The sequence below is a fragment of the Hylobates moloch genome, unplaced genomic scaffold (genome assembly GCF_009828535.3).
Source record: "Hylobates moloch isolate HMO894 unplaced genomic scaffold, HMol_V3 SCAFFOLD_17, whole genome shotgun sequence".
Classification (NCBI taxonomy): Eukaryota; Metazoa; Chordata; class Mammalia; order Primates; family Hylobatidae; genus Hylobates; species Hylobates moloch.
In genome coordinates, this window is record NW_026652292.1 from 34,166,263 (window position 1) to 34,218,723 (window position 52,461).

At 45.6% G+C, this 52,461-nt stretch overlaps 1 protein-coding gene across 1 annotated transcript; it reads right to left on the reverse strand.

Annotated features, from left to right (window-relative positions):
• Positions 1 to 15,605: 15,605 nt before the first annotated feature.
• On the reverse strand, positions 15,606 to 34,937 carry GDNF (glial cell derived neurotrophic factor). The gene is made up of 2 exons (XM_032135863.2): positions 34,761 to 34,937; positions 15,606 to 16,282 (listed from the first exon to the last, which is right to left on the reverse strand). Exons 1-2 carry the CDS (start codon positions 34,909 to 34,911, stop codon positions 15,798 to 15,800), a joined length of 636 nt encoding a protein of 211 aa, XP_031991754.1. The 5' UTR covers positions 34,912 to 34,937; the 3' UTR covers positions 15,606 to 15,797.
• Between the last annotated feature and the right edge of the window lie 17,524 nt (positions 34,938 to 52,461).

A 52,461-nucleotide genomic window follows, 5' to 3' on the forward strand; every position in this document is an offset into this window, starting at 1 on the left:
TAACTTAGTATGTAAACAAACTGAAAACCTAGCTTGGGAGTATAACAAACAGTGGAGTCTCAGACAATCACAGCCAGCCAACTGATCAGACCATGTCCACATAAAGCAATTGCAGTCCTGTAACCAAATAAAGCTGTTTTTGTACTTTACTTCCAGTTTCTGTCTATAAATACTCACTGCCCACTTTGTAGAGCAGAGCTGTCTAAACCTCTCCTGGTTCTGAGTGTTGCCCGATTCATGAATCTTTCTTTGCTCAAATAAACTCTGCTAAATTTAGTATGTTGAAAAATTTTCTATCAGCCCTGAACACAGCTCTGATAGCTGATTTGCATTTGTCACCTTAGGATTTTGTCTGCGTCTTGATGCTGGCACCTCTATCAGAAACCTAGGGATGAGTTTGGGCTTGTAGAAAACAATCTTCTAACAGTTTATCTCCAAAGCTATGTCAGTGAACACAGGCCTGAAATACTAGGGTTTGGATAGGAAAGGGGAAAAGTGTTCCCAAGCAATACTCAGTATGAGCAGAAGGTGAATCAAATACCAGGAAGATGGAGATGGCACGTGGGGTGGAAATGGGGGGATTCTTGTCTTCCTTGCTCAGAAAGGGGTAGAGTGGAGAGGAAGGAGGAGGAGTGGACAAGGTTCTGTGGCTGCCACGGTGTGTGATCCATGATCAAGGGATGGCCCTGAAGCCAGGGTAGGGAGTGAACAGTAAGACTCAGAGCAAAGGGCCTCAGGAGAAAAAACATGGGTTTGGAGGATTTTATAGCCATGATTTAGAAATAGTCAGTTGTAAGAAAAAGGCACCAACCATGGAGAACCACAAGACAGTGTGCCCTAGGACACCGAAATGAATTGGTCTGTAGGATCCAGTATAGAGTTTCCACCTAAAAGTGGGGGAGCTCCACCAGCCATGGTGTTGCCAGCCCATAGGGAGATGGCAGACGCTGAGGGTGTGTTATACCAGAGGCTGGGCTGAGGAGGGGGCCGCCAGACTCCCTGATTCAGGATGAATCTCTCCAACTTCTACTCCAACTCCTACTTCCAAAGGATTCTAACTGGAAATGTTGATGGAGTCCACAGGACATTATCTCCTTGGGGTTCCTTCAGTCTTTGGTATCTGCTTCAGTTTTACCTTGTATTTGAATAATCAGCCATGCATTCTTCTTTCCCAGTAGACTGGGAACATCTTGAGGGCAAAGGCTGTGTCTTGGTCATCACATGGTACAGGCAGGAAGAATCCACTGTGCTCATTTGGGAGAATAGAATCTGATCATGTAGGGAAAAGGCCTGCCTTCCAGATACCACAGAAAATGAGAATATCTTCCCGGTGGATTTCTGGAAATGGCATTCCTGACTTTTCTAGTGGAGAAAGAAAGAAGGACTAACATCCATCTTCTAGAGGAGGAGGGACTTAGTCACTAAGAGAGGTCAAAGGGTCTTCTCATTTTTTCTTTCCCTTCAGCTCCTGCATTTTGCGCACATTTTGATGCGAGTATTTTTTGGCATTTTGGTGTATCTTGGTGTGAAGCTTGGAAGATCTTTTCTTTAATAACAGGGATGTTTGAATTAGAAATAAAGGAGACTTGCTATGTGATAACAGGTGAAAAGAACTGGGAAGAGCTCAGCTTGCATGAACTTGCAGTGTAAATGGGCCAGGCCAAAGGCATTTTTGGCAGTGAGATTGTGATCAGAAACCCTTACTTAGTGTTACAGACACAAGGCAGTGTCACCTCTGGATTATCTATTCCCAGAGGGCAGCTATTGTCTGCTCTTCTAATCAGTTTTACTTGCCTGATAGGGCTTTGCATACAAAGTATTTAGCCTTCAGTGTTGACTGTGTGCTTGACTATTTAGCCTCATGCTCAGGCCAGGAAGGTATTTGGAACCAGTGCCACCTTATTAAACATATTTCTGGATGAAGGTTCTTCTATTGCTTTCACTGTCTTCCCTCTGTTCAAACATCTCCAGTGGACTGCATCCTTACTACCCAAATCATGGTTTAACGACCAGCAGCACAAGCATCATCTGGGAACTTGTTAGAAATGCAGAATCTGAGGCTCCATCTCAGATTTGCTGAAACAGAATCTGCATTTTAACAAGTTCCCTGGGTGCTTTGTATGCACATTGAAGTTGAAGGAGTTCTGCTTGGCATTATCAACTGAGAAAAGCACAACTTCTTGACTGACCCTATATTACTCATTACACCTCCAAATTAATATTCACTCCAGGGTATTATGGTCTACATCAGCTTGGTGCCCTTAAAAGCTGTCTCCTAATGTGTTCGCTCTGGCTTTTAGTTCCAGACTTCAGTCATATTTTTGTGTTTTTCTGAACACAAATGTTTATCTAGTACTTTTTCTTCCATAACCGATTTCTTCCGAGATGCTGCCTTTATTTCCCCATATTTCATGTCCCACAGCCAATCCCTTGCCTTTTCCACTTCCACACCAAGTCTGAAATTCCAGAATTCTAGACCAGCTCAGAGCCCAGAGTCCTTCTTGCTGACTGGGAAAGAAGTTTGGACAACTTTCAGAACATGCCATGATCAGTCATTCACATTTCTGTATCTTTGCTCAGTTGGGGACCCCTATGGAGTAGGGAACTAGCTGAAGTTCTAGCTGTAGCCACATCACTTGGCCTGAACTTCTTCCCAGAGACATCAAAGGTACCAAGGCCACACTACTCCCTCCTTCCTCTAAATTCCAAAAACATTTGTCTGCACCTATGATCCAGGCACTAAATCCTAGGAACCTTTGATTTGTGGTGGCAATACAATGGTTCATAACTAACTAAGGACCTATATAATGGTTTTATTTTTAAGTTTTAACTTTGAAATAATTTTAGACTGACAGAAAAGTTGTAAAATTAATAAGAGAAGAGTTTCCATACACCTTTCACACAGCTTCCTCTGTTAACATCTTTCATAATGATGGTACAATGAATACAACCAGGAAATTAACTTTGGATCAATGCTATTAACTAAACTACAGACTTAATTACAATTTTACCATTTTTTGGCTAGGCATGGTGACTCACGCCTGTAATCCTAGCACTTTGGGAGCCGAGGTAGGTGGATCACTTGAGGACAGGAGTTTGAGACCAGCCTGGCCAAAATGGTGAAACCCTGTCTCTAGTAAAAATACAAAAAATTAGCCAGGCAGGATGGTGGTAATCCCAGCTACTCAGGAGGCTGAGGCGGGAGAATCACTTGAATCTGGGAGGTGGAGGTTGCAGTGAGCAGAGATTGCACCACTGCACTCCAACCTGGGTTGCAGAGCAAGACTCCATCTCAAATTAAAAAAAAAGAGAGAGAGAGATTTCACCATTTTTCCACTAATGTTTGCTATGGTCTGAATGTTTGTGTCCTCCCAAATTCATATGTTAAAATCTAGCCCCCAAATTGATGGTATTAGGAGGGAGCCCTTTTGGGAGGTGGTTAGATCATGAGGGTAGAGTCCTCATGAATGGGATTAGTGCCTTTATAAAAGAGACCCCAGGGAGCTGCCTTGCCCCTTCCACCAAGTGAGGACACAATGAAAAGGCACCATTCTATTCTGTGAACCAAAAAGTGAGTCCTCACCAGACACTGAATCTTCCAATGCCATGATCTTAGACTTCCCAGCCTCCAGAACTGTGAGAAATACACTTTTGTTGTTTATAAGCCACCTAGTGTATTTTGCTAGAGTAGCCCAAGGATTAAGGCATGTTATTTTCCTCCTCCGGGATCCAATCCAAGATCCCACATTGATTTAATTGTCGTGTTTCTGTAGTTTCCCCCAATCTAGGAACATTTCTTTTGTCTTGTCTTGTCTCTCATATACTTCAGTGCTGGTCAGTTATTTTGCAGAATGTCTCTCAATCTGAGTTTGTCTGATGTTTTCTCAAGACTAGTTTGAGGTTTTGCATTTTGGGTAAACATAACACAGGAGTGATGTTATGCCCTTCTCAGTGCATCATTGTATCAGGGAACATGATATCAACATATCTTATTACTGGTGATCTTAGCAACGATCACTTGGTTAAGGTGGTGCCTGTTGGGTTTCTCCACAATAAAGTTATTATTTTTCCCTTTGTGATTAATAAGTATCTTAGGGGAGCTATTTTGAGATTGTGCAAATATCCTCTTCTCCTTAAATATTTGCACACTAATTTTAACACCCAGTGGTAGACCTACCTGCAAATATTATTTCTGTGACATATACCCAGTGTATGTTAGTAAACGTTTAATTATGTGAAAAAAAGTAAACCCTCATTAAGCCACTGCAGTAGGATTTCCTATTAATTGATCCTTCTTTGAATGGTCTTTATAATGCAGTCCATTGTAACAGGATTTTAATCTAAATATAATGACAAAATTAAATAAATAGAACACTGCTTCATTCATCCATCTCTCCAATCATTCATCCAGACATCCATCCACCCATTCATCCAATGCTTCTTTTCTTTGTAAAATAAAACTGAGGTGCCAATATTCATATTTCTCCCAGTTATGCCTAACCATGCTACCTACTCCCTACTGCTCTGTTTGAATTGTTATGTGAACTTGCTGTTATGGCCAAATAAGTCAGCCAAGATGGGAACATTAATTTCTTTGAGCAGATGGTTGTAAAGGTTGACCTGTAAAAAGAGGTGCCAATTTGTTTTGCTGTAGTGTGCTGTCACAGAAAAAGGACTCTGTTAGGGACATCTGTTGTTCTTGCTTGCCTGGCATCCCTCATCCCTTCTTTAGGTCACAGCACCTAAATTTCCTTTTCAGTATCTCACCTTTCATGTTCTTAGTCCATGCAGTTTGGATAAGGTCATTCCACCTGCTGGCACCAGAGGTGGGCATGTGCCTAGGACAGAATCATCCATCCCCTACACTATAGTGATTGGTCAAGAAACTGGCATTTGGCTTTAGTTGACCAATCAGAGTTCCCAAAAGATTTTTGCTGGAATTGTCAAGTAAGGAACTCAGTTCTTCTTGAGAGTGGGTTCTAAGCCTGTAGCTTCCACTGCACATCTTTGCTACCATGTGGGGAAAGACAGTCTAAGAATGAAGCCAACGACAGAGGCAAACAGGAAAGTGGGAGCGAGGAAGAGGTGGCTATTCTTCATAACATCAACTGGTTAATTGGCATCTAGCTTTTTCTGAAGCCAGATCCACCCCAGGACTTTTCCATTACACAAACCAATCAATTTGCTTTCATTGTCTCAGGCACTTTGAGTTGAGTTTCTGTTACCTGTAAGCCAGGGATCCCCAGTGGTCAGGCCGCAGACCAGTACTGGTCCATGGAAAAACTGTCTTCCATGAAACCAGTCCCTGATGCTAAAAGTTTGGAGACTGCTGCTGTAAGCCAAAGTCCTGACAAATACAGATGCTTTCTGAACATCTGCTACCTAATTCTTCCATTAGAGATTCATTCCTTTGGCTCTAGAATAGCGTTTTCCATATTTTGTCCAGCAGAACACTTCTGTTAGATGCCAACAGGTGCTCCTTGGTCAAATGAGGAGGCAGGTGCTCAGGGCTCTTCAGGATTTAAAGGTGAGCCAGACATGGCTCCTGCTCCTGCACTCAAGGAGCAGTGCATAACTTATTTACATATCTACAAAAAAAATCTAAAAGAAAAAGTTCTCACGTCATCAGCCTGACCCACACATAAAGCACTTTGGCTATAGAATCACAGTTAAGTGAGTGATAAATACCACCACGGGAGTATTTGGAGCATTGAAGATGTGAGGGACAGTATTTCCAGCAGAGGAAATGGCTGGGGCAAGGGTACAACATTGAGAAATTGCCACAAGCGCAACATGTATTTTGAAGTTCTGTAGGACATCCACAGTGACTGAAGGGTTGAGTTTAGGTGTAAAAGGAAGATTTCGGGGGCAAAAACCAAACAAGAACTAGAGAAAAGTTTTGTTTGGAGCAGATTGTGAAGGTTCTGATTGGCAGTCTGAGTGATTTGATTGGCAGCAAGATCAGGTAACCCTGTGAGGAGGCCAATGCCATGGTCTGGTCAAACCTTACTGCAGGACTGGGAAGGACTGGATGGAAAAAGAAGGCTGGAGGTGGTTGGAATCTCAGCCTCCGAGAACATTCTGCAGAGAAACTTTGGCCATATTTGCTCAAGAATCTTCCTCGTGGTATCATTTGAAAGCCATACTTTTTATTTCATGCTAAACATTGTCAGAGGGAGCGGTGGCAGATTCATCCCGGAATGTGAGCCAACGCACCGGGCATGCACTTTAAATGGCATTCCAGACCTCGGGCTGGCAGGCTCTCTCAGATCCTCGCCCTGCACTGGTTCCTGCCTTACCCTGAGTTAGGATGTCAGGAGAGAGCGTCTGTTTTCTTACCTTCCCAGCAGAAAACGTCCAGAATGAGACACCAACCCTCCCTATTTCACCTCGTAGAGATGTCACTGCACCAGCGTCAGCCTCGGTGCTGTTCTGATGATGCCTTTTCTCTTCTTCTCTCCTGTCCTCCTTATGCCTGATCTTTGGGCACACTGTGTCAGCACTGCTATCGGTACACCCCAGTCCAAGTTACCGTTGTCACCCATGTGGATTCTCACTTGGGCCTCCTAGCTAGTCTCCATGCTTCTGCTTTTGCCCCTGTACAGCCTGTCCTCAACAAAGCAGCTAGAATAATCCTTTAAAAACACACCCAGATCCTGTCTCCCTTTTTCTTAAAACCTTCTGATGGCTTCCTGTCTGATTCAGAATGAAATCCTAAATTGCTACCACGGCCCAAAAGACTCTACGTGATCTTGGCTGCCTTTTCAGCTTTATTTCTTCCTGCTCCCCCATCGCTTTGGGCATCCCTGCTTGCTTTTTTCCCCATCTCTATGGGACTGCTCTCTTCATGGCCCATAATGCACCTCTTCACAATAGAAGCTTGTGCCTGTCAGAATAGGCTAATATAGGCTGCAGTAACAAACAACCTCCAAATCTCAGTGGCTTAAAATAACAAAGGTTTATTCCTCAATTACCACTTTGTGCTGTGCCTGTTGTGGGTTGGCGGAGGGGCTCTGTTTACCATCGGCACTTGAAGTAGACAGAACTGCCGCCATCTTGAATGTTGCCAGCTGCTGTCTCAGAGGCAAAGAAAGAGGCCTTGGAGGGTCTCATAATGTCCACTAAACACGAGGCTCAGAATGTCACATTTCACTGATCACTTCTGCTCATGCTCTTTGGCCAGTCACTGGCCTCAGTCAACCACGAGGGAACTGAAACCTACGATCTTACTATGTGCCAAGAAGTGGACAGGATCTGTAATTGTGAAGTGAACTGCACTAATGATGACTACAACTGCACCATGGCAGGGTCAGCCAGGTGGAGTGAGGGTAGAGGATGGTGGAGAGTGAGGCTGAGGCAGGAGGGTTGGTCATCTCAGCTCAAGCTCAGGGGGAAATGAGAGCATGGTGGGAGAGATGTGGAGATGGTTAATGGGTATGAAAAGTAGTTAGAAAGAATGAATAAGACCTAGTATTTGATAGCACAATAGGGTGATTATAGTCAATAATAATTTAATTGTACATTTAAAAATAACTGAAAGAGTATAATTGGAATGTTAGTAACACAAAGGATAAATGCTTGATACCCTATGATGTGATTATTACACATTGTGTGCCTGTATCAAAGAATCTCATGTACCTTATAAATATATACACTTACTATATACCCACAAAAGTTAAGAATTAAAAATTGTTAAAAAAAAGAAAGAAGAAATGTGAGCATGGCTGTGTTTAACGCTCACTGGCCCAGTCTGATGTGCGATGTGTGAAAGAAATGATGTGTGAAAGAGAACTTGGTGGCCATTTGTTGAGTCCTTCTGGCCAAGTGTGCCTTTCCACAAATGGTGGGTTGGGAAGATTCCCCTGGCCAGAAAGAATTCTGATGTGTGTAATTATTCCGTTAGAGATTGATTTATTTGGCTCTAGAATAGCATTTTCCACATTTTGTCTAGCGGAACACTTCTGTTAGATGCCAACAGGTGCTCCTTGGTCAAATAAGATTGGGAGATGCTGGGTTAGACAAGATTAAACAGGGCTTCCCTCCACAGGCCTTCTCAGGTCCTTGCTTCGTATGGAATGTGTGATGTCGTTGCTGCTCCGTGAGAAGGGACTGAAGTATGTGACATTTCTCCCATGTTTAAGATCAAGGAATCCCAGCCTACATGGATGCTTCCTAGAGTTCCACCGGGCGGCTTGGGAAACGCTTGCAGCTTGGGAAACAGCCTTGCAGTCCTACTGAGTCTCCTGTGGGAAGCAAATGTTCCTGGGAGGCTAGTCTGTAGGAGAATGAGATCAGTGCAGACAAGGCCTTGAAAGCGTGGGCTCAAGAAGGGGCTGCAGAGGCAGTGGGTCTGAAAGGGAGGGGTGGGTGTGAAGATCCAAAGTGATCCTTTTCCCAAGGAGCCTGGAGCCTGGCAGAGCAGAGCTCCCTGCTCCCCCATCTCACGGATGCCTTTCTCCACGAGAGGCCTCTCTCCCCTCTCATTTCTCCCAGTGAAGCTTAGCCACCCTGCCATCCAGAGCTCTGTCCTCTCCCCATCTCCACCTTCCCAAGCCAACAGCACCCCAGGCTGTGTCTGGGTGTCGCGGCTGAGCTCTCAGTGTCCCTTCAGCCTGGAATGCCCTCCCCTCCCTTAAGCCCTCTCTGGGAAATTCCTACTCATCCTTTAATAGTTTAGGCAGCCACTTCCAGGAGGCGGTCCCTGATAGCATCACCCCGCCCCGACCTCCCCACCCACCTCCCCTGCTCCCCAGGGTCAGCAGGATTCCTTGTCTCTCCCGGGAGCTCCATGACACCCTTCACTGCACGTCTTCATTGCTACCCCTCCCCACGTTCTCATGCTCCATTTCTGTCTCTGTAATCTGGGAGCCCCTTGCAGCATTGTCTCTGTATCTTTACACTCTACCCTGGCAGGAGATAGCTGCTCAGTAATTGATTGAATGAATGAGACCTAGGCCCGGAGCAGGTGAGCAGGGAGTGGGTTAAAATCCCCTACATGTACCACTTTAAAGAGTTTCCCAAGTTAAAATAATCGATTCCACATGTTCCAAAACCTCATCCTTTTTCTCCATTGCTCAGCCATATGGTTCTCTGGTTTCCTGGAGGCTGAAGTCTTCTCTCCACCCCTCTCACGGTCTGCCCATCCCGTCCACCTTCCATCTGACCTGCTCTTCTCTCTGTTGCCATGCCCTTGGGCCACTGATTCATATTGTCGCTTCTCAGAAATCATGAATGAGCATTGGAATATCAATGGCATGGCCTTAAGTTTATGCTTCCCTAAGTAGAAAGTAAATGCAAATATCTTGAGGAAACAATCTAACTTGAAGAATGGAAAGAAGGGTTGTTTTTCAATCTCACTCTGTCGCCCAGGCTGGAGTGCAGTGTCACTACTATCTCGGCTCACTGCAACCTCCGCCTCCTGGGTTCAAGCAATTCTTGTGCCTCAGTCTCCCGAGTGGCTGGGACTACAGGCGTGCGCCACTATGCCTGGCTAATTTTTGTATTTTTAGTAGAGATGAAGTTTCACAATGTTGGCCAGGCTGGTCTTGAACTCCTGACCTCAGGTGATCCATCTGCCTCAGCCTCCCAAAGTGCTGGGATTTTTTTTTTTTTTAAGGACAAGGTTGGCTTTAATAATTCATGAGAAAGAGAAAACTAGAAGGAAACTGGAAGCAGAGAACACAGAAAATTTGCTGTTAGCAGCGCACCCAAGGCTGCATGATGACTCTTCATGGGCTCTGGGCATTTTTGCCTCTGTGAGCCCCTTCTCCATTAAAATATACAACTGCATTGCTATAGGCAAGTACAATCTAAGCTGGGTTATTATATATGCATTATTGTTATATTTATTTTTCTTTTGATTTTAAAAATGTTTAAAAAGTGTTTGGGCCCCTAGGCACTGCGTTTGCTGTGTCTAATAGCTTAGTCCACTCTGAGCCCACCACCCTGCCCTTTTGACACTTTGGGTCACACTGCTCCTCCTGCTTGGAGTGTCTGTTGTCCATCCCAGCATGTGTTGACCTGGCCCACGTGACAGATTCCTACTCACATGCAAGGTCCAGCTCCAATGTAACTTTTGCCAAATTTAGCAAATTAAAATACAGCATGCCCACTTGGATTTGAACTTCAGACAAATTACAAATATGTATTATTTGTTATAACAAGCATGAGTATGTTCCACATGTCGCATGTCTTACATGTTGCATGAGACATGCTTGTACTAAGAAATTGTGCGTGCTTATCTGAAATTCAGATTTAACTAGGTGTCCTGTATTTTCTCTGGCAACACTAATCTGTAGCTGTTTCTGACTCATTTTCCTTCCGGCTCTTTATCCCACCTGCGGCTCTCTCTGAGGTATTCTAGCGCTCTCTCCACACCTCTCCCTGCACGTCTCGCTTTCGGGGTATCACGGACTCCTTCCCGCAGCTGCAGTCCCATCTTCATCCCACTCACTGCCGTGGCCAGGGACGTGACAGTGTATTCCTTGTCTTAGATGAGTAAATATGAGTAACTATGTGCTTGCCCTTCGTTTCCCCAACTGTCTGTTTTCAGGGATGACTTGGCAGCATTTGGTTTTAATTTCATTCAGGATGTTGTGAGGCTGAGACTAAAGATGAGTTAACTATTGCCTGGGATTCCAGCAGCGCTTCTGTTAACAAACGTGTGTCCCAAGATGACCCTTGGGGCTTTTTCATTACCTGATGGAAAAAAGCCAGAGACCCTCGGCTAAAACCCACGCCCCCTCCTTGGGTGGACTATGAGTGGAGGCAACAGGCTTCCCCCTCCCAAGGGATTCTGGTGTCAGATAGTACATCGGCCGTGGCCAACGTAGGATCTTGTTGGGAAGGTCTTTGTTTTTGAGACAAAGGTTCAGGAAATTCTGATTTTCCACCTCTATCTCGGGAGTGGATTGATTCTTTTAAAAGTTCACTTTAACCTACTTCACTCCACACTCACGGTCCCCCAGAGTGCCTCCTTAACACAGCAGAAAGTTGGCCTGAGATGATCTCATGGGCACAAGCCACATAAGGCAGTCGGGACCAGTATCCAGGCTCCTCATCCAGTGCTCTTCCACCCTTTTCTGCAGCGCGGATTTCAGAGCTGGAGGCCAACGAGCGTGGCCTTCCCTCTGGGGACCGCAGTGAGGGATGGTGCACACTCAGGGCTGCAGACCAGCAAAGCACCAGCCCAAGAAGGATGGGGGAGCACCGTGCAGGCGCCCCCAGGCTGCTGGGGACTTCCCAGCTCTCAGCACATTCTCCTTTTCTTGGTTGAAGGAAGTTTCTAAAGTTGACCACTGGTTAATCATTTTGTTATTCATGCTGAGCAAGAAACCAGGGTCCAAATACCGTGTGTGTGTGTGTGTGTGTGTGTGTGTGTGTTTGGGGGAGGGGTGTCCTCCGTGTGTGTGTGTTTGGGGAGGGGTGTCCTCCGTGTGTGTGTGTATGTGTGTGTGTGTGTGTGTTTGGGGAGGGGTGTCCTCCGTGTGTGTGTGTGTTGTGTGTGTGTTTGGGGAGGGGTGCCCTCCCAGTAGGGAGCTGCCCAGTAGTTTCTGCCTCTTATTAATCTCTAGTCCAGCTCGTGACTCACCATGAAGCTCACAGGAACAGGCAAGATGGCTCAAAATAGTTTCCAAGGTGGTCACCAGGTGAGATGAGAAAGAAGACAAAACAATGAACCCATGGATCCATGGTCACGTCTACATGGGGAATTCTGCACATGACACCCCCCCGGACTGTGAAACAATCATTGGCCCAGTAAAGGCTCTGATAAGCTCTACAATTATATTTTAAACCTTAAAGCATGGGTTGATGCTATTTAACTCAATATTTTCCAAAGTTATTTGATCAGAGAACCATCCTGTCCTCCTCCCCCTCCTTTTTTTTTTTTTTTTTTTTTTTTAAATTTGAGGAGCATCTCACTGGGTAAGTAATCCCGGACACACCTTGGGAAAATAGGTCTAAAAAGGGAGAGGAGGTAAGCAGGAGTTTTATCATCTTATGTTCCCGCTCCAAGTCACTGACTTTGGACTGGAATTTTGGCTTGGAGAAAACGCAGCTGGCCTCAGCACCGCCCTGGAGCCTCTTCCAGCCAGTCCTGGCAGAAGGACTCTGAATGCCTGAACCCACAAGTTGGTACCCGTGACTCCACCAAGTCTCCACGCAGGGACGGCGTGCATCGGGAAGAGAGGGCATTTCAGGCAAAGGCTAGTGCAGCACAAATGCCATCTATGGGGCAGCCCAGGCTGGGGCTATGCAGAAGAGCCATAGAGCACCACCCAAGGCCGCCTTTTGATAGTCACAAGGCAGTCTGTGACGTGACTCGGTTTCATACAAGCTGCTTCCTCTGCCTGGGATGCTCCTGATCTGTTGGCACTGTTTCTTAACTTTGGTCTTAACGTCATTTCTAATTGAAGCAAACTCCCCTGTTAGTGTCTATATTATAGGATCCTGTTTGTATTCCTTTAGCGTTTCTCAACACATGGATCACTACATATTTTACTTTTTTGAATGTTGTCTGTCTCCCTGCAAATAAAATAACTCCAGGAGGGCAGAGGTTTTTGCTTTGGTCACCATTAGAGCCCTGGTGCCAGGAATAGTCCTGGCACAGTGTAGGCACACCACAAGGGTTTGTTGAATGAATAAGAAACAATTTTGCAAGTTTTTTTCCCTCCTGAGTGGTGATTGGTTGCTGGGAGTTGATAGGCAAGGCCACTGACCATCCAGTGGGCTGTGTGGTAAGAAGGGGGTGATTCCTAATAAATACTTGTGGATGGCTGCCTGGCCCAGTGCATGCAAGGAAGTACAGAAGTACAGAGAGCAATAGAAATGAGTTTTTATTTGTAAAAAGTTACAAAATGATATTGTACAAAAATAAAGTCTGTAGAGAACTTTGGTTGTATAACACAAACGACCGAGACAGATCAGAGAAGTCAGAACTTCCAAACAAGTGCACTCCTTACTGTATCAGATGGTGATCGCAATGACAAAGAAAAATCACAAACTTTACCCTTTTGTGGATTTGGTGGAGCAACTTGCTTCCATTAAAACCTGCTGGTGGTGTGTAGGTGATGCCGGGAACGAGCTATCAACACCCATTGGATCCTACAGCTTTTTTGGGCAGGGACTCTCCATGGGGAGCTGTTGGTGGGGGTCACTGAGGTTGAAGCCTGGGAACAGTGGCCATCGCACCTGCCAGGGTTCTCTGAATGGGACAGATGCCTCTGGGGCCACATCCAAATTATGCTCCACGAATGACTGGATGGCTGGGGTTTGTCACTGTTTTGAGCAGTCTGAATTCTCAGCAAGATCCCAAGACAGCGTGAGAGGGAAGGCCTTTCCTCCATTTCCCAGGTGGGCAAGGAGAGCAGAAAGGACAGAGAAGGGCAGAACCATGAAGAATTTGGGTATTTTGGGGGAAGGGGGTCGGACGTCTGGTAACTGCTGCTTCTTGTTACTTTGTAAAACTGACATGATTACCTGATGGAGGCCAGTATTTCATTTAATTGCTAAATCTGTCGTAGTTTTATGACTAATAGCCACTAAGGTAGTAATAGATTATCTCCTTGATGAAAATCCCTTTTATGAAATGTGTAACAAGCTGTAATACAGGGCCTAGTGTGTCATACATGTGTTGACTGCCTGATAAATTCACAATCTAGGGCACGGAGGAGGTGGCTGTTCCCACCCTATGCTTCCTTCTGCTCCAACCTCTTTTTTTTTTTTTTTTTTTTTTTTTTTTAGACAGGGTACCGCACTGTCACTTAGGCTGGAGTGCAGTGGCATGATCACAGCTCACTGCAACCTCAACCTTCTGGACTCAACTGATCCTCCTTCTTCAGCCTCCTGAGTAGCTGGGGCCACAGGTGTGCACCATTACGCCTGCCTAATTTTTAAAGTTTCTGTAGAGACAGGGTCTCCCTATGTTGCCCAAGCTGGTCTCAAACTCCTGGGTTCAGGAGATCCTCCCACCTTGGCTTTCCAAATTGTTGGGATTATGGCTGTGAGCCGCTGCACTGGCCCCGACCGCCTTCATTTAAAGGCAGCACACTCTTAAGTATGAGGCTCCGTGTGTGTGGCTGTGGCTGGCCCAAATATGGCTTCCTCAGCACCCTTCTCAGCCATCTGCTCCCCAGGGAGCTGTCAGGTGTTTGGGTATATAGGAGCAGCAGCTGTTGACCCCCGGTGACAGCCCAGGGGTTGTATAGGACCTGGCAGACCCTACCTCTGGAAGGTCCCTGTGTCTCCTGGGCTGCACTGGGCAGCCAGCATATTCTCGGGAGGGCGGTGGGTGGGCAGGGATGGAGGGAGTCGGTAAAACGGTAGCTACCTGACAGCATTGTTGATATTACTTTTAGGTCAGCATTAAATCCAGGACTACCTACTAAAAGGAACTGAACCTTTTCTACATATGGTTATGCATAGTACAGATAGGTATACGTGGAGGGGACTAAGAGCTTAAATACAACAGGAAGTGGAGCCCACGACGTTTCTGTTCAGCAATGGAGCAAGGAAGAAATAAAGTCAAGTGCCAGTGGTCTCTGCACGCTGCTCCAGGAAAGGGGGCTTGCCTGAGATGCTCCACAAATAAAAACTGGGAAAAATGCTGAAATCTGGGGGAAATTAATGAGAAATTTTCTTAAAAAGGTAAAGTAAGTGATTTTTGCCTAGCAAAAAACTTTTTAATACTTTGAAAAGCATGGACCCTTGTTCCCAATTCAAATTTCCTTTTGTCAGCTTTCTTTGCATTTTGCGAGCACATATACTTTGGCACCTTTGAAAAGAAACTTTAATAAATAAGGGAAAAAAGAGAAACTCATTAGTGAACGGCAATAAATAACAATAACTTAAATCTCAATAAATATCTTCTCTATATTTCTGTATCTGAAACAGATGCATTGCATCGAGTAGCTTCTCTGGTCACTGGTGACCATGCATCAATGGAGCTGGGTATGTAACATCTGTCTCTCTGTAAACCAACAGGCCCGAGGGGCTCTCCCTGCCCGGGGGCAGTTCGGGGCCTTCCCCGATTCTCTCCTACAAGAATGCTGGTGAAAACCACAACTCGTTTCCTGTTTCCAAGGACATAAAGGAAATACCTTCAGGTTTGTGTTTGATCATGAGCACAGCCTTTTTGGTTCCTAGCCAACTTCTTCCCATCCCACACACCGTGATGGAAATCAATCACCAACCGTTGGCAAAAATGCTGGTTGTAGTAAACCTCGGGCCTCAACTTTCAAATGCAAAGGTGATTATCTCTTGTATCTTTGCTTTTCTTTTCCCTCTCCTTTCCAGGGTATGTCTCCACTGAGTGACAGAAAAATAAACCTCTTACTTTCAGCAGTAAAACGTAATGACAAGGAACAACACCAGGATCTCTGTTTCCCTGGTGTCTTCGGACACATGAAAACAAATCACAGGAGATACACTGGTTTGGTTCAAGTGCATCCGCAACCATGCCGGTAATCAGTGATAGTGGACTGTATCAGCTGAAATGGTGGCAATAGCCAACGAGGAACATCAGCCCTGAGCTTCTAGTGACATCGGCTGCCATCCTGGAGAATCCAGAGGGCTGTTTTCTCTCTCTCCTGTCCAGTTGTCTGTAGCTGGATCTCCCTCTACCAGGCTCCCATGATGGCTGCCTTCCTCCTCCTCCTCCTCCTCTTCTTCTTCTTCCTCCTCCTCCTCCGCCTCCTTGGTCCTCATCTTCCATTCTGGGCAAACATTTCCTGGGAACCTTGGTCCCTTTCTTTGCACTGTAGCAGGAATGCAATACACAGCAGTCTCTGGAGCCGGAGTCAGATACATCCACACCTTTTAGCGGAATGCTTTCTTAGAATATGGTAAACCAGGTTATCATCTAAAAATGACAGGTCATCATCAAAGGCGATGGGTCTGCAACATGCCTGCCCTACTTTGTCAGTCACCAGCCTTCTATTTCTGGATAAGTTTTTCAATATTTTGTCGTACGTTGTCTCAGCTGCATCGCAAGAGCCGCTGCAGTACCTAAAAATCAGTTCCTCCTTGGTTTCATAGCCCAGACCCAAGTCAGTGACATTTAAATGTATTGCAGTTAAGACACAACCCCGGTTTTTGCCCCTCTGGCTTCTCCGACCTTTTCCTCTGGAATTCTCTGGGTTGGCAGCTGCAGCCTGCCGATTCCGCTCTCTTCTAGGAAACACTGCCATTTGTTTATCTGGTGACCTTTTCAGTCTTTTAATGGTGGCTTGAATAAAATCCATGACATCATCAAACTGATCAGGATAATCCTCTGGCATATTTGCTGTTCAAAAAGAAAAGAGAAAATGGCACATGAGACAAAATGATCATTTCAAGCCATCTTCAAGATCAAAGTGCCTCCCTAAAGTCAGCAAAAATTGAACCCACAGCAAAACTATCAGCCGGTTAAGCTATGGGACCACTGTAATCCCCAAGAACAGAGGCAAAAATGCACAGAAGAAAGATGATTTAGTTGGAAGAGGAGACTAATGTGGTGGTGACATACTTTCTCGAAGAAAACAAATCCTTAGAAGCGTAGTTTTCATTTGAATAACATCCACCATTTTTAACTAGTCCATGCAGAGCTTGCTGTGAGCTGGCCAATCTTCTAGGGGCATTTTTCCTGCCTAGTCACACAACCTAGAGTAGGGGTTCTCACATGTGAGTATGCAGGAAAATGCCCTGGATATTGACTACCATGCAGATTCTTGGCCCTACCCTTGGAGACGATGAGTCATTTGGTCTGGGGAGGGGCCAAGGAATCTGCATTTCTAACAAGCCCCAAGGAATTCTAATGTAAAAGATCCACGCACCAAAGATCCACGCACTAAACTTTGAGAGACACCGTCTTAGAGGGTGAAAAAACTGAGGTCTTCCAGTATGGCTACCTTTATCTGGAATACTGAGTGCTCGTCCCTGAAACTTGCTTTGATTCTGTGTGGCTGAGTGGGACAAGAGCCATTCTGACAGAACAAATGAAGAGCTCAGGAATGCAACTATAGTTTAAAACTTCCTTGAAAATCATTAAGGAACAGGAAAACAGTTTATATTTTACTAACAAAGAGACTAATTTACCGCTTCCTTTGAACAGCATGACTTTAACAAAAAAGTCCAGTGATAGAGTAAAATGGCATTTATGTATCACAGCAATAAATGAAATGAGATGCTGTTCGTGCATAGAAGCAGCCCTGCCCCCAAGAGTCAGGTCCAGCCTCAGCTGCAGGCTGTCACATGGCTCCCACTGTCTGGCTGCAAGCAGGACAAGAGGCTCATTAGGGAGATCACATGGAGGAAGGATGCGGGGACACTACGATGTCTGAGACCTTTGGTGAAAGTATAAATCAGCAGTCTCTTGGTGCTTTCTGCCGGATTTCAGCGTTTGCTTTGGCGGATCAAGTAAGCAGAGAAAAGTAACTAATGGAACAATGTAATAAATTTCTAAATGGGGGAAAAACAATTCAAACACCTGTTTCTTAGGTATTAGGCCTCTTATGTCCCCCTCACCTCATTTTTCAGGTCATTTAGTATGTTTAGGATTATAAGTGGCTTAGAGAAATAAAGCACAGAAGAGTTGTCAGCAAGAGTAAATGTTTTTTGCCAAGATTGTGTTAAAGCATAGAAAGATTACATTATGTCTAACCCATGTCAAATTGTTTTGTCATAAACCTAACCTATTTAATTGTTAAAATATATCAGGTATCCCTTCCTGTAGAACAAAATCTAGCAAAAGCAACTTAACCGTGTGTGTAGTGTGTGTGTGTGTGTGTGTGTGTAATATATAAAACATATGATATATAATAATGAAAAGACTGGTGATTGGAATCCTTAGAATGCCTAGCTGCTATCTGAAATTTAGCATTGGCTGGATCAGCTGCACGGAAGTCACAAGGCTGTTTCCACACTGGCTGAAGCCCTGTCGCCTCTTGCCTGGATAACCGCAGTGGCCCCTGAACGGGGCTCCCTCATTCTACCCTTACCCACCTTCGATCTATTTTCTACCCAGCACCCAGAGGGATACTTTAAACGCAGAACATAACCTCCTCTCCTCAAAACCTTCCAATGGCTCTCTGTTACTCTTGGAGAAAAAGCCCAAATCCACACTGGCCCTAAAGGCCCTGCCTGACCTGGCTGCCCCTCTCCTCCAGCCTTTATTACCTCTGACCTCCTCTCTTGTTTCTCCTCTTATTCCCTCCCATCTAGCTACCTTGGCTTCCTTACCATTCCTCAAACACGGGGCTTAGTGTCAGTACCACTGACCTTTTCGGCTGGGTCATTCTTCATTGTGGGAGGCTGTCCTGTGCACTGTAGGATGTTTGGCAGCATCCCTGGCTTCCACCCAGGAGAGGCCTGATATGGTATGGCTGTGTCCCCACCCAAATATCATCTTGAATTTTAGCTCCCACAATCCCCACATGTTGTGGGAGGGGGCCCAGTGAGAGGTAATTGAATCGCGGGGGCAGGTTTTTCCTGTGCTATTCTGGTAATAGTGAATAAGTCTCATGAGATCTGATGGTTTTATAAAGCGCAGTTCCCCTGCCTGCCCATGCCCTCTTGCCTGCCACCATGTAAGATGTGACTTTGCTCCTCTTTTGCCTTCTGCCATGATTGTGAGGCCTCTCCAGCCATGTGGAACTGTGAGTCCATGAAACCTCTTTCCTTTATAAATTACCCAGTCTCGGGTATTTCTTCATAGCAGTAAGAAAATGGACTAATACAAGGCCCATAGCATCCCCCATCCTAGTCATGACAGATCAAGGTATCTCTGGATATTGCAAATGTCCCCTAGGGGCAACATCATCCCTCGAGAACTATAGCTTAAACAGTCAGGAACTCAGGGCCTTTGTACTGGCTGTCCCCTCTCTGCCTGGACCCTTGGCCTATAGAGCGATTTGCATTTTAAGTGCAATATAGGTAGGCAAAAAATACCAGATTAAATGTCTCCCACCCTGTGGCTACTCCCACATCTCCTTCAAGTCTCTGCTCAAATGTCATCATCCGAAAGTCCCACCTGACCTCCCTACTTAAAACAAGATTCCTCCCCAACCCCTAATCCAGATACCCCTGCCCTGCACCTCCCCCTCCACCATAATTCTTGCTACATTCTAACACATCATCTAACTGATTTCTTCGGGTTGTTATTTATAATCTGTCTTCTCTAAAAGAATGTCAACTCCAAGAGGCAGGAACTCTGTTCTGCTTGTTCACTGATGGATCTCCAAGTGCTTGAGTAGGCTGTGGAGGCCTACGGTAACTGCTGGCTGAATGAGTCGGGTCATTTTACTAGGGTGAAAGAGAGTTCTTAATTTTTCAAGGGGACACTGGGACTTCAGCTGAAAACTGCATCATTATGAAATGAAATGCTCCAAAATAAACAGCCCACATTACTCAGGAAAGCCACTCTGCCCTGAGTGGCACAGTCATTGCCCACCAGAGAGCTGAAGAACTGTCTCCAAACCGCCTTTCCCCCTCGGCTTTCTGCAGCTTTGCAGCAGCAGCATTAACTCTCAGCACCCACTTCCCCTGGGTCTCCCAAAGCTCTCTGCTCCCTAAGTAATGCTTTCTTAAGGGGGCCTGGGAGAGCGCTCTTTTCTTTTTTTCTTTTTTCTTTCTTTCTTTTTTTTTTTTGTTTTGAGACGGAGTTTCGCTCTTGTCCCCCAGGCTGGAGTGCAATGGCATGGTCTCGGCTCACTGCAACCTCCAATTCCCGGGTTCAAGTGATTCTCCTGCCTCAGCCTCCCGAGTACCTGCAATTACAGGTGCCTGCCACCACGCCCGGCTAATTTTTGTATTTTTAGTAGAGATGGGATTTCACCATGTTGGCCAGGCTAGTCTTGAACTCTGATCTCAGGTGATCCGTCCGCCTCAGCCTCCCAAAGTGCTGGGATTACAGGAGTGAGCCACTGTGCCCGGCCAAGAGTGCTCTTAATTTGTCCTTTCCTTTGTACTGCTTTCTCACTGAACTTCCTTTAGGAAGTTTTCTTTCAAAACAAAACAAAACAACAACTTTAAATCACTTTGACTGACAGAAACAATTGACTTAAAAAAATGAGCTGCGTTAGCTATTGGTGATTTCTTTCAATAATAAGCTGTTAAAGAGGAAATAAATACAGATGTGCCCAGTTTCAAAAAAAAATGCTTGTATATAAATCGGAACTTATAAAACAGATATATTAGGAGTGATTAATCAAAATACAGAAGAGTCTTCAAATTAAAAAAAAGAGACTCTGTTTTACAAAAGGACGCACATCATAGGCTCTGTTCAAGAATTCTAAATAGGTCATTAATTTAGGAACCTGGGCATATAGAAAGTTAAGTTCAATTAACAATCAACTGAAGATTAATCAGAAATGAGGGTAAAACATTACCAAAATTTTAATATACGCTAATAGGAAAATATTAGAGTCACAGAAGTTTAAATTATGCTGGTTTAGACACTCATTAATCTATATGTTACATAATTTTTTATTACTAGAGTTATAATAATAAGGATTTGAATCAGCACTTACAGTGTTCTTTTTTAGCCCTTGATACTTGGAAGATCTTGAAAAACATTTTTCTTCCCTTTTTAAGACATTTTGACTGCATGGCTTTGTCACAGGCTTTGTTTGCCAGGTAAAATACAGAAAGCCTGGCTGTATTTGAATTTCAGGTAAATAGTGAATACACGTCATAGCAAATTTGTCCAAACCCATGGCATGTATAGCACCAAGAGTGAACCCCAATGTCAACTATGGACTTTGAGTGATAATGATTGTCAATGTAGGTTCATCAACTCTAATACATGTAACATCCTGGTGGGAGATGTTGGCGGTGGAGGAGGTTATGCATGTGTAGGGGTAGGGAGTATATGGGAACTCTCTGCCTCCCTTTCAATTTTGCTGTGAACCTAAAACTGCTCTAAAAAATTAAGCCTATTATTTATTTATTTTTTTAAAAAAGGCTTCCTGGCATGTGGCTTATGAAAATTCCTTCCTTTGATGGAAAATCTCCTTCACACTTTGTTGCTAATGTGGAAATATTATTTAAGCCCAAAGTTCAGGCCATATGCAACTCTACTAAGCTGAAGGTTTTTTTTTCCTTCGTCGTCATGAAAAATAGAAGAACCAACAAATATTTTTGCTGAAAAATTTACATGGATATGAATTCTGGAAGCCAGGAAAGGGCAACATTGTATTTTTCAAACCACAGGGCAAATAGGCCTGCATGTTCTGACTAAATGAGTTCATTCTTAGAGCCAGCCTCAATTTATCGATGCGAGGCACTTGGGGGCATTAGGAGCCATACTCCTCTGCAGAGGGTGCTGGGCAGCCTCACTAAGCCTGTCCTTAATTCTTCTGCAGAGGCCTCTCATCCAGCCAAGACAAGAAACTCCTGGTGTTGAGCTGAGATGCCCACAGCTGCCTCCATTTTCCAGGAATTCACTGAGCTGAGGGAAAAGAAGAGGGGTCTGGGTTTGGATTCGTTACCTAAATTAAGACTTACTGGTGCATCTCTGTCTTCATCCTATAAAAGGCTTGGCAGAATGTCAGATATGCAAATTACCCTCATTTATTAACTTTAATAGTGAAATACTTGCAAACCACAAAAGAGGAGCATCATTAAAAAAAAATAGGTCATATATTTTCTCATTTCCCAGACCTGCTTGGAAGATCTATCTTGGAAAACATGTCCATCTAAAAGATAAAGTTTTTGGAAATCCAAAATGCTCAAATGCACTTAAGCTGTCCTTCAGAGTGCAACCAAATATTTTGGTGTTATTCTACTTAAAATATTTTAACTTTGATATGTTCTTTGTATAAATAGTGTTACTTAAATGAAACCTTGTACTGGGGCACAACTCTGGGAACAAACAGTTCACTGCAAAGACTTTGCTGCCCTCGATTATAGGGAAAAAAATAGTAATGTCATCTCAGGAACAAAGGACTGAGATAGTGACTATTTTGTAAAGTCAACTGAGTTTTAATAGGAACAATGGTGAGGGCTCCAAGTCCTCCCTGTAATAGCTGAACTCAAAATTACATAAGCCAAAACATTATATTGGTTAAGCTGGCAATAGTGGACAAAGTCTTTCTTAAAATGCCAGATTTGTCTAAAAACAGTAGAGGTTAACTATATTTTAATCAAAGGGTCATTTTTATACTTGTAGCCGGTTGTCCCCTCCTCAGCCTGGCAAGGCAGGGATTCTAAGCTGACTTTCATTCTAAGTCATCCTAAGTCCCCAACCTGTGGGCCTGAGAGGGAGGTGGCACAAAGTTGTCTATGAGGGACAAAGTGGTGAGGACACAACTCCTTATCCAGAAGGCAGAGGGAAGGTCTTTGAGACTCAGAGGGACCCAGGAGAGAGGGGGCCTGACCTCAGTACCCGCAGTGGTCCTGTTCAGGAGACGTCTTCCAGGCCAGGCTTGAGATCTGCATGAGCCAGGCTTGGCTGATGCAGGGGCCCCAGAGAGAAGGCTCAGCGGTTTCTTGCTATGGTGAGAACAGCCTTGCTACTTCACTAGAAAGTGTCCAGCTTCTGTGCCTGGAAGGGTGAGGGCTAATGGGACTCATAGGGATGAGCTGCTGCCTGAGCCAAGGCCACACAAGTGAGAGATACATCAGGAATCAGTGCCCAGATGGTGGGGCTCAGTTTTGGGATGGGGCAGGATGCTGAGGATGAGGCCGAGGTGCGGTGCCATCCATCCTGACATGTAGAGCTTCCAATGAAAGGCTGTCTTCAGACAGGAGGAAAATGGAAAACCCCCTAATGGTGGGAGACATTTAATCTGGTATTCTTTGCCTACCTATATTGCAGGTAAAATGCAAATTACTCTATAGGCCAAGTATCTGAAAAATATAGAGATCTCTCTCTATCTATAAACACATACATATACACATGCATGCATACATATGTGTCTACACACAGAGACACACACATACATACTTATACAAAAAGAAAAGATCAACTTAAAATTGATACAACTTCTCAAGAAGAGTCCCAACGAATGCCATTGTTTTGGAATAAGTTAACTTTATCTTTCTATATGATACAAACATGATTTTCTTCCACTAATATTGGAATATCATTACAAGAACTACATGGCTGAGTTTAACTTGTAAAACTTCTTGCATTACAAAATTTCATCAGGCTATAACTTAGATAAGAGCTTCCTCCAAGCACTTGAAAAACATTACCAGTATAAAGGTGGAATACTGCCTACTTTCACACAATGTTAACTTTAAACCTGACAACCTCCCTTCAATGATAAATTGAATACTATCTCCATTTTACAGCTCGGGAAGCTGAGACTCAGAGAAGACAAATATTTGGTGAAGTCCATAGGACTAATAAATGTGGACTTGGTGGTTCAGTTTCAAAGCTCAGACTTGTTGTCTTTTTGTTTTAAAGTAAAAACTCTACTACCACTGAGCGCTTCAAGTCTTGTGGCAGATGGGAATTTACTCTGAGACAAAAGCAAGACATGCTGGTTTCACCTGTACACGTTTACCAAAGTCAGCACAGGAGGTGAGAAACATACATTCTGTTGAAAAATTCAGTATGAACTCAGGTACGCTAAGTAGATCCTAAAGTTAGGCTGCCATGGGCCACAGAATACAGTAAATTGTCTCCAAAAAAGGAAAAGCCATGCTACTCAGGGGCATCTCTCCTGTGTCCTGGTTCTGGCATATCATGCTAAGACAGCTCTGGCGATTTCCCAGTTAAAACCGGAAAAGCCGCAGCCAGCACGGCAGCAGATCCAGACAGAGAGGCCCCATCTCCGGAAGCTCCTCCAACTCACGCTGGCACCAAATGACCAGGCTCTTGCTGCAGAGTTGGAGACAAGAGAGGCCCGGATTCCAGTCTTGGGTCAGTCCCTGACCAGCCGCGTGACCTTGGAAGTAGTCACTTAACCCTTCGGAGGTCAACTCAGTGCTCTCCGGGGCCCTTTCCAGCTCCAAAATGCTGAAGTGTGGAGAGTTTAAGTCTTGGCTGGAACGTGTGGCCAGACACGGGATTTTCATTCACCTCTGCCAGGGAGTAGACCACCTCTGGCTGACGCCCCAGCAGCATTCAGCTCAGCCAGTACCATCGGGGCCCCACAAAACCCCACAGGAGGTATTTTAGAACTCCGCATTGCTCGACCTCTTCAGTTTACCTCTTGGCTCAATGTCTCGGCTACATTTGAAATGATCGTCATCAGTCTTCTCTTAAATCATCAAGTCATCTTCCTGTGCCCTATTTAAGAGAGGTAAAAGATGTGTAGAAAGGACCCTGTATCTGCATCTGAAAGCATCCAGATTCTACTGTAAGGCATTCTTAAATGTCAGTTTCCATCTGTAAAAATAGAGATGGGCCCCATGGCCCCTGAGAGGACACACTACAGCCTCACGCTACAATTCCTTCAGTCTCCATCACCCAAAAGTCAAACACTCAATTTACCATTTTTTCGAATCTCAATTTTATTCATTTCTGTTTTTGCTGCTTCAAGTATGCTTAGGTCATACCCAGCTTATGACTCCAAGGCTAGAATTGCCCACTGCAAGTGGTACAAAATGGATCGGGAGAGCCAAGCAGCTTGTCCTTGAAGTCGATCTCTGGGCTGTCAACTCTTGTTCTTATTTGACCTTCAGGAACCTCTAAAATGTGCAGTCCATGAGAATGGACTCTAAATGTGAGTTCATGAGAATGTTCCAGTTCTCTGAAAAACTTCTGTAAAGTTTTGTTATCTGCTCCTATTTCAAAGTGATGACTTTGCCACTTATTTGAACTACTTTTTAAAAAAGGCCCATAGATCAGTAAGCACTGAATGCTGATGCATCTTACATTATGTAATGACCTTCCGTGCTTTCCTATTTTGGACACGGAATTCATCTAGTGTTTGGTAGACCGTCCTGATCATAGGCTGCTGTTGGGTTAACTTTCAGAAGTGTCTACAGCATCTATTTTCCTAAAAACAATTACCATCTGAGGCAATTTACTAAGTCATTGTGACCATTTCCAGAGCTACCAGTATGTTCTCTTCAGGACCAGTGGTTTGTTGACAGTAAGGCATGACATCGATTTATTTGAAAAGTATTTGCATTGTAAAAACACCAGTGTTTTGTTGTTTTAAAAAAGCATTTCTGGATTCTCTCAAGGCAGAAGAAAAAGACCAACCAGAATGCAAAACACTTTAGAATATAGAAAAAGGAGCTATGGGTGTACTTTGAAAAGCCACTTTGCCCATCAAATTGCCATCTTATTTACCATCTCCACCCACTCTGAATGACATTGCACATACTAGTTGTGCTATATCCTAAACTGTTATCCTACAACTCAACTAAGAAAATTTGTAATAAATGGACTGAAAATTACTCCATCAATACAAATAGCCAGAAAACCCCACTCAGGGAGAGACAGACAGTAAATTCCTTTGTTACTCAGGTTCTGATCGCCTTGCTCTGATTTCTATGTATGTGGTCCATGCTTTTATTACAGTTATGCTAATAATTTTACAGTAATACAGCACGGTCCCCCTGGGTGGAAAGTGTCCATTCTTCAGCTTTTAAGTCAGGAAAACACCCAACAGGGTGTTCATTTGTTAGCTAATCCATGAACACCTGGTGTGAGCTAAAAGCACTCCAGAGTCAGTAATAAACACCCCAAGCTAACGAGCACACACCAGGAGCTCTGCTACTGCCCTTATAAAAAACTTAACAGGGAAGGGTGAGGAAGTTACGCAGGAAAATTAAGTGCACAAAAAGCCACTAGGGCAAATCATCCCTGTGGTGTTATCAGAGGCAGGTGGTTGTGGGGGAAGCGGAGTCTCTCTTTTCTTCTTTCAGTGAAGCCCTGCCCCCAGCCTGAGAGGCTGCAGGACCCTGCAGGATTCTGCACTCAGCATCCCTCAGCTCTTCCCAGGGGACCCACTGAGCAGTAGGTAAAAGGCATGTAAGGGTCTCAGTGATTTGAACAAGAAGGAGGGACTAAGAGAAGATGAAAGAAATCTGCTTTATCATTTGAATTTGTTTGGTAGATTCCTGTGGTCAGATATGAGGAGGGAATTTCTACCCCCAGTGAGTGAATTTACGGGAATCTCAAAGACTCTTCAGGTAATGAGATATGGTTATCATTCTAAAACAACTTTACCTGCCAAACCCATTCCCTGATTTTTTTTTCCTTGATGACTTTTTGATGCAGTCAGAAGAGTGACATCTGAGTGTCGTGGGCTGGCAGGAAGTGATCTTGTGCAGTGGTGACAAGTGTGAATGCTGGACTCGGGCTGCCCTGTGTCCAGACCCTGGCTAAGCTGCTAACCCTGTAAGCCTCGATTTCCCCATCTTTCAAATGGGGCTAGTCACACCTTTACCTTCAGGTCAAAATTAATATGATAACATAAGAAAAGATTTCAGCTCAGTTCCTGGTCCACAGAAAGTATTTCACAAATGGTGCCTAATGTAGGCCAATCTGGTTATGACATCTGGGATCCTCCTTCAGCAATATTTGCACAGAAGGCAGCAGTGCAGAGCCAACTCTACAGTCTCTAGACAAAGCAAGATTGCCCAAAAGGGGATCCAGACACTGGTCCCTACTTAGTCTAGCATGTTCTACAGGGAGAGATCTCTGTGCAGGGCCTGGAGCCCCTGGCATGGTGGGTTCTGGGCAGAAGCCACAGGCCCGTCTTGGGAGGCTGTGTGAGCTCTTCCGTGTTCCTCAAAATGCCTGACAACTAAACATGCAAATATCAGCAGACCCCGGAGCTCATGAGGGATATCTTTGTGTCCACTATGGCTTAGAGCAGTGTCTTCAAACTGAGGCACCTGGCCCTCTGGGGGCACATGAAGACTTTCTGCAGTGCCTATGGGTGGTTGAAAGGGAATCCATGTCCATTTCCTCAATTTCCACATGTGCCGTGTCCTAAAACGTCTGGTCTGCCTGCGGATGCTCCTGCTGTGGTTCTCCTTGCCCACGTCCTGTTTTCCAATCCCCCTTTGTCCTTACTGAGAGATGGTGTGCTTCTCACCTATTTAGCCATTCTATTGTGAGGCCTGTCCCAGGGATAAACACCTTTAGGTGCCATACAAAGGCATTCATGCATGAATGGCTCCTTGGGACAAACTGATATTGGGTGCTTCCTGATGTGAGGACACAGTGCCATGAATATGATATTCCAAGGATGCTTACCTACATCTAATCATGTGGAAATAATCAGACAGATCCAAACTGAAGGGTGGTCTGGGAAACAGCTGGCAAAAGAGCCCAGAGTTTTCACAAATGTCAATGTCATGGGGAAAAAAAGACTTGGGAATCATTTTAGATTAAGGAAGTATAAAGATACCAGACAGTCAAATGCAATTTATGGTCCTGGGTTTAAAAAAAAAACAAAAAACATAAAGGACATAATTGGTACAACTGGGGACATATGAACACAGACTATCTATTGGATAACAGTATTATATTCATGTTAAATTTCCTGAGACTGACAACTGAATTGTGGCTATATAAGACATTGTTCTTGTTCTTAGAAGGTACATACTGAAATATTTAACATTCTGATGTTTGCAACAAATTCTCAAATGGTTCAGAAAAAAACGAGGCCAAATGCTAAAAAAGAGGTTGATCTTAGTGAAGGATGTATGGGTGTTCACTGTACTACAAACACTTGCAAAGGGAGATAACTTTGTGAATAAACCAAGAAATCCTGAAGCAAGTTGCTCCATATTTCCTCCTGGCCAGGCCCCTTGGGAAGCCTCAGTGCTTTCTTTGCTTGTCTGACTGTTCACCTATCCATCTCTTTACCTTACAATTGGGAACCAGAAGTGTGACAGTTGTCATGGGGTGTATATTAACATGTACATTTGAATTGAAAATGAAGTCAGACCTTTTCTGACCAAGAAGCCAATTGATTTGGGCTGATTAGTTTGATCATTTTCCATGAACTGAATAAACTACATATGCAGGTGCAAAGTTTTACCAAAAGAATATTTAAAGCATATATACAGTTCCTGAAAGGGCTAGAAATGACATCTGGTGTAACTATTTAAACCTATGAGGAAAAATTTTAGAAAGCTTCAAAGTAGGTAATCATTTTTCAACATTCTTATTTGCAGGTTTGCAGGCAAAAAAAGTTGGAAGGCCATATTATTTTAAAACCATGCTTTTCTACTTCAATTATGTTGTTAAAGTTATGCAAAAGTGGGTTTTGCCTCTACTGAGCTAACCAATTGTTTCCCAGTGGCGACCCAAGTCTGCTTACGCATACTCCTATTCCCACTGAGGCCATCGCTCTGGCACTCATGCAGTCACACTAGGTTCCCATATGGATGCCATCCCCTCGCTGGGCAGAATGGGAGAGATCTGAGAACCAGAGTCTCCCACAAGGCCTCCCGAATGCTGTCTGCCTACCAAGCACTTGAGGAGACCTTGCTTTGTTCCAAAGAGTTAGGGAGTCTTCTCTCATTGCAAAAAGCATCAATATTATAGGAATACTTAGAGAAATTCATGTTTCTCTTCTTAAAAACATCCTGATCTGGACTTTGAAGTAGTCATTAGTAATACTGGCTTAAGCCCAAATGGAAATTTTAAAAGGGCCAAAAGGAAATTTGATAGTCTCTGCTTCTCCTTTCTCTTTGCTTGCTTAATTTTCCTGGAAATCTGTGTTTCAGGGTTAGTGAGTGCATTTTTAAGCAAGCCAAATGTCTGTATTTTCTTAATCCACTAATACGCACGCACAGTCTGTGTAAAGTCAAGAAATATTGGCTTTCGGACCAACATACTGAGGTTTAAATTCTGGCTTCACCACTTACTAGGTTTGTGACCTGGAACAACTCTCTAGGTCTCCTTTCTTCACCTGTAAAATGGGGATAATAATATTTCCTCTTGTATTGTAGAGCTCAAACTTACTTGATTTCAGGACAAGAACTGTGTTCATCATGTGGATAGTTAAAAGGTGCTAGGTCATTAACTGTAATATTAAGTGTTTATTTGCAGCTATTCACTTACTTGGGGCTAATAGTTTGGTTCAATTGTGCCTATGTCTAGAAGATGTTTAAAAATAAAAGCACAACACCTCAAAATAAAAGACATGCTTATGGCATAGGCCCCACTCAAAAGCAGTCTGGGTATTTAGGTAACTTCTGCTGCAAGACAGCTTTGAAGCAGGATCCCGCCTTGCAGTCACCTGCCTGCTCCATGGGTGCCCCTCTGCTATCAAAAACAGAGCAAACACCTTTCCTGAATTTTATAGTATCACACAATCTGGTATCACCTGTCAAGACATCTTCAGTTTCCCACCACTTCTTAGCACCTCTTTCTAGAACTTGGAGACTGGTCTGTCCTCCTCTTTGTTCCACTGTCCCTTCCCCACATCATGGTCACAAATTTTCCCATGCTACTCCTTAGTATGGAATGTCCCCCTTTCCTTTTCCCTTCCCTTCCAAACACCCATCTTTCAAGTACCAGGTCAAATCCTCCCTCTTCCTTGAAGTCGTCCCTGCTATGATCCCCAAATCCCAGTGATCTCACTGCTAGGAATTTTTACCACACACGCATACAGCTCACCTAAACCCTACACAATAGACATATCTATCTGACTGACATTCTATTCATCCATCCAGCCATATGCCCATCCACCTAGCAATAGTTTACAGCTAGATCACAAGCAACTTTATTTATAAATTTAGCCTTTTTGAGGCCGCATGGCACCCAGTACATGAAAGATATTTAATATTTGTTTCCTGATTGAGCTCAAGTAATTAACTAAAAAACAAGTATTTTAATCAAATGAAGGTGCTATGGTCCATGAGTGTTAAATAAACAAAGATCAAAGAGATGTTAGGAGGGGAAAATATCAGGGAGCTTTAATTTTTATATCTGTTGAAGAAGAACCTGTTGAGTACACTGCTTACGCCCTGGGTCAGCCTAAGCTCCTAAGACTGGCCAAATCAATTTAAGCCTTAAATAGATTTCTCTAAGCAGTAACAGTTTGAAATGGGTTTCCAGATGGGCCAGAATGAGAATGTTGGTCTCAGATCTCAAGTAAAGAATCAGTGCCTCCTACAAGAGTCTGATGTGCAGTTTCTTGATTCCAAGATACCCATCCCAAGTGGCAGAGCTCCTTTCCAGCAAAGGTAGTTACTTTGTTAAAGTATTGTTCATTCATGCAGTCCCTAAGTGATAAGACACAATAGATAGATGGCGTTTGTTTATTCTAAATTCTGTATTTCATAACATTAGATTTGAAAGCTCAACATTTACCCAGCTTGTTGCACTAGAAGCTTCCTTAGCTCTATAGAGGTGGTCTCACAGTTTACTAAGTTTTTTTGCTAGGGTTATGAAACTTCTTAAATTAAATGTCCAGCTGGGATCATTTACAAAGATACGCTCCATCTCCATACAGGTAGCCTCCAACTCGCAACCCTCTTGTCACTTACATAGAAAGATCCTACCCTGCCTTGGCTCCCTCCTTCCCATGAGGGAAGAGGTCTCCCTAACATAACCATGGGAGTTTGGTGAGAAAAATTCCACTGGAAATATGTGGGCTTGGAAACTGGGGAAGGGACGGAGCTGTGAAACCTGGGAAGAACTAGGGGCAGCTGACCCAGGGGCAGAATCCCAGGCAAGCCTGGCCTGCCTACGTGCTGACCAACCAACAGTGGGGCCCAAAATAGCCTGCCCACAAGGCCTGCATTTCTCTCACTCCCCGTACTCTGTTGTGCTGCTGAAATCCCACTATTTAGAGCAGCATCCTGGCAGATGTCGTAGCGGAAGAAGGGAATTCACTGGGTGCCCAAGGAGGGGCCATTGCAAGTAGGAGGGTGGCAAATGACAACTATGATCCCTATTTATGGAGCAGAGGCTTTACAAAGCAGTATCTAAGTTAACCCTCACATCAACCCATGAGACAGGTTTACTCTTACGCCTATTTTACAGGGAAGAAAAAACGAAGCTTAAGGGATGTTAAGTAACAGCTCAACATCTCAGTTAAGTGGCAAGGCTGGGGTCCAAATCCTAGCCTGGTCTGAATGTGTTACCTTGAGCTCTTGCTTGCTGAAACCTCCCTGGTTTCTTGTTCTGTGCCCTCCTTTTGCAGATTATGGGATGTGCCCCCCAGGGCAGAGATTCTCACTTAGTAATATTGTGAGTGACAGTTCAGTTATATCTTGGTTTACATAGGTTTTTGTGGGCTAGCCTGAAAACTTGATAGCTTAATTTAAAAAATTGTTTCCATAGGAGATTTTGTGAACTGCTACCAAACTGGTAGAATATAATCCCATTATATTATACTAAATTAGGAATTACTTGTAATTCCAACTTAACGATGCTCAGTGTCATTTTAGTTGGTTTCCAGTGGCACAAAAAATTCAGCCCACCTTATTGGACTGAGGTTCTTTCACGTTGATTTTTTCATACCACCACACATGTACATTTACTAGAAGCTATGCTCCATGAGGGCAGCGACTTTTGTTTATTAGGTGTATCAAGGTATCCCTAGCACTTAGGACAGTGCCTGGCACAGACAGGCATACATGTAACTATTTGGTGAATGTATATGTGCATTTAGATGCAATTTTTTAAAACCACATGCATTTTATGCTCTTACTTATTAAATACATTTAGAGTTGAGATAGGGAATATGACTATGATGAACTAACCTTCAATAAATTCAGACAACCTTGTGCACCATGGTCTAAATCATTAGTTCAAGACCTTCCTCCCATATAAAGTATCTTCCCCTTCCCATATAAAGTACATTTCAGTAGTTTGGGGGAAACTCTGGTCCCAGCTTCAGACCTGCCTCCTGTGATCATGGAACTGTGGCGCATTATAGATGAGTTGCTTTGCCTCTTTAGGTTTCAGGACTAGAGGGGTTTCCTTTCAGCTCGAAAATGCTATGACATTTGCAAGTTTCAAATGTCATGCCTGCTCTAATTGCCCTTTGGAAATTGGCAAAAAGCAAAATACTGGGAAAATACTGGCAAAAAGCAAAATAAACAAACAAAGATAGCCAAAGAGAAAAGTCTTGGGTACCCCAAAAGTCAAATCACAAGTCCTTGAGTTGAGACAGGCTAGAAGTTGCTATAGGAGGCAGCCCTGGGCCATTTACTTTACAGCCAGCCTCTAGGCAAGCCCGTTGGCCAATTATGAATTCCATTTGGTTATCTCACACTGAGGTCATACTAGGAATAGAATTCTGGATGTTTTATTTACATTGGAACCAGCGGAACACATGCAATCTTAAAGGTGAGTGTGCAAACTGTGAATATTCTAGTCCTCCTGTGAAAAGCACAGAATGACGTTAATGTGGCATGAAAGCTCTTTTGCTCAATCATTAACTTACAAGTATTTGGATGGAACTAGAGGAATCAGAATTTATGATACTTTCTATTTTTAAATGAAATGTGGTGACTTAATGTTTTTCTACATAAGCCTTAACCAGTTGCACCGTGTACAGTGCAGGATATAAATGTCAGCACTGTGACAGAGGCGTGTTGACACTGGTTGAGTGTTCAAAGTCTGCATACTGTCATTATTTTGCCTTCCCTGCACTTGACAGCTTGCTACCGAATCAAACATATCTGGAAAGAAGTCAGTTTGGCTTAGAATGCAGCTCAGTTTCTCTTTGGGAACGTTTCTTTTTCAGGTTTCCTCTGGGATCTATTGGGTCTTCCCATAGACAAAACACAATGGGGTGGGTTTTGCTGTTCAAATGTAAATAGAGAAGTGAGAATCTTGTTCACTGATGACACAGCATCAATTTTGGAAAAGGGAAGCAATCCCTCTTCCCTACAACATGCCCTTGTCCCTGCAATCTGTGCTAACTCGCTTACTTTGTGACTATTTGTACCTTACACGAGCCAAAGATTTTCTTGGGTATTATCAAGCCATGGTGGTTCAAGTCTGGTTGCACATTAGACTCATCTGGGGAACACCTAAAAACTCAGGTGCCTGGGCCACACCCCAAACCAAGTAAATCAGAATCTCCTGGGGTGAGACCTAGCATCAGTAGTCTTTAAAGTTCCCCAGGTGACTCCAATCTCTTCTTAGGAGATTATTCCCAAAGGACTTTAGGACACGCATAAAGGCCAAGGGGCAAATCTCATAGCCACTGGCATTGTGGAGTAGAAAGGCCTCTCTTTATGGTACAGTTACAGACTATTCCTTGAACTCTAAAGTAACTTGCCGGAAAGTCACAGAGTTAGTTGAAAGCAGAGCCAGGAGTCTGAGCCAGAATTAAATGAACCTAGTTAAACAGGGCACTAATATGGCAATTAAACCTCCATGAATTAATCAGTTTTATAATCAGGCACAGTCATTTTTCTCTTGGCAACGTTTGGGTTAGAGAACTATTATCTGCCACTGTGTTCCTGTCCCTCTTGTCTAGACCTTTTGAGTGAATGAATAGCCAGTTTTGGAAGACCCGGTACTAAGGGGCATTTTTAAGTTTCTGTTGGAGAAACATTTATATACACTAAATTTGTGATGGAAATAAAAGGCTTTAAAGTAGGTTTATACAGTTAATTGACAGACACTCTTGGAACAGGTACTTTAGTTTCAAAGGATTAACTATGTTCCCTAACTTCCTTTTGAAGTCTTAATTTGCCTTATAAAAAAATCCACTTTCTATCTTTCTTGGGACTTGTGGAAGAAGGTGCTTTTGTTGCTATAATTAAGCATAAAATAAGCATATTGCATTTACTGGATTTTTTCCTAGCCAAGGCCATTGGGTTTGGGGGACTCAGCGCACAGCTGACTATTGCAGGACTACTACTGTGGTTATGACCATAGTAAGTTTCAAGCGCAAAGTTACTAGAGGGATAATTCTGGGGGTGTGGTTAGGGAGGGAAGAGTAGCCAGGGTGGTATCCTAGTTACATACTGCTCATTCCTGCTTTGTTTTGGGGTTGTGTGAAATTTTCTATTGCTACCTTTGTTGACATTATGCCGCTGCAACAGCCTCTATCACATGTAATGTAGCCTCTCTCACTTCATGCAACAAGCTTCTGAGGAGTGGAGGGAAAGCGAGATCACATCACAGCTGATATGCCCTGATTGACTTGCTTCTAAAACATGTTAATTTTTGAGAGGTAAATCACAGACTTATTTTCTAATAAGAATAACCTGGGTTTTTTTTCTCAAGAGTTAGCACTGTCACACGTGGAGTGAGCTACAGTCTTTGTCCCTAGTCCCAGCCAGCACTATTTATGGTTAAGTCTTTCTAGAACCGGAACTTTTCTGAACAGAGGAACTTTTCTGAACAGATTTGACATTACCCAGACGCTTGTTCTGGAAATGGAGGCCCTTCTGTGTTTTCTCTGCCTCTGGCTTGCTTTTGTGAAAAGCCGGCCTCTCGCCTTGCAGGCGCAGTTTAGGATGAAAGTGCAATAGTTTTCAGAATTAAGCACAGCCAGGCACAGACACACAGATAAAGGGCTTTGGAAGCAAAGAAAAACTGGGAGTGTGTATAGATGAGGAAACAGAAAAGGGGACAGCTGTGTGTGTGTTTCTGAGGTGGTGGTGCTGGTGGGGAGGATATTTGTTCATCAGAATGCTAAAGGAGCAGCATAGAAATTCCATCCTCTCTGTGCTGGGCAAACCAGCGCGTGTCACTTTCGGGCAAGGTGTGCGGGCAGCAGTGGGCAGCCAGGCACCCCTGGGGCTTCAGCACCCGTACCCCTTGCCCACGGGTCGGTAGGCCACACAGCCATCATCAGGCTGGCTTGGGGTACATGCGGGGCTGGCTGCGGGTGGGGGTGCGAGGGGGGCCGCCGGCGGCCCCCCGGTGGGGAGGGAACGGTTCTTACAGTCACTGCTCAGCGCGAAGGGCGCGCGGCGGCGGCCGAGGGAGCGGTCTTCGGCGGGCGCCTCGGGAGGCCTCTTACCGGCGGGCAGCGGGAAGGCGGACGCGGTGTGGAGCAGCACCAGGCAGACAGCCACGACATCCCATAACTTCATCTTAAAGTCCCGTCCGGCGGCGGCACCTGCGCGGGCAGGCGGGAGGTGGGGGAGAGAACCGCAGAATGCACGTTAAGCCTGGGCTCCCCGCGGGTCCCTGCGCCCCTCTCCAACCTCGTCACCGCCCTCCTCCGGCAACGCTGCAGGCCAGCGGCTCCTCGGGCACTCCTGCCCTCCTTGCAAGTCCCCAGTTCGCTTCTTCCTCCTCAGTGCGCCCCAGGAGCAGCTCGCACTCCTGGTTCAGGTTGCAGCTGCCCTTCTCCACCACCCGGTCTTAGGGGTCACAGTTTCAAGCAGGGCTGCTATCCCCTCCAGTTAACTTCCCATCCCCACCACCACGATTCCTGTTCAGTCCCCTCTACAGGTGCGCAACATCCCCCATTCCTGGGGGGCAATCGGGTAGTTCCCACCCGGCGTCCTCCACCCCAACCAGAGACCTCTCGTTCTTGTCCCGGTAGCTCCTATAGGCCCCGGAACCAGCCCTCGGCCCAAGCAAGGACCGGTCTTTCTCTTTGGGAATAAAATCAAGCGCATTCCCCTGCCTCGGGTCCCGAACAGGCTTCTGGCTAGTCGAGCGCAGGCTCGGGGGCACCACTCACCCCGCCTGCCGCCCACACCTCATTCTTCCCACCTAAATAGGTATTCTGTTGCCAGGGCAAGAAGTTAGCAGGGACTTGGAGACTTTTGGCCTGTATGGGATATCTGGGTTAAGTTACTTAACTTCCCGAAGCACTGATTCGATTTAAAATACTCGTCCCACCTCTTAAAGTTATGAACGTTAAATCACGCATGGAAAAACTCTAGCCGAACATGTAGTAAGAGCTCAGTAAATGCTTTACCATTGCTGTTAGGCAAAGACTGCATTTGCCTTGAAAGTTTTAATCCTCCGTGGTATACCCGAAAACCCTCTCTTGATTGGATTTTGCACCTTTGAGAGATTCTGGCCCTAATCCCTTCCCCTCCCAGAGGAGTCGCTGGCTCCCCGCGCCCCCGTCACGCCTGGACGACTGTACCCAGTCTCGGACGCTTTGGAGGTGCTCTGGCACTGGAAGGCCTAGACCGTGGTATGGCGCAGAGTAGGGGGTTCAGCAGCTCTTTTCAGCCCGAGGTGGGCTCTGTTTGGCTTCTCAATCCTCACACCCCTACAAAGGAGGGCCACGCAGCTGGGGGTGGGTTAGAAAAAGGGGCTGTAAATTTGGGGGCGAGTTCCAACCAATGAGGAGATGGGGAAGAACCGAGGCATCTTGGGGTGCAATGTTATCCAGTGCCTTCCTAATCCCACGGTTCCAGTCTCCAGGGGACTAGTGACCTAGAGAGAATCTCCTCAAGCGGAATCTGCGAGATTCATGCAGTCGATTATCCTATCCCCTCGACCGGCTCCATAAAACGGATTCTTAGGAAAAACTCGATTTTTTTCCCATGCGGGAGGGAAATGCAAAAACCAGGTTAATGCAAAAACCTCAGTGCCTTTCCTAGCCATTAGTTCACAGGCACCCCCGCCTCCATTCCAGGGTTCCAGTCCTCATCTCTACCCGGAACCCCAGTCCCTGTCCCGGTGTAGGCAACCCGGGGAAGCCTTTAATTCGGCTGCCACCTCCCACCTCTGCAGAGACGAATGCATTTTCCATCCCCTGAGCGTCTGTTTGTTCGCTATGCAGCTGTTGGGCTCGAGAGGGTATAGGGACTAGAAACTCGTAGTGACCCGCAGCACCGAGCGCCTCTTGCCTCGCGGGCTGGTTTGCAAACTCAGGAAAAAGCTAGGTTCTGGGTCGCGACGTGCAAACACAGGAAAACTGCACCAGGCCGTGCAAAATGAGCCCAGAAAGGTACTTTGGCAGCTAGGACCTGCGGAACGCGAGCCTCCCCCAACAAGCCCCCCGCCGGTGCCAGCTCCCGGGTGCGTGCGAAATGGCTGGCGGTCGGACCGGAGGAGCATGGAGACGCGGGGTTAATGCGCCATTCCAAATCGCGGTGCCCGCCAGCAGGAAGTCACAGACGCACTAGATTTCCCTTCCATTTTAAGAGGGTTTTCCCTTTTTTCCTGGTTGGCCGACGGAGGGCTTTTTAAATTGGACCTGGAGATCCTCAATTAGAAGTGTGGCGAAGCTGGCAAAAGACTCACAGTGGAAAACTCCCCGCCTCGCCAGAGGAGGCTCCCGGCTGCGGTTCCCGCCCTCGGCCGAGCGCCGCCAGCGCCCCGATCGAGCTCCCCTCTTCCCCCGGGACAGGGAGGGCGCATTCTTCCCTCTGAGCGCCGCCAGAACCGGCTCCAGTCCGAGGGGCTCTTTCGTTCCCGGTATTTGCTGGGCGGGGGAAAAGGGGGGAGGTTGGGGGACTCGGCACACACAGCGTCTATTAGGACGTTTTTCTCAGAGTCCGTGTAGGCTCCACCCCTCGGCTTCTCAGTTTGTCTCTCTATCGCTTTCCCAAAACACATCTACATCTGCCCGACGCGTTTCTCCTCAACCATGGGCCTTTGCCCGCGGTGCAAACTGCTTCACGCGCCGCCACGTGCGAGAACCAAGCTCTGCTCCTGAAGTGACAGGGGCTCTGCTCTGCCAGGTGACCCCGCACCATTTCTCGTGCCTGGCAAGCTGGTCCCCTTCTGGGTCCGGGACCACCACGCCCCGGCAGGGCAAAAGCAGCAGGCCGTGGGCGCCGGCACCTGGTGGGTCCCCAGGCCTGGGGAGGCAAGCACGCCCAGGAAAGCCACAGAAGCAGCCGCTCGCCGCGAGGCACTTCTGAGTTCCCGGCAGCAGGGGGCACCAGAAACCGTCTGAGCCGTGTCGCACCCACGAGGCCCGGAGGCTGTGTTATCATTTTAGTTATAAAACGGGAGAACCATCACTCCCTCTACGAGCCTCCCGAAATCCGATTAGCCCGGGAACCTGTGGAGGTCCTTACCAGCATCTCTGCTTTTCAGGCTCCCAACCCTCCATTCTCGCTGGTTTTCCTCTCCCCACTTCACCTGAGCGGGTTTCTTGGCAACCTGCTTTCAGACCATCCCCCACCCCTTCCCCGCGTCACCATGACAGCTTCGCAGGAGGCAGCGCTCCCGCCGTCTCAGTGCCCCCGCACCTTCTTGTGCCTGGCAGGCTGGGAGGTTTGTTTGGGCTTTGCCTTCAAGATCCAGGTCTCAGAGAGAGAAAAAGGAGGCGGTGGGGCGGGGAGACGGGTTTGCTATAAACTCGAGGTTTTTTTTTTTTTTTTTTTTTTTTTTCGCGGGGGGAGGTAGAGGCAGAAATTGCTGGAAGATCTATTGCTTTTCTTAACTATGCTTCATGTTCTTGACTGACAGAGGACTTATTCTCCCTTTAACCCCCCATAACTGCGGGGCCCAAGATGAGGGAAGGAAAAAGAATTTGGGACACTTCTCGCAGGCAAACTGGGAAGGAGGTCTGACTGTTTAAAGGGCCGGGTTCTAGGCCCGAGAGCACCCGAATTGCTAGCGGCAGAGGGCTAGGGACACGGCGGACTTCCCAGAGATCGGACACTTGTTACTTGTTGAAAAGGCGCCACCTTCCCTGCCAAAGCAAAGGCGCAGTGAAACAGTAAGAGTTTGGTCGAGGCCGGCTTTGACGGCTTTGCGGGACTGGGTGAGTGAGATTGGAAGAAACATCTCTTCCTTGAAATACCTAAGCATATATTCCAAATACTGAGCAAGAGTCGAGCGCGTTCTAACATCTCCGCAGCAGGGGCCGGAAGAGTTGCCTTTGTCCCCGCCTATGAGCAGAAGCGTCGCGAGCTCTGGGATGGGTAAGCCCCCCGGGGACGCGCACATCGGTCCTGGCGGCGGATTCTACCAAAGCCGAAACTAGCTGGGCCCCAGGAGGCTGGCTGGAACCCGCGAAAGTCCGTTTCCAGCCCGAAGAGGGTTCGTTTTTCTTCGTTCGGGCAGGAAACAAACCACCAGCGCGGAGTTAGCCTCGAGGTGTTGTAAAGTAGTGGCAGTGGTGGTGGGGTGTTATTGGAAGGCGGCACAGCGTACAGGAGAAAAAGGGGTCATTAAAATAATAACCCCAATGGCCTAGTGGAGTCTCAAGAATATGTTCGAGACAGAGATTTGAATCCAGGACTGGCAAGAAAGCCCCTCTCCTAACCTCGACGGGGATGGTTAGTTGGGGTGGAGGGCATTAGGAACATGCAGGCAGCCGGGTGAGGAATGCAGCTTTGCCAGACCTCGCCCGGAGGAGGTGAGCCCTCCATTTTTAGGTTCTCAGCACCTTTGCAGCAGCCCCTCCCCCGGCCTGCGCTTTTCCTTGGCACAGATCAAAACAAGCAAAATAGTAAGTTGCACTCTTGGCAACGACAGTATCTCTGCACGTCCAGAGAGGGCACATTTCGACGGCGGTGGGTTCGAAGATGACCCAAGCCCTGAATCGTTCTGTGACTTGACGGAAGAGCGCCTCGCCGAGTCGGGGAAGGAAACTGCCCCTCTTGGGCATTCCGGGTTCAGGCGCATCTGGGGCTCCACAGATCTCTGCCCACGTGGAAAAGGCAACATGCCCCTCTGAAAGGCCGGCCTCTCTCCGGTTCTACTTTTCTCTCTCCTCGCATAGCTTAGGCTCCCTCTAGTCTTTCCACTTTCTACTCTCACCGCTTGCCCCGGGGTCCAGACGCACCCCTCTGACTAGGTCGCCCTTCAGCCAGCCGCACCCGCCTGCGACGCAGGCACCACCCGCTCCCTCCTCCCCGGCCCGCTCCCTCACTTACCTCGGATCGGGTCTCCGCAGACCCCAGGTTGGACATTAACTCCAGGTGCCCCAAGTCCCAGCCAGGAGACCCATCCGGGCTGATGGCTGGAGCGCGGAGCCCCGCCCAACAGGTCAGGGGCAAGAGTTCGCAATCCTGGGGTCGCGCGGGGCAGCAAGGGCGCGCTGGAGGCGGCGGCCAAGACTCCCGCCGCCGCCGCCGCGAACAGGGCGAGGGCTGCCGGCAACTCTCCCGCCGGGCCCCCGCACCCCCAGAAGCCGAGGTCCGAGCAGCCGCCGCTGCTTTGGGTGGGGGGCTGACAGGGCTGCGCGCGCCGCGCTCTTGGCTGGGGCTGCGCCGGCCCGGGGCGCTGCGGGCGGCTCAGCGGCTGCTGCCGCGCTCTGCGCCTTCTCTGGGCGCACTGCCTGGGAGCACGAGACTGGCTTGTCTGATGCTGCTGCCGGAGCTGAAGTCTTGCCTGGAGATCCGAACGAGACACCACGTCAACCGGCGCGGGGAGTCCCGTGAAGACATGAGGGCGCCAGGAGCGCAGGCTGGTCTTCTAGAGCCCGGGCTGGGGGGCCGGGGGCCGGGGTGGGGGAGGGGAGGCGCGGGGCCCCGGGAGGGAGGGGTCGGGAGGCGTCGGCTGGGCCGGGCGGTGGGGGAGGAGAGGAGAGCAGCGAGGAGGCCCTGGAGTTCCTGAGGCGGGGGGCCGGGGTGCGAGTGGGCGACGCGAGGCGCCCCTCCCTGGGCTGCAGGGAGAGCGCTGAGAGCGTGGAGACGCCGCGGGGCTAGCGCCTTCTCCTCTCGGGGTGGATCAAAAATCGGGAGGAATGAGCGGCGCTCTGCGCGGGCTAGCCGAAGTGGGCAATCCGAACTTGACCGCAGCGCCCGCGCCGGGCTGCGCCCCCGCGCGCCGCACTGGGAGGGAGGCGCTCTGCCGGTGCAAGGCCGCGCCGGGCTTTCCTCGCGCCTGTCGAAGGCCGGCCTTCTCGCTCGGATGTCTCGCCCTCTCGCTTCTCCGCAGGGCAGGAGGCAGTGGCGAGAAAAGGAGCTGCCGGCCGGAGTTCTAGCACCGAGAAGGAGAGGTGCGGAGCGGCCGGGTGAGGGAAGCCGAGTGTTTGCCAGGGGACGCTGCGAGTGGGGATGAATTTATAGGGCTCTCACTCCGTGACGTGCCCTCCAGTGGCTTTTCTGATTCGCTTTCTGACCTAAACACACGTTAGTTTAGTCCCCATGCTAAGGCCAACACGGTCTCCAAATATCTGCTGGCTGAAGTCAGAGGCTTTGCATATCATGTATTACATGGCAGGCAATGAAGAAGGCTTCTGAGGCTGGCCGGCTCCTCAGTCCTAGGCTCCATTTTCATGCTGTTGTAATCTAATACCAGACATGGGGTAGGCACATACATTCAAAATCCCGATTCCAGAGGCGTAAGATCACTTTATCAGGAACGGGTTAGGGGAGGTTGAGCTAAACCTGTTTTTATCCAGATTTTCGAAAATGCAGATGGGAAACTTCATCAAGCGCCCACTTGGGTGCTGAGTTTCCAGCGATCAGTGGCCCGGCCCCCATTCCAGAGTTCTGTGGATGGGAGAGGTGAGACCTTCTGGGCATTCCTTTTGTTGGTTAGTTCACCACCAGAAGCTGCCTGAGCCTTCTTTTGCAGAGGACAGGAGGAGGGCAAGTCCTTACACACCCTGTGCATGGCTATAACCATAAATACATTTCATTCACATGGGGCATGGAATTGGCTCTACCTCTAAAATAATGTACTAAATAGGGCATGTCTTTGCTAAGCAGAAACCTGCTTTCCGGAAGCCATTGGACCTGAATTCAGTGGGACCTCTTTTATTTTATTAGCTGGGGCCAGGGAAAGTGTAAACAGGCTCAGTTTACGTCCATGTACCTCTTATTTTATGACTCATCCGGTTGTTGGGGAGTATGTGTTCTTCAAGTAGCTGATACAGACAATAGGCAGGGGAAATGCGTGTGGCAGTGTGGGGGGAAGATCATGTATTATTAAACTTCTTAAAAGTCAAAGATCAGCTACTTTGCAGGTTTGTCAGTGAAGCGAGTGTGGGAGGAAAATTGTTCTTACTAACGTTGCTGTGATTTAAGATTAAGCGAAGTGAAAATCGAGTCATCCAAACATACCTTAGCTGAAATTAGGATGCTCTCTGCAGTTCTGCAGAAAATGACATTTCCCTCTTTGATAGATTTATGGTAGAAATGTAGTTAGATTCAGAAATTAGAGGGCAGAATACGCTTAATATATTTATTGCCGTTTAGCGTTGTTTTTGGAAGTTGAAGAAGACCCTCATCAATGTTCTGACTCTGAATGATTTCTTTATTTTTAGAGGGCTTTTTGCTGGGGGTGATCAGGCCGTCCAAGCACCTGCAAATATCTAGCATTTGCTGTGTGCCAGGCAAAGTGCTAGGCCCTGGGCATTGTGCTGATTGGGCTTTTTTTGGGGGCGGGGGGGGGCGGGGGTTGCAAGGAACAGATACCACTGAGTTGACCCTAAGTAATGGGAATTTACTGTGGAAGGAAGGCTGACCGGAATCTCCACCATTCAGCCACGTGTCTCCGAAAAGCCTTCCGGAAAGGCCACCCAGCCAGGCCTCACGAAAACTGGATTGAAGTTCAGGAACTGGAAGGTCATTCAGGATACAGCTCTGTGACTGGGTTATCTCGCTGCCCCCTCAGCAGCAGGCATCTGCTGATCCCCACTAACGGCTTAGCGGGCAAGGTTCAGCTCCTCTCTCGCTGTTTTTCCCTGGGTGTCCTTTGGCTTCTGCTCCTGCTACCAACTGCTCAGCTCTCAGTTGATCTCACATTTAAACTCCTTTAGTGAAAGGATCTAGTTTGTCCCGCTAGGGATTCACCCGGGGTGAGAGTTGGACTGAGCCTTTGTATCAGTCTCCTTACAGGTTGCAAAACACCCTGTATATCCGCAGACCCGGGGGCAGGTGCCTATCCTGGGCCAATCATCCGTGTCCAGGTTGTTGGCATCACAGAGTACGCAGCCTGGCCACCTTTGCTTGAGATACTTCCTAGAGTTCCTCCCCACCTTCCCTCCACAGCGGATGGTCCCTCAGAAGGAGCTGGGTTAATGGTAGGCACTTTGGGTTTTGACAGTCCTCTCCCAGCCCTTCGGAAACTACCACTACAGACAGGGAGATATGCCCATGAGTATTGATGGTATAAAGTGATAAATACTCCAACAGAAGTATATATGAGACTCACGTCCTGGAGTCTGATTTTCACATGGCCAGTGAAACACTGGGGAGATTTCAAAAAATATCCAGACCTGTAGGCTGGGAGTGGTGGTGGCTCACACCTGTAATCCCAGCACTTTGGGAGGCTGAGGTGGGTGGATCACTTGGGGTCAGGAGTTTGAGATCAGCCTGGCCAACATGGCAAAACCCAGTCTCTACTAAAAATAGAAAAATTAGCTGGTTGTGGTGGTGGGCACCTGTAATCCCAGCTACTTGGGAGGTTGAGGCATGAGAATTGCTTGAACTTGGGAGGTGGAGATTACAGTGAGTAGTGATTGCACCACTGTACTCCAGCCTGGGTGACACAGGGACTCAAAAAAAAAAAAAAAAAAAAAAAAAAAGTCCCAGACCTAGGCCCTGTTCAGGGCAATTAAATCAGAATCTCTTGAGGGGTGGAGCTCAGGAGTTGATCTTTCAGATGCTCCCAGGTTAATGAATTGGCTTTATCTTTTCCCAATGGTTGCAATCATCTTATGATTCTTTTTGAAAGCAAAATGAAGAAGCTGTGTTTTGATAGGTTCTAAGACTAAGACTCTTCCAAAACATTAAATTCCTTTCAAAATACGAAGTGATAGGTTCTAAGACTAAGACTCTTCCAAAACATTAAATTCCTTTCAAAATACGAAGTATCTTAAAACAGTAATATAAAGGAAAATGTTAAATTTAATTTAGAATTAAAGCAGATATTTCTAATTTTGAAAGAACATTTATTTACATGGTTACAGCATACAGATGAATTCAGCAAAAGTTCCTTCTGAAGTGGCTGCCTTGAATAGAGTTAAGATGGGAAGCAAACATTTGGTGTCTTGGGAACAAGGGGATGGCCTGATGTCACAGTTTCACGCCCCCATAAGCTGAAAGTAGGGAGCCCCACAGCTCCGAGGCTCCATCTTCTCTGTTCTCAAGGAAACAGAACAGTTTGATTTGAAGCTGTTCCTCAGCGAAGTCCAGAAGGGAAGAATTTGCAGCACCGACTCTGCTCTCAATCGGCAGAACATCCTCTGATAAAGCAACAACAGCAGCATACTGCTGAGGATTCTCACATTGTCCCCAGATCTCAGCTTTCTATCTAGGAAGCCCTGCCTGAGAATCAGAGAGAACAAACATTGTTCAAGCCTCCCATCTCCTCTTTGAGGAAAAAGGTTCGAAGCCCTGCTAATTTCCTATCTCATCGCTATCGTCCTCTTCACGGGGATTTCTTGTGAGTCTCTAACTGAAAGTTGTCTAAATGATCGGTGCAATTTGTGCCCAAGGGTCTTACAGTCCTTGGGAAGAGAAAACACAACCATAAAATGATGAAAAATAATACAAGGTATTATAAGGTTATGGAACTCAAACTAGCCCTTGATTGGAGTAAGTAAGCAGAGAGAAGGTGGGGGTGAGGGGACATTCCAGGCTGGCTGAAAGGGTCGCTGGAGGAGACTGGATGCTAGGTGCTGCCACATTCTTGGTCAGCCTCTGTGGCCCTGTAGGGCTGCAGCCTGTAGACGTGATGGGGTGGGTGGGTCAGCTTTTGGCCATTCACAGAGTCCTTGGCGAGCTCCCACTGGGGCTTTGCAGCTGCTTTGACTGTAAGGGCCGGGACCTGGGTCCCTGGACTGCCTCATAACTTGGGTCGTGAGGACTGAAACAGAATCCATCACTTAAGCAGGGCAATTTCCTTTTCAAAGTCACTGCTTTATTGGACCGCAATTTGTTCCATGCTTGCTTGCTTTTTAACAGCCATTTTCACGAATGATCCTATTACTCATGAAGGAAAGATAGATTTGCCTTCAGACCACTTAAAAAAAAGTGAAAAGAAAAAAAAAAGGAAAGGGGAAAAATTCACTGTAATGGCCTTTTTGCAAGTAGTGGGAAGTGACAAATTCTTTGGAGTAAATAGTTTCTCATAAGAAATCAATCCTGACATTGGCAAGGGAGATTTATCAGTGATTTCCAGCAGTTTCTTTCATTAGGATTAAATTGTCTAATTGTCCACTAATTTTGTTTTTGGCTCTTGAAATTACTTTGTGAAATTCCTCTTTTACAGAGATAGAACTTCAATCAGGTGAGAGTGTTGCGGCAGACTTTCTTACTATGCAAATAGTCTCATGGCTTAGGTCTGGGGTTAGCAAACATTTTCTGTAAAGATAATAAATATTTTAGGCTTTGCAGGCATACTGTCTCTGTTGCAACTTCTCAACTCTAGCCTTGTGTTGCAAGAGCACCCATAGATGATATGTAAATGATAATATAATTTTTTCCACGTCATGAAATACTTTTTTTTTTTTTTTTTTTTTTTTTTTTTGGGAGTGCAGTGGCGCAATCTCGGCTCACTGCAAGCTCCGCCTCCTGGATTCATGCCATTCTTCTGCCTCAGCCTCTCCAAGTAGCTGGGACTACAGGCGCCCGCCACCACGCCCGGCTAATTTTTTGTATTTTTAGTAGAGACGGGGTTTCACCGTGGTCTCGATCTCCTGACCTCGTGATCCGCCCACCTCGGCCTCCCAAAGTGCTGGGATTACAAGCGTGAGCCACCGCGCCCGGCCATGAAATACTTTTTTGATTTTTAAATGTAAAAACCATTCTTAGCTCATGGACCATACAAAAGCAGGCAGTGGACAAGATTTGACCCAAGGGCTATGATTTGCCGACTCCAGTATAGGTTAAAGTTCTCACTTTGATGAGACTTATCAGCTCCAGAATTGGAAGGGACCTGAGACTTCTAGTTCAAGCTCCTCATCTTACAAGGGGAGAAAATGGAGGCAGAGAATTGTTAAGTGACTTCCCCAAGGCCACTCTTTGACAGTCTTACCATCCAAGTAAGTGTGCTATACAATTATTTCACTGGTTTTATGGTGTGTTTGTGTGTGTGTGTGTGTTTGTGTGTGTATGGAAGGGGGCACACGGGGAGTGTTCTGTCACCTTTCAAATTGTGATTTAGTATATTTTATTGAGGCAAGAAATGAGTCAAAATTCAGGTAAATCAACTGGGATCTCTATTGGGGGCAGAGGTTAATGTCAGGCTGAATGGGGAGCAGAACTTTGAACAGAAGTTGATTGCTGCCTTTTGGAACAGCAAAACTCCCAGGCAGAGAGCAGAGCACTAAATACATTTTTTGCCCTGAAAAGGCCATGATGCTTCTGTAATTGGCTTTTAGACAGCCATCACAAAGGCACAGAGATAGGTGGGGGTTGGGCGGAAGAGAGATTTGAGTGGGGAATCAAGATACCAGTATCCAAATTCTTTTGTGGACCGCCTAGTTCCTGTTGCACACTTTTGGAACCTTCCTAAAGAATGGGAATTCACAGTGGTCAGTTGACTCTGACAAGAATTCAGTATTTGGACCTTTATTTATTTATTTATATTTATTTATTTATTTTTATAAAGAAAATAGGCCAGGCGTGGTGGCTCATGCCTGTAATCCCAGCACCTTGGGAGGCTGAGGCGGGCAGATTGCCTGAGGTCAAGAGTTTGAGACCAGCCTGGCCAACGTGGTGAAACCCCATCTCTACTAAAAATACAAAAAAATTAGCTGCACGTGATGGCATGCGGCTGTAATTCCAGCTACTCAGGAGGCTGAGGCAGGGGAATTGCTTGGACCAGGAAGGTGGAGGTTGCAGTGAGCTGAGATCGCGCCACTGCACTCCAGCCTGGGTGACAGAATGAGACTCCATCTCAAAAAAAAAAAAAAAAAAAAAGAGCAAAAAGAAAATAGAGATGGAGTCTCCCTATATTGCCTAGGCTGGTCTGGAACTCCTGGGCTCAAGCTGTCTTTCCACCTCACCTCCCAAAGTGCTGGGATAACAGATATGAGCCATAGCCTCTGGCCAGTATTTGGATCTTTAAGCCAAAATATTCCAAGAGACCTCTATGCCATATATTAACTACGTAATAAACGGACTTCAATCTAGTCTCTTCTGCTCTTACCTAAAATACATGAATTGTTTGACTGTTTCCAAGAATGGCAACAGAGCAACATGACATCCACTCCTCTTTACTCTTACACCACCTCCTCCATTGCCTTCTCCATTTTTCCTCCATATGGGAACACTAATCAATCAATTCATGAATCCTCAACAATTATTTATGGGTTTAATAGAAGCAAGCAGTGAATGCGAGTGTGGATTTTATGGCCTCTTGAGTGTTTCAAGCTAATACATATTTCACTGATGTAGCAGCAGGGCCAGGACTCAGGTGAAGCCACCGAGGCACCTCTCTCACCTCATCCTAGACCTGGCCCTGATTAGCAGAAACTTCAGGTTGACAGCCCCAAGTCCCATAGCCTCAAGTTGAGAGGAAGGCATGCCAGTGATCAGGCAACTCAAGTTGGAGCTCTGCCCCTGACAAGCTGTGGGAGCTTGGGAAACTTGTAGCCTCACCTATTTTTCTACCTATTTTTCTCTTCTTGCTCCTTCTCTCCCTCCCTGGGAATCTGTGTGAATAGATGAGATAATAAACCAGATTTTCTGAGTTCATAAGTTACTCCCTGGGAATCATTTATATTGCAGAAATACTTTCCGGTCACTGGTGTATTATTTGGTAAATTACTGCCCTCCTGCAATGCTGTAAGTGGAACCCTAGTGACCTGAAAGAGTTAATGCCTCCCTGCACGCAATTAACTTACTCCTGGGGCATAATTTACACTCTAAGAGGATCTGGCGGACCATATGTGAAGCGCTTGGAATTCTTTGAGAGAAAGGCAGCTCTAGAAATGTAAAGAATTAATATTACGCAAGGCAAATTTGCAGACCTTTCTTCAAGCAGTCTATCACGTAACTTCACAGAAAAGTCCTGTAAGGTAGGTCATTGTTATCCTTTCCAGAGGCATTCTCTAGCCAATGGTAAGTCAGCGGATAATATACCCAGCATGAGGTTAGGGAATACCTATTTGTAGAATGACTTCCCTATTTGAAAATTAATGGGTGAAAGATTGGGAGGTACATTTTAGAAATCTGAGTAAAAAACAAAAGCTAAAGTTAAGATAATTGTAATAAGTATCTGCTTTATAATCTTGAATAGTAGGAATGTGACCCAAATATAATGGGTCAATTTTTTATACAAACTCAGGGACACCAACATATTAGAATGTGGCATCTGTTTCAAAGTGGTCATCTGAGAAGACTATCTGTATATCCTAATATGCACCTGTCACTTGAAACACTTTTATAACCTGCAAACACAATTGTCATCCATCCAACAAATATCATTTAGGCATCTCCCTTCATAAGGCCCTGTGTTGGCAGTTGCTGAGGGACAAAGAAAAAGTCATGAGACAGCATCTCTGTATTCAGGGATGGCAGTTCTCTGGGTTTTGAGGGTGGGTTGAATTTTGAACAAAGATCAAACCATCTGAAATCAATTCTAGTGAAAGAGGAGGGTTAAAACCAAGAGAAGATAATTTAGAGACTGGTCATGGCTCAGTGGTAAATTGCAACGATGGCCTCAGTTCTTCACCCTTCTCTGTATCTATGCTCTTTGCTATGTGACTGCAGTTCCTCTTGCTAAAGTGATGGTGTCTATTTCCCCATCCTCTGAATCTGAAGGGGCATTGTGACTTGTCTTGGGCAGTAGAATGCAATGGTAGTGAGAGTGTGCCAGTTTTGAGCCAAGACTCACAAGGTAAACATGTTTCTACTTCCTCTTTCAAAGCTATGCCATTGCCAGGAGAACATGCCTGGGCTAGCCTGCTGGAGGATGAGAGGCGTGTGGAACAGAGCAGTATTGCTCCATTTGTCACAGGCAAAGTCAGTTTAGATGAGCTGAGAGCCAACTGATTTCCCCTCCACTCTTCATCCCCAGACATGTAAATGAGCCTGTAAAGATCAACAGCACTGCCTCTTCAACCAGTCTGGAATAAGCAAGGAAGGCTTATTGTATACCCGTGGGATTTTGTGGTTGTTATGCAGCAACATTATGGCAGTAGATCACTCACACAGCTTGTAAACTGATTCCAAAAGAGGAACTCTTAATGCTAAACAATCACAACATTTCTGGACTAAGTGATTGGTGTCTCCAGGTGACTACCAGGAGGCTGTAACATATGTTTGGAGAATAAATGTCCCAATGTTTATTGGGCATCCTTTCTCTGTTCTACTGCACTTCATACCTATTGTATGAAATTGCTTGTATGCATAGCCATGGCTACATTAGACCAAATGTTCTGTAAGGGAAGGAACAACATTTTAAATGTTCACCTCCTTAGTATCTGGCACATAACTTCTTGTTAAATGAATGAAAGAATGAAGACTGTCATTAGAAGTCACACCTTGCATTGTGTGCTTTTAGTAACTTTGGTCTACTCATGATATGTGTTGGGTGTGTAATATGTAGTCTTAAAAACTCAGTTAATGCAATTACTTGACAAGATTATATATGCACATTACACCTTTCAAAAGGTGCAAAGGTATTTTCAGTGATAAGTAATTGTTTCTCTCATGCCACCTTCAAGCCATCCACTTCTCTGGTAACACAATTACCAGTCTCTTATCAGTTCTCCCGGAGAATGTGCAATCATTAAAATAAAGCTTTTGTCTAGGAAAGAAATAACATTTTCAGCCATTACTTTTTTATAAGTTTGCACATTTTACAATTCGTTTTCTTTTGGAGGCTGGACCAATTGGAAGTAGCCCTTATGTTCTTTGCTAGAATGTTTTGAAAGCTGTTTCCCCAAGTTTGTTCCTTTAACATTTTTTTTTTTTGTTTTTAATTGACAAATGATAATTGTATGTATCTGTGGGATACAACGTGATGTTTTGATACATGTATACATTGTAGAATGATCAAATTAGTCTAAATAACACGCCCATCACCTCAGATACTTAACATTTCTTTGTGATGACAGCATTTAAAATAGTTCTTTTAGCTATTTTGAAATCTACAATACATCATTATTATTAATGGTAGTCACCATGCTGTGTAATAGATCACCAGAACCTACTCCTTAGCTCCAACCAAAACTTTGAATGCTTTGACCAACGTCTCCCCTTTCCCTCCTTTTTCCTCCCTCCCCCCACCACTCCTCCCACCCTGGCCTCTGGTAACCACCATTCTAGAAATTCAACTTCTATGAGTTTGACTTTTTTAGATTCCACTTTTGATTCAGCAACTTTCCTCAGATTAAGGTTTGAATGCTGCTGGAATTCACGCAGCTGTTTGTTTCTTTGCCTGTGTACTCCTATCACATGAGCTGTTAGGCCAGTCCTGGGAGCCTGGTAATTACCACAGAGCGAGGCAGCAGAGGGAGCAGATAAACTTGAAACATTGGGCTCTCCAGGTGACAAGGATCAGGAGTTCTGAACCCCTAGAAAGAACCTCTGTCATGGAGAACCCAGGCTCCCTATTTGATGACTATAGTGGGGTGAGTATAACTTGAATTTAAGACTGGTGAAAGAATCTTTGCAGACTGGCATGCTGTTTCTATTTTACAACAATGCAAAGATTTATAAACTGGTGAAACCATGTTGGCCTGCTCCGGAATAAAGCTGGCATTGTATCTTTTAAGGCATGTTTTGGGGGTTCTATGAAGTGGTTTAAACCAAAGCCACAAGAACAAGAAAAAATTTATTTTGAGATAAATCTTCGTAGACTGCCGACTCCTAGAATTTATGTGCTAAAGATGCATACTTTATTCTTTTCCACAATTAAGGGGTTTAAAAATATTCTTCCTTATGGTTCACTGAATTTCAGGTTCAACTAATTTTTAACAAGCGCAAAATATGTACTAGGTACTCTATTAAATATTCACATATATATTTTCTCATCTAGTGAAATGTAGTGTTCATTAAATATTATGTTACAAAGATGAAAGCAAGAAAATGATTAAGAAATAAAATGACTTGTTTTATATCTGCTACATGGTTTGCATAATCTTAGTTCGTGTAACATGTTTGCTCATAATCTCCCTAGACGTCTTTTGTGGGTTTGATACCAGATTTAGCATGATTCATTTATATTCAGATGATGGCAAATCTCAGAGAAGAAAAACTGCAGCAGAGCATGCATGGGATGTGAGTTTTTTTCTTTTTGATTGAGGGACTGTTTCATCAAAACATTGTCTCAAACAGATGTGTTCTAGTGTTTACTGAAGGGAGAATTCAAGCCACACTGATTAATTAGCAGTTAGTCAAGCCATTTCCCTGCTCCTATCTGGGTAGTCTAGGGATTATGAAGCTGTCAGTAGGTTATAGTCAGCCAATGGAAAAAAATGACAAACAGCAACTAAACCTCAGATCACCATGCTAGGGTGTAAAATACGGTGTTCTAACCACTCTGCATTGTTTTTTATTGGAGCATAAGTTTTTACGAGTGGGTGTGATAGGACTAAGGCAGAGGTTGGCAAACTTTTTCTGCAAGGGGCCTAATAGTACATATTTTAGGCTTTGTGGGCCATACAGTAGTTTACAACTACTGACTGCTTTAGTGCTGTAATTGCAGCACCTATATAGGTGGGTCTCATTTTCAGAAAGGTCGGATTAAAAATCTAGACTTGCAAAACACAGATTAGAGGTCAAATAGTACTGTAATTGCAGCACTAAAGCAGTCATAGACAATATGTTAACAAATGAGCATAGCTGTATTCCAATACATCTTTACTTATGGACACTAAAATTTGAATTTCACATTTTTATGTGTCATGAAATAGTGCTTTTTAAATTTTTTTAGCTATTTAAAAAATGCAAAAAATGTTCTTAGTTCGCCAGCTGCACATTTGGACCATAGTTTGCCAACTCCTGGACTAATGCAAAGAGTCTTGAATCAGTGCTAGGTCTGGTTCTTTTGATTTTTTTTTTTACATGAGATTCATTCTTTCTAAATCTGTTTCTGTATTTGTAAAAATGACGGATAATAATAGTTGCACTTATCTCTTCCCAGGATTGTTGGCAGGATTAAATAAAATAATGGATTTAAAAGTATTTTGAAGAATGTGAAATGCCATGCTGACATAAGATATTGATTGTATTATTATTTGTGTCAGGAATGTGTTTGGTATAAGTAGCCCAGAGCTCGATTAACAACTGCTTAAGCCATAAAGACATTTGTAGTTCACTTACCTGGATGTACCAGTTCCCAGGGTTGGTGTAGTGGCTGGATGATGTCATTAAAGACCTGATGCTGCTGATGTCCCTGTGTTGGTGATGCCTCTTTTCATGGTGCAAGATGGATGTCATAACTCTCAAGAGTCATGTGCTTACAGGACAATGTACCAAACAAGGAGGAAGCGGGGAATGGAGTGAAAAGAAATCTCCTTTCAGACTTCTCTCTTTTTTTTTTTTCTTTTTTGAGATGGTGTCTTGCTCTGTCGCCCAGGCTGGAGTGCGGTGGCGGGATCTCGGCTCACTGCAAGCTCTGCCTCCCAGGTTCACCCCATTCTCCTGCCTCAGCCGCCCGAGTAGCTGGGACTACAGGCGCCGGCCACCACGCCAGGCTAATTTTTTTGTATTTTTAGTAGAGACAGGGTTTCACCGTGTTAGCCAGGATGGTCTCCGTCTCCTGACCTCGTGATCCGCCCACCTCGGCCTCCCAAAGTGCTGGGATTACAGGCGTGAGCCACCGCGCCCAGCCTAGTCCTCTCTTAATCAAGAGAGGAAAATCCT

Coding starts and splice junctions, on each gene's coding strand:
- GDNF (XM_032135863.2), bottom strand. CDS start 34,911: ATGAAGTTATGGGATGTCGTGGCTGTCTGCCTGGTGCTGCTCCACACC. Junction 16,283..34,760: donor CTTCGCGCTGAGCAGTGACT/GTAAGAACCGTT, acceptor CTTTTTGAACAG/CAAATATGCCAGAGGATTAT.